Source organism: Patella vulgata, chromosome 8 (genome assembly GCF_932274485.2).
Source record: "Patella vulgata chromosome 8, xgPatVulg1.2, whole genome shotgun sequence".
NCBI classification, from domain to species: Eukaryota; Metazoa; Mollusca; class Gastropoda; family Patellidae; genus Patella; species Patella vulgata.
The window spans coordinates 4,368,703-4,440,791 of record NC_065886.2 but is presented as its reverse complement, the minus strand read 5'-3'; the positions used below and the strand labels follow the sequence as shown (position 1 = coordinate 4,440,791).

The 72,089-nt window shown below is 37.5% G+C and overlaps 2 protein-coding genes, 2 long non-coding RNA genes and 1 other non-coding gene across 5 annotated transcripts in view; 4 read left to right on the top strand and 1 right to left on the bottom strand.

Annotated features, from left to right (window-relative positions):
- The first annotated feature begins 23,870 nt into the window (after positions 1-23,870).
- LOC130010357 (uncharacterized) lies at positions 23,871-29,702 on the top strand. The gene is made up of 4 exons (XR_007683586.1): positions 23,871-24,013; positions 25,453-25,770; positions 28,376-28,654; positions 29,420-29,702. It is a non-coding gene; the product is annotated as an uncharacterized LOC130010357 (long non-coding RNA).
- A 5,218-nt stretch (positions 29,703-34,920) lies between these two features.
- LOC130014075 (uncharacterized) lies at positions 34,921-39,552 on the top strand. The gene is made up of 3 exons (XR_008789036.1): positions 34,921-35,001; positions 37,152-37,472; positions 39,156-39,552. It is a non-coding gene; the product is annotated as an uncharacterized LOC130014075 (long non-coding RNA).
- Positions 39,553-40,675: 1,123 nt separating this feature from the next.
- Positions 40,676-47,132, top strand: LOC126829915 (uncharacterized). Its single transcript, XR_008789035.1, has 4 exons — positions 40,676-40,951; positions 43,586-43,849; positions 44,787-44,936; positions 45,158-47,132. It is a non-coding gene; the product is annotated as an uncharacterized LOC126829915 (transcript).
- Positions 47,133-50,029: 2,897 nt separating this feature from the next.
- LOC126829922 (uncharacterized) lies at positions 50,030-64,109 on the top strand. Its single transcript, XM_050560097.2, has 5 exons — positions 50,030-50,129; positions 59,184-59,504; positions 61,369-61,635; positions 63,311-63,460; positions 63,676-64,109. The coding sequence occupies exons 1-5, from the start codon at positions 50,060-50,062 to the stop codon at positions 63,999-64,001; spliced, it is 1,134 nt and encodes a 377-aa protein (XP_050416054.1). The 5' UTR covers positions 50,030-50,059; the 3' UTR covers positions 64,002-64,109.
- A 7,026-nt stretch (positions 64,110-71,135) lies between these two features.
- The window catches only part of LOC126830589 (uncharacterized), a 6,395-nt gene continuing 5,441 nt past the window's right edge, over positions 71,136-72,089 (bottom strand). Inside the window, exon 4 of the mRNA XM_050560988.2 lies at positions 71,136-71,142. Coding sequence (XP_050416945.2) covers positions 71,136-71,142 — 7 coding nt within the window. The remainder of the gene's footprint in view (positions 71,143-72,089) is intronic.

Sequence of the window (72,089 nt, the reverse complement as noted above, 5' to 3'; positions counted from 1 at the left end):
CTATAATCTGCATTGATGTACTTATTACTTTATACTATGTATTTATTAGTTTATGTTATGTATTCAGTAGTTGATACTATGTGTTTATTGGTATTTATTAGTTGATACTATGTATTTATTAGTTGATACGTTGATACTATGTATTTATTAGTTGATACTATGTATTCTGTGTGTTTATTAGTTGATACTATGTATTTATTAGTTCAGGATATTGAATAGTTAATGCTTTTATTTCAAAACTTATACCAGACATATCTTGTCCAGAAACAACAAGTAAACTTACAGTGCTTGCCATATGGCAAATATGTTGTGTTTGATTCTGTAATTAATATAAGGTGACCAAGTAATACAATGTTAGTAAGAAATGTTAACTTCCACAATAATACTGGGTAACAAAGAAACATGACCTTACTCGTCACACCACCTGTCATTAGAGACTTTTGGAAAGCGTAAATTCCTGGTCCGTATCCGTATCGATTAGCGTGACGTCATCGATGTGTGTGTGTATTTCTCATACGTGATACGGCACACGGATACGCTGAAATGTTGTTCTATAGCGTTTTTATAAATCTATGTGTATCCTAGAACACGAAGTTGTGTATTTGATGTGATTTAAACCATGATAAAGACTTTTCTCTGAATTTTCTTCCCTGTTGGTTGATCGACGTGCTAAATTTACGGAGGTGGGACCGTGGAAATCTGTAGATGATGTGATTCTATGGTAAAGGGATATAACTTTTTTGAAATGTTACATTAGCGAAACAAAAAACTGCTGTCGAGTCGAAGTCGAAGATTTTTAATAAGATTCGACATTAAATTTTATTTTATAAATCAGCGATTGTCGATCGACTTTACTCCCTCCATGAATTAGGCACTTGACTAGTACTGATGGTTATCTTGATAGATAACTGCCATCATGCTGTAGTAGAACTAACCTCAGCTCAGCTACTCATACGTACGCGACGCGAAAATCTGCCAAAATTCTTAAACTACATTGACGCAACGTATCACGTGACGATACGAGTACGTGATACGGATGGGAAAAATTCCGCTTGCCAAAAGTCTCCATTCTTACGCTGCTGCGATCGTACGGCACCCGGAAAAATGCACAAAGTCGCCGGCAAACGTGAACACAGCGCGATAAAATGTCTCCATAAATTACAAACTTGAACAAAGCAGCATTCTCACAGCTTTCCAATTCAGACCGCAAAAACCTTGGCGTTTGTTTTGAATATCCTATAAACAAAGGCCGTTACTCGGCTATCATGTGCGACCATAGCCCGATATCTGGCGTTCCCACCACACTTTTACCCATACGCAGTGTTTCGTTTGATTAGAGCTAATCCAACTGCTTTAATGGAAGCAAATGTCTACTCCAAATTATGACTGGTCAATTGTCCGATTAACAACCAATAGCTAACCGTGTAACAATATCGTTACATTTTAAACAAAGCTCCAAATTGGACCAAAAAATGTAACAAACTATACTTTAACTTTCCTCAAATTGAACGGTCATTTAGGTACTTAGAACTTAGTGACCTCCAGCCACGCTTCTTGATAATATATATAATATTGACCCTTTAACTCTGTATGCACTGTTCTTAAGTCACGATTGTCTGTGTTGTAATTAATCATGTAATTAATTCAATATGTCCTTTACAAGCTACATATGCTCTGTGTACAAGATCCACATGACTTCAAAGGACTATGCACTGGCCAGTAGGCATGCCGTGACGAGATAAGAGACAATTGCATGTGCAGTTATATGGCAGAGGCAGAATGGTGGAATTAACATAGTTATATAATATGTGTTACTGTCGTAGTAATAGTTCCAGTATAGTCTAGTACTCGATGTAGTCTAGTTCCGATGTAGTTTAGTTCATGTTGTATCTATGTAAATATTTGATATTCTGATCCGATTTAAATAAATCCTAAATTTACTAAACTGGTCTACTGTTATACTCAAATAGTGGTACAATATGTTTACATAACGTTACGTAATGACTCACGATTTTATTATGTCCAATTAACCAGTGCATAGCAGAATATTGCAGAAAACAATGTAAACAATACTGTATGTAGACGAAGAATACTTTCATCGTTTTTAATGCCTTAAGTCACTGTCCAAAGTTTTAGGAAAGACCCCAAATTAAACGAAGGGCTGTAATGTTGCTGTACTTGGGATAGATTTGATTGGACGGGAAGAATACACACACTGTGTAGCAGCACAGTAATAACGCCACCCGATCTGACGGGGGTATTATAGATTGATTACACGCAACCCGAGACACTGTATTTATTGATATGGATAGATCATATTTGTTAATATACCTAGTGGGAGAGATGACATTTGCATTTAACATACATGATATGTTTGTAATTGTAGAATGATTTGTAAATTTGAATTGGTGCTTGGCAACAATGAATAAACAATATTAATCTGAGGTATAAATCTTCATCCGAAACCAAAACTAGTTCTCGTCAGTTATTTTGGGGGATTTTATTTGTGAATCGAAACCTCTAATTATTTTGCTAATTTATGCCCGTGTGTATTCTGCATGGACTATTTAGAGGGAAATGAAATGAAATGAAATGTTGTTTAATGGCAGGTCAGCTCCAACCGGGCTACATTGCGCCACACAGGTCAGCTGCAACCGGGCTACATTGCGCCACACATATGGTGAATCTAACGAGACAAATAGAGAGAGGGAATAAGGAGATGGTATTTAACGTCCAATGGACACAACTAGGTCATTTCGGTACAAAGAGAGAGAGAAGTGGAGCTTAACGTCCACTCGACACAAACTAGATCATTTTGGGACTAACATATATGGTTCAATTTTATTTCAATAATTCGCTTGCGCGTAGTGGTCTTTAGCAGTAGGAGGACCCGGAGAAAATCCTTGGATTGGACAGACGACCCTTCTCCTTGTCACGTTCAACCGGGGAATCGAAACCACGCCAATTGACTTAAAGACAGACCTGATGATACAACGCGCACGTGCTGACCATTCGGCCATCCAACTTCCCAGTAATATAAGTAAATGTCATGTGGAATTAAAGCTCGAAATAATGTCGACACTAGAATTCTATGCTTTCCTTGATGAACCCCTTTCTGCGAAATGAAATGAAAGGAAATGGGGTTTAAGGGCCTACTGGTCTGCCCCGACTGGGCTACACACAAAAAAACCCCTTGTATTGCAGGTCAATACAAGTACGTGTGTTGACAATTTTAACACAATCGATTATCACAAAATTATAACACACTCAATTAACACAAGTATTTGTTGTTTTCAAATACATTAACACAACAAAAACTTGTCTAAACATATCAAATCTTGTGTTTTTGTTTTATATTTTTAACACAAGCAATGTGTATGTTTCGATATTTACTAAATATTATGTGCTAAGTCGATTTCTAAAATAACATATATTTTGCTACTTTGTAAGCTGTTTTTTTAAACAATATTTATATTCGGGATATGGAATTGGGGACAGCCTATGTAAAACCCCTCTCCCTGAGTTTGAATTTTGACGAATTCATTCCAACTTTATATAAGATCGTCGCGTTATTCTTCTTGTTTTTATATTGCATTATAGCAGTATAATGAAGTAAAGGGATCGAATTTTTAGTCTAATATGTATTATCTAATTATGAATCAAAAGTTTATTCTGATTATACCAACTGTTTATTGTCACATCTTGTTTCAGGTAACACGGTGGCTAGATGGTTAAGACGCTGGGTCCATTAATCGAAATTATTAATGGTTTATTATATAACAGAATTTTATTAGTATTGGAATTAACTTTGTTTATGAATATTTCAAATGTCTCAGTGTTTGTTTTTTTTTTAAATTTAAAAATAGCTTATTTTGAAGAAGGGGGGGGGGGTATTTTTCAATTGTATAACACAACTTTATTAGTATTGGAATTGACTTTATTTATGAACCTTCGAAGATTTGGCAATAAAATTTATTTTTTCTTTTAATGAATAAATAATAATCTAACAAACATTTATTGTTATGTCCTTGATAAATGCTATACTGGATATAAATTGGTAAAATACAACACACGGTTTTGTCAGTGGTTGTACACACGTTTGTATGAAACAATACAAGTTTCAGAAATTTCAACACAATTGATATAAGATTTTTTACCACAAGTGATGTAAGATTTTCACACAAGTTTGTGTTATTTGATCAGATTTAACACATGTGCGATCCGTTAACGCCATGTTAATGAGTCGTTAAAATTTAACGGAGCTTTGAACAACCGGCCCCAGGAAAGTAAAATGTTGATGGTCATACTGATACTAGAGATGGATATTTATTTCTCGCCTTCAGTATTTTTAAACAAGTTTCGCACTTCTGTTTAACATCTATTATCTACATGTACATTCCTACCTGTGCCTGTGTCTCTGCCTGTGTCTTTGTCTTTGCTGGTGCCATCACTGATTACCTTTCTGCAATACGCTGTATGGGTGTCAGGGTATCCGGTGGCCCAGATCCATTCATCTCTCACCACATAAGCGTATGGCCAATTAGCGTCAGTAAACCTGTAGCAAAATATATATGTTCACAAAATAAGATACTTTATGACTATTGATTATTTCATGACTAACATAAAGTTATGGTATCGTTTAGCAGTGATGTCCTTGGCACGACTAATTAGTAAACGGGAAACAAGTAATGGTATATACAGTCTCTGTTAGGTCAGTGCCAAATGATAAGGCCAACTCAACGAGATGTGAACAGGGCTAGCGCTAATCCCAACCCTAAAATACAATTTCGCCAACAATCACGTGCCCTAACCTTATATATATATATATATATATCAGCGACCTTGGCAAAAATTGAGCTGACCTTTACAAATAGATTTAGCCGTCTCTGTTACAAGAGATAAATCTCATGTCATGCGCCATTAGTCTGATCCCCTGATTCAGTTGCTGGAGTTGCCTCTCATCTACTACCCATATATTATACAACATTGGCCTTATCCCTTGATGAGTAATCTGAACTTAACATAGCCCACCAATCAGAGACCCGTTATAATAACTCTGATCTATATCGACATGTTTGATTCATTAGAATTATATCAATGCATGTTAAAGTCACGATGCGTCATTTTATATTTCTCGATAAAATAGAAGGCTTGATCTCGCTTTAACTACGTACATCTTATCAAGGCCTTCGGGTAATGCCCCACATATTTCAGCACTAATTTCGATTGGGTACAAGTCCAGCTTGTGAGCCTATCAGATTACTCGATCGTCGCGAATACCAAGACTCGCGCTTTCAAGCTAAAATGTCTACCTGTGACAATCGAGTTGCAAAGTTCAAGGTTCATTCAATGTCAAAGTTTCCGTGGAGGTCGCGATGTCACAACCTCTGATTGGACGCTGCTGCTCACATGTCTGTAGATAAAATAGCTATAAGTTCAGGAAATGTGAAGTAAACAAGCAACGTGGCTTCATTCGGATTTAAAACACGCGTATCAAATCTATACTCTTACAACAAAATGAAATGTCAATTCAACATATCTTTATCAATATTGGATGGAATTGGTCCATATGCAGAATAATATTCCTATTCGAGATACATCTTTCGCAGTATTGTAGTTTGCTTGGGATTCATATGGGGGGTTGGATGGCCGAATGGTTAGCACGCGCGTGCTGTATCATACGGCCTGTCATTGAGTCAACTGGCGTGGTTTCGAATCCCCGGTTGTACATGCATGGAGTAGGGTCGCCTGTCCAACCTCGTGGGTTTTCTCCGGGTCCTCCGGTTTCCTCCCACTGCTAGCGAATTATTGAAATAAAATGAAACCATATGTTAGTCCCGAAATGACCTAGTTAGTGTCGAGTGGACGTTAAACCCCATTTCTCTCTCTCTCTGGGATTCATATTGCACTAAGAAGAAAGTAGGGCGTTAAACCCCATATAAGGTCCTAATTATATATATATATATATATATATATATATATATATAATTAGGACCTTATATGTATATATGTTTTGTATTATCATTGTCAATATTTTATATTCGGCTTCTTGTATCATTGTATCAGTGAGTGAGAGAGAGAGGGGGGGGGGGGGGGGGTGTTAACGTCTACTCGACACAAACTAGGTCATTTCGGTGCTAACATATGGTTTAATGTTATTTCAATAATTTGATTGCGCATAGGGGTCTTTAGCCGTGGGGGGACCCAGAGAAAAATCACGAAATTGGACAGGCGACTCCACTCCTTGTCACGTACATACGGGGATCCGAAACCTTGTATCATTGAGCCTTTATCCTGTTCTGTAACGTCATCTTTTAAATAATGAGTAGAACTCACTCACCTACGTGTATTCCATCCCTTTTCAAATGTATTGTAACATTTCCATGCTGGACTTGTTTGAATACCATTATTCAATTTCAACTTTATTCCCCCAGGTCCATCTGTATTGTTGCACTTTATAGCAACAAGATAGGTATTATCAGGAATGCAGATGGTTGCAGGTTTATCCCAGAAATTGTGTTTATCATTCTTATACACAATACCATCAGCATAAATCTCCATGATATTATTACATTCAGCTTCTCCGATTATACTGTCCGGCACTGAAATTTAATTGTTGAAAATACCGTGTATCAGAGATCGAAATGAAATAAAATTTAACGTCATATTCTTCTGTTTAATCATAACATTAGTAGACATACAATTTCAACATCTCAAATGTAGATAAGCGTTTAAATTTTAACAACTTTCGAGAATTGATATACATATATTGGTCTCCCTTACCACGAACTATATTGTTAAAGCTCTTCCTACGAATGTCGTGGAGTCCTCGATCAAACGAAACAACTATATCACTGCCCATGCTCCTGGTGTTCGAAGTATAGGTATTATTTAGTTATTGACAACACCCAGTCTACTGCGAGTGAAAAATATCGAAGGATGATTGGTGTAGGAATAATGGCCGTTTTGTGTAGTGGAGTTACTGTCCACGAACAAGAATATATCTTTTCAAATACCCAAACATCGAACTATAATGTATAACACTCGTTGGACGGTGCTAGGGGTATATTGTAATCGTCAGAAGAGCTTTTCTTTTATTTGAATTATCTTACCGATAATCTTCCTACAATAAATTGTGGTTTCCTTCGGGATTCCGGCTGACCAGATCCATTCATCTTTAATCTCTATAGCGTTTGGCCAATCATCGTCATCAATCCTGCAGTAAAGATACAAGTTCACACAATAAGCTAATGATTTAAATGTAGATATTAGAATGTGTAACAATATTGTCGTTGCGACATTGTTTTATTTGTCTTCTCCATTGACAAAACATTAGCTATGGTATGAGTTGGTTTAACACGCAAATTAAATTGGTTTTTTTTAAATATTGTGACAATAACAGGACATGAGGTCTAAAGACTAGGAATGGAGAAATATGATGGCTGAAACAATGTTGTTATCTTTACAAATAACCAAAAATATAGAAAGCAGGCTGGTAATTTTGATAGAACTATAGTTTACATTTTTCAAGGATAAGTTGTTATTGTTTGAAATACACGTGAGTGGAAAATTACAATTTAGCCTACGTCATTTGGCACCTATAAGAGAGAGCGGGCTAGAATAGTTTTAGACATCATGTAGATTCTTTAGTGTAGACACCAGGCGGATTCTGAGAGAGGAAACACCGTGTAGAAATTAGGAAAGACCGTTGTATCGGAGCTTAATATAAAACTGTAATCAAGAAACTCTTGTATTTGTTGTTCCTGTTAATCATACAAATTAAGATACAGTATATGCAATCACAATGTGAAACTGTCATTAATGTGGAATGCCAGAGTGGCATTTAAAGATACGTCCTAACTAGTTACAGAATTACAAATGCGACTAGAGAAAATACCAGACGATCAAGGGTTGTTCCAAAATATGTAGTAAGAAAAGGTGCATGGGTTATACGCCGGATGTGGTGATCGGTATTAGTGCGTCGTCCGCTTTCCACATCTGACAAAAGACCAATGGTGCTACAAATGTTATCAATTTACTTCCTGAAAAATACATTCCCATGACAGTATTAAAAGGGGACTTATTTTCAATACAAGTAGCAGGTAGGGTGGCCGCATGTTAGATCACATAGTCTATCATTGAGTCAAGTGGCGAGGTTTCGAACATCACTTGTACTTGACAAGTTGGTTTTCTCAGGGTTTTACCACCCACTCCTAAAGACGCCATTGCCCATCCGAATTATTGAAGTCTCTCTCTCTCTCACAAGGCATATGTTTATCTTACCCTGGGTTTACAAAGAATTCTCAGATTTACTCAAAATTATTCGCCTTATTGTAACTAAAACACATCCCTTTATAAAACTTTGGTTGTTTTATTATATGAACTACATCAGTCAGAAACTATGTGCAAAGTTTTGTGTTTCAGGATCAAAGGTATTTCTCATAAACAGTGATTGAAAATTAAGTAAAATCTGAGCATGCTTTATACCCCAACCCCTCCTTTCTCTAATAACATCGTAAGATAACTTACGCAGGCTCATTCCAACCTTGTTCAAATTCATTGTTACATTTCCATGAGGCGTCTGTTTTAATACCATTATCAAAAATGAGGTTCATTCCAGCAGGTCCGTCTGTATCGCGGCATATTACTGCAACAACCTTGCTGTCGTCGGGAATATTAATGTTTGAAGGCTGCGATACGTCAACTTTAATGCCATTAGCATAAAGGTTTATCAGATGGTCACAGTTATTCACAAAAACGATGGCTGGTTGAACTGAAATACAGATAGTTTTCATATTCACAGGAATGTTAACGGTTTTCAGTGCAATTACTATTTTTAAATTCAATAATTCATACATGAATAGCTAAGTTATCAGTGTTTGAAGTATACTTCGTGTTTTCAATGTCGAAGACTTCATGTTATAATAATAAATTTGACAAAATTTCAGGTGGAAGAAAGAACAAGAAGAAGTCTCTTTACTTAGATGACATACGGCTGATGGTTCGTTTTGTACTGAATGTTATAGAGGAACATGTCTTCTCCTTGCCAAGGCGCATACCAGGAATCAGCAGAAATTCATGTGCAAAAGGACAGACAATTATTGTCCAATCAGCTTTTCGAAAGCTTTGGAATCGGGTGTTTTCATATGTGGTCATTGCCAGACCAGCAAGTGATCTCTGCTCAGTGTGTTAATGTACGTACCCTGATCAGAGCTCTAACCTGGACAATTTTGTTCCACCAATTGATTAATTATTTAATCAGCCAGGGAAGTAATTCAATTTTTTGTCATTCCAAAGAGCCTCAATGCATAATGACTCACAGTAAATTCCTCTGCAGTCTCAAGTTGTCACAGAACCTGGCTGCAGACCATGCCTGGCCTTCTAAGACTTTGTTTATTATAAAGAAATGGAAAGAATACATTTTACAAAGCATTAAAAGAGGCAATTACATTAATCAGTAGAAATGATCGCTAACGAATGTTTTTAATTATATATTTAATAGGTTAATGCTGATGAAGGTGCTAAAAAGGAGACTGTGTAAGCAAGAACAGCAACGGTCGAGAGACCCTTCTATCGTGCATCGTGTTCTGAGGAAAAAGCTGTACAGGAGCAGCTACTCCCCAGAAGTGTGGAATATATGGCATTCATGCAGAGACATTTCCCCAACAAATCAATTACCTTCTGAATGAAGCTGTGGCCAGCGACAAAGGGGTCAATGTTGTAATCAGCCTCCTATGCCATTTCTTGTCATTCTATGATATTGGGGAGACTGACATACGAATAAATGCAGATACTTGTGCAGGTCAAAATAAAAATAATATAATGTTGCACTACCTATGCTGGCGCACAATCATTGGTTTTTACCATTCAACCTATTTGCACTTCCTTATGGCAGGGCACACCAAGTTCAGTCAAGATTGGTGCTTTGGACCTTTTTGAACACAAATTCAGGAATATATCTGTCCTCATTGAGGGAATTCGAACAAACTGTGGAGGGTTCCACTAGTAAAAGCAAAATTAACAGAAGCCAGCTTGTCGGAAATCAAGATGGGAACGTGATCGTCTCGATGCATGCGTGGGATACATTTCTTGGGGGATACTTTAAGAAATCTGTGGGTATCCTGGAACAGCATCACTTCTGGTTTACCGAGCAACAGCCGGATGTTCTTTTCTACAAAGCTTTCAAGGATAGTGAGGAACAGAGAATTAACAACTTGAAGCGCGGCATTAACTGTTGACATTGACCCTGAGGCTAGACCAGATGAGATTGCCCCTGCTGGTTTCAGTGATGTCAGGAAGGCTTATCTTTTTAAGGAGATAAGACATTTTTGCAAAATAGAAAGACTGTGTGTTTCCTAACCCAAATAGTTACTAAACCATTTTTGTGTATAATATTAAGTCGCATTTAATTAATTGTCTGTCTCTCATGATCCGCCCGCTTGTCCGTTTTCATCTCTAATAATTACGCACTTTCATAATTATTTGGTCATACATTCATCCTGTAAAATTTGTTATACTATATTTGTTTACTTTTAAGTATGAACAATGAATTGATGCATTACAATGCACTATAAACATCTTTTCAGGAATCCAGTGTGTCAAAAAAGGGTATCCTACATACAAAGTAATAAAAGAAAATGTTTAATGCCTTCTTATTATAGTTTGCTTAAACTGATTTAAATCTTTTTCTTAAAATTATAATGAATTAGGTTTGTGTCAGATACACTTTATTCACTTCTTTGGTGCTATATAATTTGAGGCTTATCATATTGAAAATATTTATGTGCCATAAAATGTAACTGAAATGTAATTGACCATTACCCCAGCCCTGGCATATACACCATACAGTAAATATGAAGGAAATTTTGCCCGGACAGCGGCGCTACAGTCTACTCTTATATTGAATTCCGCCCTCCGGAAACATAGGTTCATCTCCTCCAAGATCTCGGATCGTTTCAATATTGGCATGTATCGGACTATAACTTAATGGATTATGGCCCCTGGTTGTACGAAAAATCATGTTTTTAGATTGTGGACAATGTAGAGATCATGAATTTTATCAGAGTTGATTTATGATTGACGTCATGACTTCGCATCATGACGTCGGTCACAGAGCTTTAATTGCCCCTAAATACAGCCACGCAGTCAAAAAACCACATCTTTTTTGGTATGGGCTATTGGTGATTTGTTACATTCAGTGTGCATGAAATAACTTTGCGCATAAAAGATTTTAGTTGCCGTTACCATAGCAACCAGCAGGGTTTAGATTTTGATGGGCACGTTAATATCATGTAATCAGAAATGTATTATATTAACCATAACGAAAAGTCCTTGCTCCTATTCTATTGACTTTAAATCCAAAATAAAAGAAGCATGTTTTGAATAGACCGTTTTCCCTGTTTGGCCATTTTGATACGCCCACATTTTCATGTGGACTGTAACTTCATGGATTATGGCCCCTGATTGTACGAAAAATCAAGGGCCATAATTCAGGAAATTACATTTCGATATGCGCAAATATCGACAGGAACCGAGATCTTTGTGTTATAAACTTACATTTCAACTTTCAACAAAATCGGATAAAAATTGTGACCTCTATAGGGTCCACAACCTTGATATATCCTATTTTTATGCTATTTGAGAACGAACGGCGGCCATTTTGTCTGTCAATTTTGGGCCGATTTACACGAAATTCGAAATCAGCTACCCTTTGGGTGTAACGGTAATATAATAATACGTTTTTCTTAAATCGGATAAAAATTATGACCTCTATAGGGTCCACAAGCTAAAAATGCGATTTTTCGTACAATCAGGGGCCATAAGTCAGGAAGTTACAGTCCGATATGCGCGAATATCGAAAGGAACCGAGATCTTTGGGTTATAACCTTACATTTTCAGTTTCAACAAAATCGGATTAAAATTGTGACCTTTATAGGGTCCACAACCTTGATATACCATATTTTTACGCTATTTGAGAACGAACGGCGGCCATTTTGTCTGTCAGTTTTCGGTCGATTTTCACGAAATTCGAACTAAGCCATCCTTAATGTGTAACAGTGATATAATAATACGTTTTTTTTAAATCGGATAAAAATTATGACCTCTATAGGGTCCACAAGCTAAAAACGCGATTTTTCGTACAATCAGGGGCCATAATTCAGGAAATGTTACGAATCCGAAATTCGCGAATATCGAAAGGAACCGAGATCTTTGGGTTATAAACTTACATTTCAAGTTTAAACAAAATCGTATAAAAATTGAGACCTCTATAGGGTCCACAAACTTGATATAGAATATTTTTTACACTATTTGAGAACGAACGGCGGCCATTTTGTCTGTCAATTTTGCGCCGATTTTCATGAAAATCGAACTCAGCCGTCCTTAGGGTGTAACGGTGATATAATAATACGTTTTTTTAAATTGGATAAAAATAATGACTTCTATAGGGTCCACAAGCTAGAAACGCGATTTTTCGAACAAACAGGGGCCATAATTCAGGAAGTTACGGTCCGATATGCCCGAATATCAAAAGGAACCAAGATCTTTTGGTTATAAACTTACATTTCAAGTTTAAATAAAATCGGATAAAAATTGTGACCTCTATAGGGTCCACAACCTTGATATACGATATTTTTACGCTATTTGATAACGAACGGCGGCCATTTTGTCTTTCAATTTTCGGTCGATTTTCACGAAATTCGAACTCAGCCATCCTTAGGGTGTAACGGGGATATAATAATACGTTTTTTTTTAAATCGGATAAAAATTATGACCTCTATAGGGTCCACAAGCTAAAAACGCGATTTTTCGTACAATCAGGGGCCATAATTCAGGAAGTTACGGTCCGATATGCGCGAATATCTAAAGGAATCGAGATCTTTGGATTATCAACTTAGATTTTAAGTTTAAACAAAATCGGATAAAAATTATGACCTCTATAGTGCCGACAAGCTAAAAACGTGATTTTTCGTACAAAGAGGGGCCATAATCCATGATTATCAACTCTATTTAAAACAATGACCAAAAGCCTGGTTTTGTGGGAGCCGCTCACATTATGCGGCGGTTGAGGGTGATTATTTCACCGAACCAGCCTATATCTAGAGACAAACTATATATTTCTGGACATAAGAGCGTAGAAGTGATAGAATAACACTACATACATCCTTATCGGGGGCTGGCATTTCTAGTTTGTTTATTTATATGACAGTAATATATTTGATTTGTGTACAATCTTGAATTTGTTTGATAGTCGTATTTTAGACTGTTGGTAGTTCTGCATATTTGAACCCTGCATACTCTTCATCATCCGTAGGATATTTAGCACGAATACCATTCACAATACATGCTTGTAGAGGAATTCGCCTCTTGTGTCCTTGTTTTTTTCGCCCTGAAGTAGCCAATCGAGTATAAATCTATATGCAACTAATCGGTATTGCTGTAAGATTTTTGTAGAAATTTTGCTCTTTAAATTAGTAGCATTGAATTAAATAATATCTTTGGCAAATTATTACATTCACATACATGTACTTAAATCAAAATGAGTGACAGATGTTACATAAAAACGAGTCATAATATGTTAAACATTCAATGTTAGGTTGATAACAGATATCTTGTGTGAAATTTCTCTAGTAAATTTCCATTAAACATATAAGGGTGGGTTTCATCATATTTGACCAATTAGATAATTCAAGGTCCGGAAGCTACAAAACTATCATATTTGTGAGAATTCGTCAGACAGCAGACAGATTCTGGAAGAGAACAGATGTAGCAATTTCTATTAGCAGACTCGCCCCAGCGAGTTTAGCTTGCTAGGGTTTGAGAATGACCTTAGTATTGTAATTGTATCTATGTATGTATCCGGAACATGTAAAAACGAACTGTTGCATTGTTATTCCTGGTAACACAAACGTCTTAACTAACTGAGATGGATAGTAGAAAGTAAATACCCAACGTGAATGGGAAGGAAAAGACGACCAGAGACAAATTCTAGACGATCGAGGGCTGTTCTAAAATATATAGCAGAGAAGAGAGAGTATGCGTCACATGTTGGATGCGGGGAGTTCTCCCGACATATTTTTCACATTTAACCAGCGACTGCATAGTGTTACACAGCCTGTAAATAAATAGAACATGTCGGATTAGAAAAACTTGTAAACTCATCTCTGGGACAAAGTACTGGATGTAACATAATTTGAAAAAAATATTACCTTAGACTTATTTTATTGTTTTGTTTAATTCACAAAACAAATTATGATATAGATGGCATTCATCACATTAAATAAAAACTAAAAAACCGTTATAGATTGATGTACATTTCTCCCGTCAAACGGCAAAACCTAGTACATTTCTCCCGTCAAACGGCAAAACCTAGTAACTCGCTTTTTTCTTATTTTGAGAGAAAATAAAGGAAAACCTAATGAATGAATATTAAACCCCAGCTCATCCATTGATTTGACTATTGGGTTACTAGGTTTTGCCGTGGTATACTAGGCAAATGAAGGAAGTTGCTAGGTTGTGTCATGGGTGTAACTACTTACAAAATCAAAAAAAAGATTGGAATATCTAGTACAACAACAGGAAGCACATACCCTAGTAACTACAAATTTGGTCCTAAATCAATTTTGATAAAAAAAAAAGTGAGTTACTAGGTTTTGCCTTTTGGCGGGAGATTTCTAGATAGATATTGTTTTAGATTTAGGTCGCATTTTACTTTGACAGGGCAATATTATGGTGTTTTGAATATTACACTTCGAAATGTTAATTTGAGCAACATACAAAATAAGTTAAACACATGGTGCTGGGGAAACATTTATACCAGAACCATTCTCAATTCGAATGTATCTTATTCGAAGTCTAGTTTCATAATCAATGGTCTGCATTCATTTTCTTTTATCTAATGGTTCTAATGGTGAAATCACCTATACTATTTACTCTTAAATCAAAAATTCAAGTCATTGTATCAGATGTGATGTGATTTTGTGGCCGAGTTGAGTTGCGAAGAAGCTGAAGGTAAAAAGGGATATAAAAAATAGCATTTATAAGGGTTCGTTCATGGCCTTTAGGTTAAAGAAAGCGTCTCCAATTGTAGCTATGACTCCTGCATAATCTGCATCAAAGTCGGGGTAAAAAATCACACATTTCTGCTGATATAGGCCCACACAATCACAGCCACTGTTATCAGGGACTGGCGAAAACCTATCCACAATAGGGTGCGCTTGTGGAACTTCATGACAACGTATGCACTCAGTTTCTGTTGGTAAGCAAACACATCTGCCACATGAACACCAGTTCAGTATCTCTCACCTGTTCTGGAACTACTTTCCAGTGATAGTTCTCCACAAGTTTCTATTGACTAGGCTCGAATTTATACGGCATTACAGTAGACTCACGGTAGAAATCTTCATCCGATACACTGGTGTCTGACTTCGACATATTTATTTCCATGCACCAAACAACAACACAAGCAGGCGAAATGCAAAAAAAACACAGTCCGTAAGCACGAAACAACGCAGACGAAATAGTATGAGTCACGTGCCAGCTATAACGTGATGTAAACTGCCATGTGGCTGAAATTGGGTAAGTGTTAAAAATCGTTGGTCTTCCTCTTTAAGTGAATATATAACGTCTTCGTTGTGAATTCTCCGGCGTACCTTTTTTTAACAACAAAATAACCAAACCCGTTGGCTATAAACAGATCTCGATCGCATTATGCCTATTTTTGCCGTCCGATGTTCGCTAGTTTTGGCGAATCAAAGCCACCGAGAATGCCGTTTTCTTTTGCGTAAAAAGCCAAGTAAGGGCAAATGACCCATGTAATAGTCCGACAAAGGGTGATCAAAACATTATAAGCCTGCAGAAGTCCTTATTTATCTAAAACTGAATGCAAAGAAGCTGTCAGAAAAAATGTGACTAGCTCGTAGCTGAATCACGTAACGCAAATGCGGTAGTTTGTTGACGTCGTAAGTTAACATGTAATTATACCAACAATAAAAAGGGCGTTAATCCTGATAGGACAACGCTCTAAAACTGTATAAATTGATAATTTAGGAACATATAGGTATTAATCAACTGTGCAATTGCACAAAATATATTAAGTTACACACCTATAGGAAATGCGAACTGGGTATGTGTGTGTGTTGGTAGAAATGTAACTATCGAGATGTATTTGAATAAAAGTGTAAAATAAGGGCAATAATCTAGATACAAATCCGGAAACCGCTAAAATATGTAACAATTAAGAAACAGATAGAATACATTATATAGAGTTACATCCCGTAACTATAACGTGACGGGTATTTGTCCGTTTTGTGGAAAATACCGACATTAAATTTAGTCAATAATTTTCTTTATTTAATATTAGTTTCAATAAGTTAAAGATACATTATGGGAGATAAGATAAAGAGATGGCAGTTCTCGCTATAATAGTTAAAAACTAGATAGTGTAAAGGTAATTTGCTAGAAATTTCAGTCAAATTGATCCACTATGAGCCGAGAAAGGGGTGAAATTTTTGCATAGTCTCGGTCATCATTACTAAAATCATTAATATAAACAGCATAGTCTCGATTATCCACTTTTTCTGATTTAATTATCAATAGCCGTTAGCAGCATATAGGAATCTAATCCAGCCAACATCGAAGGCTAGCCTTGACATCGAGAGTTTATTATGGTCTGTAAAAGTTAATTAATGTCTAATTGATAATTTAGATAACATTTCAGGCCTAAAGAAAGACTTGTAATAAGCAGATTTTGCTCTTGCATAATGCATGTTTAATTTAAAAATAACAGCCAAATAAATAAGAACTACGATCAAATCAATAATTGATTGAATAAAAACAACAAGATGAAAACACTTAATTATTTTCAAACTTTGTCACTCAAAAGACACGAATATCAACTTGTAATTTGAATGATTTACTAGTAATATGATATCTGATTGTTAAACAGGAAATTATTAATTTCAACCCGGAAATATTCCCAGGTAATTCAACTAATATAAAGATGGCCATTTTATTTATAATTGAAATGAAATGAAATGGGGTTTAACGCCCTACTGTTCTGCTCCTAACCTGGGCTTATGAAGACGGGCATACACTATACAGTGCCTGGGCAGCGGCGCTACGGCCTACTCTTATATCGAATTCCAACTGCCAAGGGATCTTTTACGTGCACGCCAATGTGTACACGGGACCTCGGTTTTTCGTCCCATCCGAACGACTAGGCAACTGTCCTTGTCAGGCCCTCCGTTCTGCATCACTGACAAGGGGAAACCACGCCGAAAAATCGAGATGAACTTTCTCGGCCAATGCAGGGATCGAACACCCGACCTCCAGGCTAGCGAGCCAGCGCCTTACCCACTATAAAAATTAATTTTGGTCAAATACCAGATCTGCCCTCAACTCTCATTACCCTTGCACCTGTATTGCACGTGCAATGAATATCTGGGTTGGAGTTCAAGAAGATATTGTGTTAAACGAAAATGGCGAACAAATCATGAAATTGATCTTAGACTCGGAGAAAGGAAATGATCTTATATAATGCATCTTTAACATGATAAGGAAATATTTTTAAAAAATGTGATATGAATATGTGATAGATTTATTGGGCCCTTCATTTCCCCAACGCAATTACTCATTGCTCTAGTTAAACTGTGCTATTGTTAATGATTTGTGTAGGCTATTGCATATTTAGGTAAACCTTTTCTTCTCACGGTTATTCATTTCACGGGGTGGTTGATTATTATAGGGTTTTAGTAATGAATCATGACCAGGCAACGAAACCAAGGAAGACCTAGCACACCCGATATTAACGGCGACGTGGATGGTTACTCGATTGACACTAGGTTGAAACCGAAGTTTTTCCTACGCAACTTGCAAGAAAGGCCGGTAATAGGTGAGAGCTTCGTCTGGCGATAGAGAAGTGATTAGAACTTTCATAGCTTAACTACTACCACTAATATCTGGACATGAGTTACTCGATCAGTTCGGATGCCATTGTAAACGAGAAGATTGGTAACATGAGTTATTCGGGTGGTGATGATTGCAAGGACTATACATTAGGATTGTTAACAGGGTTATTGATTGGTGTGTTTGCTGGGGGAATTGTTGTGGGTGCTATAGTTACTGTATCGTGGGCTGTCAACAAGATGAAAAGCTGTACAGCCCGGAAACACGAAACTAGACAAGGTAAATTTATAATTATTAGCTCTATTGTTATGAGAGATCGAGCACCTGGCGAAAACCCACGTTGGTGGATAGGCGATCCTATTTCTAGTTATATACCAGTGATAAATTGAAACCACACCACTTGACTCTATTACAGCCTTAAAATATAAGATTATGCCGTAGCAACGCTGCACGGGCAAAGGAAATATTCGCTAAAATAGAGAAGTTTGTCGTTCGTTTTGAATGTCACATGATGTATTCTTCCGCTAAACGTCCAAGATGACGGCTCAAACTGGGAAATGCCGAATCACGCACAATGTCAAGATGTGAAAATTGTTTCAAGGATCATTAATATTTAACTCATGCGACGGTGCCTAATTGTAGAGAAATCGGCAGGACTACATTCAAACAATTCCAGCCAATCAGGGGCAATTGGCGAAAGACTGAAACATGGCAGAGAGAAACGAACGGTAAACTACTCTTTGGGAACGGTGATTGGGGCAAAAGTTCACTCATACCACATTGTATGGCATATGCCCGTCATCATAAGCCTTGTTCGGGACAGAACAACAGGATGTTAAACCATTTCATTTCGTTTCAGATAGAAGGAAACGGCGTGTAGCGTCGGGTTCCATAAGTACTGGGAAACATCTGGATAAAAGGTCTTCATCTATTACATCATCATTTTACGATTTGATTCGCGACTCGGATGTTACACACGTTACCTCTCCTGAAAGACGGGCCAACCTTTCTTCATCTTCGATATTCAGCGTAATTCTCCCCTCCCAACCTGACAACCGCGTCTCTCGAACGTCAAGGCAAGAAGCAATTTATGAAGAATTAGAAACCCCCCACATAGATCATTTTATCAGAAATTTGGACAGCAGGAGAAATGATCGGCCCCGATTCACCAAGACGCCGGCAAAGCTGAGTGCCAATAATAAGGTTGATATAGGCATATCAGGCATTCCCAATTCGGCGTGTTTGCAGACTTCTAGGGACTCAAACTTTCCTACAAACACAATAACTCAGAATAAAGATGAAAGCAAGGAAATATCATTTTACGATACAATCAAACCAGAAGAACCAATACCTCCACACTTGAATCATTTAGGTGAACAAAACAGTTTCACTAATTCACAAAATAAAATTAAATACGAGAGGGTGATGTCAACAATTTATGATACAATTGAATCCGTGTCACCGTCACCAGATGTTCCTAACTTTGACAATAATGCATTTCTGGTCATGGGAAAAGCCGATTCTGGAACTTCAAATATAAATGCATGTACCCCTAATTTGCCAATGTCCGTCTTCGACGTGATCGATTCGCCAACTACAAATAACAGTGGGAAAAATCCCGGACAGTGCTTTGTGACGGATGCAAACATAACTAATCGTGATGACTACACGTGTGTGTACGATAAAGTTGATTCTAGTACTCGAGATACGTATACGTCTATGTGCGATATTGTTGATTCTGAAGCTACAAGTAGCAATGCTACAAACAATACCAGAATTCGGGAAGCTTATATCGCCGTCAACGATGTGGTTGATTCTGAAGTATCACATAACATGCCTTGTCCACTTCTAAGTGAACAACATCAGGTCGAGTGTGATCAAACAGTTTTGGTATCATCAACTCAGGAACATCAGTATACCAAACTGACAACAAACGTAGCCAAACAAAAGCCAAGACATATTAAATCATTAGCAGCACCAACATCACACACTTATAAAAACTTTAGCAGTACATTAATACCCTTACCAACCCCCTTATAAACATCTTAGCAGTACATTAGCAACCTTACCAACACACTTATATAAACACCAGCAATACATTAACAACCGTCCCAAAACACTTATAAACACCTTAGCAATGCATTAACAACATTACCAAAACACCTATATAATGAGAACCAAATTAGCACAAACTGTCATGTTGAGACTATATATGGTTCAATTAAATTTTAATAATTCGCCCATGGGAGGAAACCGGAAGACTCGGACAAAACCCATGAGGTTGGACAGTCCACACTGTCATTTGTCGAAAGCACGTTACTAGACACAGGGACAGATCTTGCGATCTATATAGTTGATCAGTCGGTGAGCTCCCCCCACCCCTTTATGTATAGGACAGCTACTAATACATCAGTTAAAGCGGTAAAAATTTTATGCAAGACCAAATAATTTGTTGTCTAAATCCGCTTTTAATCCAATTGTTGAATATGCATGTCAGTTTAGTAATTTTAACCGTTTAACCTCTGGTACTTGTACTCGTCGTCCATTGTGTATCTTTGTTATCTATATAAATAAAATCAAAGTGTATATGTATGTATCAGTGTATATTCGCCCATCACTCTTCGTAGTGTTACTGAAAACACACCTGCTTTTGGTAGAAATATTGCTTCTTTAAAACATAAATTAGCCTACATAAAAGTCAATATATTTATAATAGTCCTTTGCAAGGTATTGGTCAGGTGTCGATGTGCGTTCTTGATTTATTTTGAAAAGAAGATGTTTGCGATACCAACATCTTAATGCAACTAAACGTCGATATACATAACTATATCATTAATTAACCAAAAAACACGACGCCCATTCGACAGCTCCACCAGTAATAAGAGTTAAATTATCCCGGTGTACTTTGTCAAGTCTTTAAGCAACTAATTTGAGATGTGATCCAATTTCCCGATAACAATTGAGTCACAGTTGACAAAGTAAATAATTATGTTTACAGAGGTCGGATACTTTAACTTCAACGATTAGATCATTGACATTTTATACGTAAACTGGGCTACATCACAATCACTGGGTGGTTAGCCTAAAAACATAATGCCTCAAATATGTTAAGAACTACACCAATTGGTGAAAAAAGTGTATGACTCATAGTTGAATGAATACAAGAGTAACCGAATCTGTAAGAATTTATATTACGGGGGGGGGGGGAATGAATGTGTAGAAAATGATCCATATCAAATGTTTAAATAAAACCTTCCTTGTTTGATATCGAGTCGTAACATATCGTCTACTAATATGTGATATACTTCCTTGTGTATCACTCGCTATAGCAAAAGTCTATATAAATAAATTCAACGATTTCTGTATGTATGTTCGCCGCGCCCAACCCCCACATATGTGATATCACATTAACCAGCATATTCTAGTGAATGTTTTAGGCCACCGGGCGAATCGCGCTTCGTCGTCTCGCTCCGTCCGACATATGTCCTATCAAATTAACCAGCATGACACCGCGAATGTTTTAGGCCATCGAATTTAAGCTCTAGCACTTGCCGCCGTTGTTAATATTCACTGAATTACCGGCCCTTGCTGCAAAAGGTAAGTGTCTCAACAGCATAGCGCCACTTGGTCTGAAACACTGAAGGGCAGTATATGTGGAGTAGCATCCTGCAGCCCGCGTACAAGGCACGTGATGTCATCCGTCTCCCTCTTAAAGTAGCATAATGTGGGTTAAAGCTATGTTTAAGAATTTTCACAACCGCGTCCTTCCGGGTACATTGCAGTTAATAAGGTACTTCAGCAGATGTGCCTACGCCCATCACCATTTGATTTTAGACAGAAACCAAACCAATTGTCGCAGATATAGCCACGCCCATCACCATTTGATTTTGGAAATAACCCAGACTTATTGTCGCAAATGTAGCCATGCTCATCACCTTTTGGAAATAAACAAAACCCATTGTCGTTGGTGTAGTCACGCCCATCACCATATATGATTCAGATAAGTCAATTATCACTCGGGTTTAGGCGTCCGCTTCAAAATTATATTTGTGTAATCGAGATCAATGAATTGGTGTCTTATGCAAGGTTGGAACTGCCGTGCGATCCGGTGCGATAGGCCTGTCCGTATTGAGTTCACGATTTGGTACATGCAGATACGTTTCGATATGCTTTAGACATCATTGGCGATCCTAAATGGGCGTTGAGCCGCCTCGGCTTAGAGGCTGGGATTCAAAAGATGGTATACCCACAGACTCTTCGGCTTGAGTCCGTAATTGATTGATCTATTTAAACAACCGATTGTGTCACCATAAGACGTGATAGGGTCGCCACGATTACTTCACGATTAAAACCACCATTTCAATCGTAGCGCGAATTGTGAGAGTGGGAACGTAGCATTAAGTAGGCATCCAGTCATTATCAGACATACGTTTGACTTGGATGGGGGGGGTGGTGGATGGCCGAATGGTTAGCACGTGCGCGCTATAAAATACGGTCTGTCAGCTAGCGGGGTTTCGATTCCCCAGTTCTACGTGACAAGGAGAAGGTTCGCCTGTCCAACCTCTTTGGTTTTCTCCGGTTTCCTCCCACTGCTAAAGATTCCTACGCGCACGCGAATTATTGAAATACAATTGAACCATTTGTTAATCCCGAAATGACCTAGTTTGTGTCAAGTGGATGTTAAACCCCTATTTCTCTCTCTCGGTCTTGACTTGGATAATCGTGTCTATACAGAGAGAACGATTGTGGTTCCATTCCACACAGACCGTATAGGTTATTGAGGTGGTCACATCAAAGGTCTGACTAAAGCATGCTACCAACTTCTAGTACACATCATTAATGTGATTTTAAGTCACAAGTACACCCGACACTTGCAGTGACATATAGAACGACCTTTTGCAGAGCATAACTCGTGCATAAAGATATTCATACATGCATTAAAGTAACTAAACTTTTAACTCAATAAACCATTATTAAAGGAGCTAATACTCGACCTAACACAATATTATCCATATCTGAAATCAAAAACACTAATAAGAATTCAATATTGGTCTATTTCAATCAATATGTACGTTATTATCTTACCGTGAAGATATAGGATCTTAAGAGAAAATGGGCATTGAAAATCAGTACACGGTGTCGATTACTCTATAGTTCGAGTGGCATTTGTAATGAACTGAGAAAAACATGAAAATTTATCATAAGACAATTATGAAGTAATAAAATTAGCTGATTTACAAACCACAAAAAAAATAATAAAAAGAAGACACAGTCGAATTTCGTTCGTTTCACCGATTAGAAATTACAAGAAACTTTAAAAATTAAATGTAAATCACGTTAAATACATCCATATATAAAAAAACGAAACGAAATATAGATCTATTTTAATCAGATTGCAAAGGTTAACGGACGTTTACCTCGGTCTAAAACCTCGGTCTAAATCTATTTTAATCATATTGCAAAGGGTGACGGACGTTTACCTTGGTCTAATATGTGTTTTAGACCGAGGTAAACGTCCGTTAACCTTTGCAATCTGATTAAAATAGATCTATATTTCGTTTCGTTTTTTTATACTTTCGATGGCCTACACTACATGAAGATCTGACCGATTGTAGCGATAGGTCGCGTCAGAGGTCATACGAGCGGCATTTGACCCTATGACGTCAGACATTTGATTAACCAATCAGCATGGATGTTACTAGTGGATTACCCACAGTTCCGTGCAAAATAAGCTTAAAGCTCGCCGTAACAGACAGTTTCATTAGCTAACCCCTCACACCATTCAGAACACGTCAATGATAACAACTCTTCAAGATCCTAGTGTAGTAAAGACAAGTAAAACGAAATATATTGAACTATAAAAACGAAACGAAATAGGATCTGTGTTTTATTCAGATTGTAACGTTTGGTACTGATACACTTATCATGTCAACGATATCAGTCGTCTTGTTTATCGTTTTCAAACAGACCTCTTTATCAAAATATTCCCGGTCCTGGTGTATTAAATATCATTCAACATCCTGGTAGATAGATAAAAGTAAAATGTCTGCCATGGGTAGATTGATGTATTTTGTTGTCTTACTGGGTTTACAATTTTATAATATACAAGGTAACGTAGTAACTGTTTTATTGTATTTATTATATAATATGTATTGTGTATGTTAAAGCTATTGGTGTCTATAGATACTGAATAATCACAAACGCTTGAGTTTTCATCTGCTCTATACATGAAAGTAAAATATCTACCAGTAGATGTACGCTTTTATAATATTATTGTTATTTTATTTTAGTTTACAGTTTTATTATACGCCCACATTTTCATGTGGACTTATTAGGCCGTCGCCCCTGTTTGTCTGTCCGTCCGTCCACAATTTGTTTGTGGACCCTCTACAGGTCACAATTTTTATCCGATTTGAACGAACTTCAAATATAGGTTTATCGGCCCCATTCGATATTGGCATATATCGGACCGTAACTTCATGGATTACGGCCCCTGATTGTACGAAAAATCGCGTTTTTAGCTTGTGGACCCTATAGAGGTCACAATTTTTATCCGATTATGTTGAAACTTAAAATGTAAGTTTATAACCCAAAGATCTCAGTTCCTGTCGATATTCGCGCGTAACTTCCTGAATTATGGCCCCTGATTGTACGAAAAATCGCGTTTTTAGCTTGTAGACCTATAGAGATCATAATTTTTATCCGATTTAAAACACCGTTTGAATATATCACCGTTACACCCTAAGGATGGTTGAGTTCGAATTTCGTAAAAATCTGGGGTCACGGTGGGTAAGACGCTGGCTCGCTAGTCTGGAGGTCTGGTGTTCGATCTCTGCATTGCAAGATACTAATCTCTAATAGTTTTAAGTTCAATTCGTTGTACAATAAACAATTATAAAATGTTGCCACTAGTGACTTAATTTAAATAGTTAATTAAATGGTAAATAAAAACAATGAGTCTAGTTAATGATATTCAACAACTATACAATAATACTTATGTTGATAAAAGATCAAGATTAAAACAATGAATACATTTAATTACACTGTAGGAGATTAGTGTCCCAGTCATATTCAAATGTTTGGTTATAATACCATGAATCATTTTGATTTTATGAATGCCCTACAGGTCAAAATTATCGTCCACTTTGAATTTATTTCCATCGTTTATGTTCTTGAGACGACGACACCTGTTGATTTTTTCAAATTTGCTTTGATACTGTTCCCGATTCTTTGAAAAGTGCGTTGCCTGGCAATCTTGTCCTTCGATAAGTATGGTTTGACAAGGGTTTTAGCATTTCCCTTCTGTCTTCTGTTACATTTTAAATGTACAAAGATCAATAATTTCATACTATAAACAGTTAACATTCTTCTAATACTTTTCTTAGGTCGAACATACAGTTTATCAGGATCAGTGCTATATGGTGTTAGACGACGGGATTATAGATTTACATGTCTCTTACTTCTGTTACAGGTCAAACATACAGTTTATCAGGGTCAGCACCATATGGTGTTAGCGGAAATGATTATAGATTTACATGTCTTTTACAGGTCAAACATACAGTTTATCAGGATCAGCATCATATGGTATTAGAGGAAATGATTACAGATTTACTTGTCAGTTATCTGGATATATATCTCCAGGGGCACAGTTCAAAAAGGACGGTAGAGATATATGTACAGGATTATTAACCACGTGTCAATCATTATCAACGGATACAAGATATACATGTGGTTGCATCAATGGTAACCGCAGATCACTGTATCTTAATATAACCAATGTGCAATCAACTGATGCTGGAGAATGGACCTGTACAGACCTGGATTTTCGTCGAGTCACTAGTCCACCAGTAACTCTTCTTGTTTATTGTAAGTTGATATATACCTCAGTATACTGGCATTGAACCTATTGAAACTTTCGCGAGACATAATAATATCCGGTTTTAGATATCTGAAATGAAATGGGGTTTAACGTCCTACTTTCCTGCTTCTATACTGGGCTAATGAAGATGGGCATACGCCATACAGTGTGCTATGAGGGAAATTTTGCCCGGACAGCGGCACTACGGCTTACCCTTATATCGAATTCCAACTGTCAGTTGATCTTTTACGTGCACGCCAATGTGTACACAGGATCTGTTTTTCGTACAAGCCGAACAACTAGACAGCTGTTCTTGTCAGTCCTTGATATCTGAAAGTTTACAATACACTACTAGTAATCAGTTTATTAATAGATAACCACTTCCTGATTGAGGAGTGTGTCTTATTTAAGAGATAACACTTCCTGTTTGGTATTCAAAGGGATGTTATTGTCCATTATAAACCTATAAAGGTAAATCTCCTTGATCTTTGGGGGTGGTATATTCTATGCCCGGAATAACTTGCGGTCTGAATATACAGAGGGTTTTTTTGGGGTTATTGTCCTGAAAGTTTTGCTTTAAAACTGTATCGGGTTATTCTTCAGGGGTAGGTTTCTTTCCCCATACCAAAACTTTTTATAAGCAAGATAAAGTCCTCGACGTCGGTTATGCTGGGGAAGAAAGCCTTCAGAAAAACAAACCTCGGCCCTGCAGAGATCATTAGGACTCAAGACGTGTTGATCGTCATTGTAACACGTTTAAGTAATTTAGTCATTTCGAACATTCTGTGTCTGGACATCTAAAGTCAAATTGAAAAGGTTGCTTTTCTAGCAGCCGGGAGGTTACATCTCGATTTTGTTTGCTTTTTTAGGTGTAAAATCAATTTAGTTTTCGTAATTATTTGTTTTATACGAATTAAGATCAGACAATAAAATGGCTCCGTGGGGGCTTTTCGGAGTCCGTTTCTATAGCGAGGTTAAACTACTTTAAGACCATGGCACATCGGCAGAAAATGCAACGTCATTAGATTTCATGGGGTATATAATTCAGTAAGATGAAGAAAAAAAATGTCCAAGATAGACCTAATACTGATTGTCTCTGTTACTGAAAATTTTCGTAACAACAGTTATTAGAACAGGCCGAGTTTTATTGTCCACCGCCTTTCCAAGAAAGCAGGGGAGTATTAAACAGGGTCTGTCTGTTTGCCCGTCCCACTTTTTGGATCAGAGTCCAACCATGCGCATTTTCCACTTAAGCTATAAGCAGAGATAATCTATTTGATTGGTTGTAACCCTGGAACACGATAACTTTGGTTCTAATTGTGTGAACGATGAAACGTCTAGTATAGATCCCTTATATCAATACAATGAATAAGTTCGATGATGAGAATTTTCTGCGTAGGCTAAGTAGTGATAATTAATTTGATTGATCAAGACATTGATGCTTTGGGACAAGATAGTTTTGATTCTAACTGATGGAAAGTGATGAAACTTAGTGTATAATGTCACTAGCAGGTACTCCAAAACCTTGACTGAGTTTTATTGTGAACATTTTATGCTTAGACTAAGTATAGATAACCAGTTTGAAAAAGATAAATGTGCAATTAATTAATACGTGTCATCTATTTATTTTGAGATTTTGGCGGGGGACATCAGCCTCACTGTTGGCTTGTTTTATTAATAACATCTAAAGTTGTATGTCTGTGTACACTGTTAACTATTCGTGGTTTTTCATTATATTCATTATGGATGCCATACATGAGGACTTCCCGTATATTTAAGGCACCACAGTAGCTCAGTACGCTCGATAGCCTGGACGTCCCATGATCGATCCCTGCGTTGGCCTAGCAACTTCATCGGGATTTTTTGGTGTGGTTTTCCCTTGTCAGAGGTGAAGAACAGGGCATGGCAAGTGGCAACATAGTATAGTCGTTCAGATGTACACATCGGCATGCACGTGAAAGATCCCTTGACAGTTGGAATTCGATATAAGAGTAGGCAATAGTGCAGCTGCCCGGCTAAAATTTCCCTCATAGCACACTGTCGGAACAGAACAGTAGGAGGCTAAACCCCATTTCATTTCCCTTATATTTCCATACAAAGAGTTTTGACGGAAAGGGCTTAACGCCCACTGTTCTGCTCCAACTGGGCTAATGAATACAGGTACATTAGACAAACTTTGTTCAACAATTGACGTAAAGTTGGCCATAATCCCGGAATTTAACCTTCAGTACGTACCACAATCAAACTCGTCCGATATATGTTTATACATAACATAGAGGGACCACACCCATGGTATATGAAATATATGATTTGTCACTGTATGTATAAGTGGGGGTGGTAGTTTTAATGCTATGTTCGTGCATTAAAATTATATTGTAAGTTTCGTCAAAATCAAATAAGTTTAACAACTGGATTGTCCATAATCTATGGTTCGATGTCAAAATCTATCGCATCAGAGATATAAATGTATATGCTAAGCTTTCTGAAAGCCAGATAACAATTATGACATTAAGCGTATCGACAAACGTGTACAGGCACAGGTACGTCTACATAAAAATATGAAATTCAATTGTGGTAGGCAAATCATAATTTATGCTTTTTGTTTTTTAACAGATGGACCAGAGAATATCAGATTTACACCAACCAATTCTAGTATAACAGTGATAGAAAATGAAAGTAGATCTGTAACCTGTTCAGCTGACTGTAATCCACCGTGTAATATAAACTGGTATAAAGGATTTAATGCTAGTGGTACCATAATATCATCTACTGGACTTCTCTCACTGAACACCATCGACAGGCATAAAGCTGGTTATTACACCTGTCAGGTTACGAATACACAGATACACCATGATTCACTACACTCTAAGAAACTAGTGGTTATAATACATTGTAAGTTGATAATTACAAACCCGATTTTTAGCAGAATTCGCTTAAAGATCTAATCGGAAAATATGTTTTAATGAGTTATTATGGTTTTCATTATTATTCTAATTTAGCTCTTTAGAGCCATCGGTCAGTTTTACTGTCCACGCTGTTCATGCTAATTTACTTAAATTAAAAATCTACACCTCTACCATAATATAAACCTGATTATTGTATAAAGAATCTACAAGCTGATACATCATATTATATTAGAGTTATAGCTAGAAATAGTCAACCAGTTTATCTGATATCGACAATACAAATTGTAAAGATAGGTAAGTAGACTAGATACAATACAAACTTTAAATGAATGGAATGAAATGGGGTTTAACGTCCTACTGTTCTGCTCATAACTGGGCTAATGAAGACAGGCATACGCCATACAGTGTGCTATGAGGGAAATTTTGCCCGGACAGCGGAACTACGGCCTACTCCTATATCGAATTCCAACTGTCAAGGGATCTTTTACGTGCATGCCAATGTGTACACGGGACCTCAGTTTTTCGTGCATTGCACATATTGGTGTGTACGTAAAATGTTTCGTGACAGTTGGAATTCGACATACACGTAGGCCGTAGCGCAACAATTGTTCTCGTGGCACACTGTATGGCGTGTTTCCGTCTTCATTAGCCCGCTCAGGACAGAACAGGTGGACGTTAAACCCTATTTCCTTTCATATATTTACTATAAGTTTGATTATTAAGGTGAGTTTATGTTTTGTTTCTGTTCTAGATGAAACCACTGACGATGTCAAGAAGAGATGGCTACTTGAAGACATAGAGCGGATTCGATTGGAACGACAGAAACTGAATCTACAAATATCGTGTTTGACAAGTAATCCAACAAATTGTAACTGTGATTGTAATTAGTCACATAAATATACTTCTCGAATTATTATCCACGACTAATTATTGTACGATATTCACATATTTGAATTCGTCTCACAATCTTGTAACGAAATGTTTGTCGTAAATGTTTTCAGTATTTACCGAGTAAATCTTTTACAAGAGATGAACATCTATAGTTATTTTTGATAGATGTTTAAATTGGTTTGCTCTCCTTTATAAACTGAGGGGGTAAGTGGTTGAATGGTCCGGCGTGCGCGCGATACAACATAAGGTCTGTCACTGAATCTAGTGTCGTGGTTTCGAATCCCCACCTGTACGTGACAACGAGTAGGATCGCTTGTCCCATCTCGTGGGTTGTCTTCGGTTCCTTCAGTTCTCCTAACAACCAAAGACCCCAAGGAGCAAGTGAATTATTGAAATAAAATTGAACCATATGTTAGTTCCTAAATGACCTAGATTGTGTAGAGTGGATGCCACCCCCCCCCCCCCCCTCTCTCTCTCTCTCTCTCTCCAACAGGATTCCGTGTTCACCAGGAGTATGCATTCATCACAAAGTTGGTTTATTGATAAAGAGCTTCGCGCTTATTAAAGAGTTGACAATTCTGACAGGCTGTTTACGATATTTTTTTACAGTTAGGGACCGCGGTGGCTCAACGGGTAAGACTATGCTTTGCTTACCATTAGGTCTTTGGTTTGCGCCCGTTGTTGGCCGATAAATTGTTCTCAAGGTTTCCCCGTGTGGTGCAGTTCGGAGGCTGAGGATCTGACAAGAAACAGTGTTCGGTTGGGACGCAAATGTAAATATTAGGGTGAACCTAAAAAAGAACCCCTTAACAGTTGGAATTCGAAATAAGAGGGGGGATCACGTGGCTAAGTGGGTAAGACGCTGGCTCGCTAGCCTGGTGGTCGATCCCTGCATTGGCCGAGCAAGTTCATCCAGATTTTCCGGCGTGGTTCCCCCTCTTCAGTGATGCAGGACGGAGGGCCTGACAAGGACAGCTGTCTAGTCCTTCGGATGAGACGAAAAACCGAGGTCCCGTGTATACATTGGAATGCACGTAAAAGATCCCTTGGCAGTTGGAATTCGATATAAGAGTAGGCGATAGTGCCGCTGCCCGGGCAAAGTTTCATTCATGTCTTTATTAGCCAAGTCGGTGCAGATCAGTACGACGTTAAACCCTTTTCACGGTCGTGATTAGCACAGGGCAACGAGGAGGGCAGGAAGTGTTCTCAGGGAGTGCTGTAAAATTGACGGACAATGTAGATCTATTGTTTGTTAGGTCGACAATTATTTCACGGGGGGGGGGGGCGAAACTTTCTGAAGGGTGGGAGGAAGCTTCGCACCCTACTAACGGACCTGACCCCATTTCCTTTATTATACAGATGCATCGTGCGAATACGAAGTACAATCCCGAACTCTTAGGGTTATAATTAAAGAGGTCTAGATTCGATACGATAAAGCCACAAGTCTTACATATTGTACATGTCTGTAAAAGAATTAAATCATTAGATCGCGCTTGTACTCCCCCATTCTGTTGCCTTGTGGGTGTTGGCGGCCATTGGACATCAATCCAATCAGAGTTATCTTTCTTTGCTATGACGTGTTGTCTAGCATACCCTTGATAGTCCCTAAAATAATAATACATTATTATGTATATTGAATATATCAGAATAGAGAATATTTTATCCAATTTTACCCAATACAGCCTACTTTTCCCAATACTAACTAAATAAACTAGGTTGAATTGTTAAGTGAGTATGGCGTTCGCGCGATAACCTGAACGTCCTGTGTTCTATCCTTGCGTTTGCCGCAAAATTCCATCGGGATGTTCTGGCGTGGTCCCACCTTGGCATTGGTGTACATATTAGTGTGTACGTAAAGGGTCCCTTAGCTGTTAGAATCCGATATAAGAAAAGCCATTACCGGTGCTATCCGGGAAAGCTGTCTGTTATTGTATGCTATATGATTGAATTTAGATATATGATTGAATTTACTTATATGTGAACTTTAAGGTTGTACTGATCAAATTCACGTTAAGTAATAAAAAAAAATATTTAATGAGGCAACTTATTTAGTTTGCAAAAAAGCTAATCTTCCATAAGTTCCTCCTAAGCTACAAAGACATATATATACATGTAATATCAGGATAAATTCAAAATCATTTGAAATGCAATAGCATTTAAAGTTGTGGTCTTTCTATAAGACAGTTGTCTGGTACCTAACTTCCAGGAGAGATACGTGTACTTTAAACAAGAGAGAGACAGACGACAGATATATGGTAACCAATTATGGATATCGAAATGTTCACGAGTTGAGAATAATCTTTCTTTTAGTGGCGTTTGGTAACTGGACAGGGCAATAAACTATAATACAAACAACAAGAAAAAACATCTACTATATATGTTGAACACATGTTAATCAGCTCGCACATCAGTTAAACAGATATTATGAAATAAAACGAAACAAAATGAAATGGAGTTTAACGTCCTACTGTTCTGCTCCGAATTGGGCTAATGAAGACGGGCATACGCCATACAGTGTACTATGACGAAAATTTTGCCCGGACAGCGGCACTACGGCCTAGTCTTATATCGAAATCCAACTGTCATGTGATCTTTTACGTGCACGCCAATGTGTACACGGGACGCTTTTTTGTTCCATCCGAACGACTAGACAGCTGTCCTTGCTAGGCCCTCCGTCCTACATCACTGACAAGGGGGAATCACGACATACAGTATGCAAGAGCTAAATCTGCCTATTGCAGGTCTTTCTTTAGGCCTGAAATGTTATCTAAAATTAACACGACAAGACCATAATCAACTCTTGATGTCATCACTAGCCTGCAATATTTACTGGATTAGGATCCGATTTGCTGCTCAACTTTCATTTATGATTTAATCATCAAATGGATAATCAAGACTATGTTTTTTATCATACCGACTTTAGTAATCGCCAAATTCTCAGTTCAGAATGGATCAAATTCCCTTTACATCATCTAGTTTTTAACTATTATAGTGAGAACTACCAGCTCTTTATCTAATCTTCCATAATGTATGTTTAATTATCTATATCAGGATAACACCAGTAAAATAAATTACTTGCACCAATGAACATTGAAAAAATGAGCACTGAAATGTTTATAGCTAATAATAAATAATCTAGTACAATCAAAGTCCAGCTTAGGCATGGGCCCGCCGTTCACGGCATAAAGAGAAAAAATCAAATTCCAGATGCAAGTTTCACGGTAATCGATCTGGCGGCGCGAGGGCAGAGACTGAGTGTGTGTTACGCATGCGTGCCATTCAAAAGTGGCCCGCGATTGTAGTCAGGTCCAGGGTCACTGTCCGGTTAAGCTGGGCTTTGAGTACAATCAAATATAACGAGAAGTTATACTGGAAGGATATTCGTGGTTACGTCATCCTTGCGACCTCCATGTTGTTAGGTAATGTGGCTATGTTTTGGGGATATGATTCAAATTCAAAGAATTCCCGTTTTTTTCTTATAAATATATATTTTTCCTGTGGATTTTAGAATTAACATGACGAATTCCATATAAACTTTTCAGATCACACTCTGCTTTCAAATAAAACGGGGGGTTGGGTGGCCCGATGGTTAGCACGTGCGCGCTGTATCATAAGGCCTGTCATTGAGTCAGCTGGCGTGGTTTCGAATCCCCGGTTGTACGTGACAAGCAGTAGGGTCGCCTGTCCAACCTCATGGGTTTTCTCCCACTTTCTAAAGGCCCCTACGCGCAAGCGAATTATTGAAATAAAATAAAACCCTATGTTAGTCCCAAAATGACATAGTTTGTGTCGAGTGGACGTTAAAGCCAATTTCATTCTCTCTCTCAAATAAAATCTTTGATGAAATGAAACCGTCTGTCATTGAATGGGTTCTATTAATTTATATTTGCCGTTTCCATATACATAATTAATGCATTTTCTTTTGTATACGCCCACATTGAAACGTGGTCGTATGTTGTAGTCAACTTTGACCATCGGTCCGTCCGTCGGTCCCCCCACCCCACCTACTCAATTGCTTATGGGAGCTCTAGGCGCTAAAGGGAAGATACCCGATTGACTTCAATTTATACATTGTCTAAGGTCAAGAGACGAAAAACCGTATTGATTTTCAACGATTTCCGTAAATTTCAACTAGCATTATGGCCCTTGATCAATTTGAAAATTCTTGTAGTCGCTCTAGAGGCTTAAGTTAATATCCGATATATTCGTCGAATGACATTTAGTACATGGAACATAATCACTATTTATAGACATAATTTACTGTGGTTTATTTCGCGGTGACGTTTCAACAATATCTGTGTTGATATATGCTTGATAACAACTTGTGAAATCATGTTGAACATCGTTGGCAAAATTTGGGTATATGGGAACAATCGACTTTATAGGTCTTTCACAGATAAGCTTAGACCTTTCCATCCAGCCTCGTAGATTAATGGAGCTAAATCGCTAATATTGTGGATCTAGAAATTGACACAAATGGGTCGCAACGCATATAATAATGTAATGTGAATGTATATAAACTAATTTATATTCAATCGTTTCTGATTTTACTGTAATTTCTAACCAGTTAGGTTCGGCGAAATACGCCAGTATTCTCAATCGAATTTCAATCTCTAGCGTCTGCTTATTCCAGTCTACGCTGATAGTATTTATTGGGCATGCTCTCCAGATAAGAATATAGCGTCACCGTTTGACATGACTTGTGGAATATGCCTAACCTCGTTTTTCGAATCCCTTATTACAAATAGCGCTGAAACGCATTATGGTACACGATTCGTGTACCAATTATAAAATGTTTATTTTGTCTTTAAACATTGGATATCAGAAGGCCATCTTTTCCCGGTATGATCACAACATCAAAGTTGATTTAAACCGACAAATAAATCGTGTTTTCTCTGTCGACGATTTTGGATGATATTGAGTTAGAGACTTAGCTACTATAAACATAGATAAAGAAAATGCAATATATTGAAAAGTGAAAAAAGATGTAATACTGGGAATAACAGTAGAAATGAGTAAAACCACACTACTGATGGCCGACAGATTTACTCTCACTACTAGAACAATCCTACGAAATAAAATTGAACCACATGTTAGTCCCGAAATCACCTAGTTTGTGATGAGTGGTCGTTAAACCTATAGCTCGTACTATCATAAATAATTACTCAACCGATTCAACGATAAGTCCCTTGTTGATGAACATGTTATAGAAAGCTTTAAGCCTTCACCTTGATATAAATAAACCCATTCTCCTGTGATAGTATACACCCATACACAAATATAAAACCATTCAACCGTTTCGCCGTTTTGTCGATAAAACGCAAAAGCCCCTATAAATACCTGTGGTATGTTAAACCATCATCAAAATGTCCGTCATGGATAGATACTTGTATTATAATATTATTGGTGTTTTACTGTCTGTACAGTTTTATAATATACAAGGTAACATAGTTATATTCTTTGAATGGCATTTAATAATTAGAACATAACCCAATAACACACTTTTATGAAATAACAATTACTATGGTTTATTTCACTGTGACGTTTCAACAAGATTTCACAAGTCGTTATCAAGCATTTTCATAGTAATTGTTATTCCATAAAAGGTAACATAGTTATATTTTCTATTTTATATCATAGTTATGTTTATATTTTCTATTTTCTATCATACACAAAGTAACGTAATTAAGTTGTATTAATTCTTACATTATATGCTATATGTCGATAAAGCCCCAATCTCTTAATCTGTCGGTTCATCTCTATATTTTGTATATATTAAAGCTCGTAGCGTTGTAGTTGGACGTCTGCTTCCACAGTGGAAATATCGCTAGTAGCGGGTACTGATTAATCCCTTCGACGCCAGAGTTTTCAACTCTCGGTAGCCACCGTTAATTCGTCTTTTTTAGGGCAAGGTGGCGTTAACTATTTCTAAATAATCCCTGTTCATTCCCAAGGGAATAAAATTGAGGAATGTAGTATTTCTGTCAGGTTAAACTCACTATTCAGAATAGATTTAGCGGGAACGCATCAAAACGGAGATACACTCTCAAGGCCCTAGATTAATAAGCTGTTTATGTTACATATATCCATGACGTAATGGCCAGAAATAAAATGGGGTTTGACGTCCTACTGTTCTGCTCCGACTGGACTAATGAGGGACAGTGTGCTATGAAGGACATTTTGCCCGGACATCAGCAACACGGCCTACTCTTATATCGAATTCCAACTGTCAAGGGATCTTTTACGTACATGCTAGTGTGTACACGGGACCTCGTTTTTTTTTCACTAGACTAGACATTTGTCCTTGTCCGGAACTCCGAGTAATCGTCGGAGTAATTCTAGGGAATGTGAAATCTACGATAAATGCCTAGATTTTATACTACAAGATGTAAGCCAAAGTCAGTCTATGTACCCGCTCTTATCAATGTTACCATATTGCTAGGGATTGTGAAATCTACTGTAAATGCCTCAATTTTATACTGTACGATAAGACAAATGTATTATGGATCAAATCGGTTATTATAACTTGATCTAGCTGTTGTGCTGATCTCGGCATATTTTTGTCTACAGTTAATTCAAAACTAGAGTATTCATCGATGATTTAAATAGTTCATTCTATCCATCTGTGTATATATACACAGTAATGATTAAATTGTTCCAATGGCATTTAGTAATTGAACTGGAATATACACGTCACAATTCTATGGAATACAATTACTGATATAGTAATGACTAGTTGAAAATATCTCAATGTAATAAACCATAGTATAAGTTATTCCATTCCATAAATACTGTGTTATTTTAGTAGCTCCCAATTAAGGAATAATGTCAATACTATTAGGGAGCCACGGTTGCTAAGTCAGAAAGACGCTAGTTGGCCGAGAAAGTTCATCAGAATTTTGCGGCGTGGTTTCCCCTTATCAGTGGTGCAGGACCGGGCCCTAACAAGGTCAGCTGTCTAGTCGTTTGGATGGGAGATGCAGCAGAGATCGCGTGTACACATTGGCGTGCACGTAAAATATCCCTTGATAGTTGGAATTCGCTATAAGAGTCGGCCGTAGCACCGCTGTCCGGGCAACATTCCCGTCATAGCACACTGCATCGGATATGATCGTTTTAAAGCGGAAATTGCAAATTTTCAAGTTATATTTTTAAAATGTATTAAAATAAACCCTTAAAATAGATGGTATCCATAAACAGTCCTACTTTGTTAAAGAATAATCCTATTAATCCTATAATTCGCTATTGCCAGTTGAGAAATTGGCAAAAATACCATTTTTAACTTCAAATTTCAACGTTGGAAAATGGCTGCCCCATGTTGTCAATAGCAAAACAGGGGAGGTAATTGTGTTGTTATTTCCTGTGTCATAGATTCTTAAGGGTGAGAAATAATGCCCATGATCGTATAATAGTGATTTGATAACCTATTGAGCAAAAGACATAGAAATATTTATGTTTTGACTTTCTTAGAAAATTTGAAATTCTCGCTTTAATTAGCCCAATCGGGGCAGATCAGTAGGACGTTAAACCCCACTTCATTTGGTCAGTACTATTATAGACAGCTTACGATGTTATTTTTCTCTTTTTATTAGGCCAAGGGTACAGTTTATCAGGCTCATCATCATATGGTATTAGAGGAGGGGATTACAGATTTACATGCGAGATATCGACTGTTAGAATACCCACAGATGTAACCTTTACAACTACTAGGACATTAGTATGTAGAGTAACACTATGTCAACAAGCGTCGTCAACAGGACGTGCCAGATATACCTGTGGGTGTATCAATGGTAACAATAGAACACTGTATCTTGATATAACAGATGTTACATTAACTGATGCTGTAGATTGGACCTGTGGAGATTTTGATCCTCGTGTTGGTAGTAGTCAACCTGTACCTCTTCTGGTTTATTGTAAGTTGTTTGTATTATATTATTAATGACGTTACTAAATGACGTATGCAACGGTAGTGGTGTTTTCATTACGCGATTCAGGGAGCCATGGTGGCTAAGTGGGTAAGACGCTGACTTGCTGGTCTAGAGGTCACGTGTTCGATCCCTGCATTGGCCGAGAAAGTTCATCGGGATTTTCCGATGTGGCTCCTCCCTTATCAGTGGTGCAGGGTGGAGGGCCTGACAAGGACAGCTGTCTAGTCGTTCGGATAGAACGAAAAACCGAGGTCCCGTGTACACATTGGGTAAGACGTCGGCTCGTTAATCTAGAGGTCGCCTATATGATCCCTTCGTTGGTCGAGAAAGTTTATCGGATTTTTCCTGCATGGTTCCTCTTTACAAGTGGTGCCACCATAGTGCAGGGCAAGGGACAACGTAAAAACGTTCGGATGGGACGAAAAACCGAGATCCCTTGCACACATTGGCGTGCACGTAAAAGATCCCATGACGTGATATAAAAAAAAGTAGGCTGTAGCGCGAATTTCCGGAAAAATGTCGGAGCAGAACAGTAGGGCCTTAAGCCACATTTCATTACATTTTCATTTCTGGGGTTAGGGTTAGTGTATGCTATAACCACCGGGCATAACTGGGATGTCTGATAGTTTCTGTTTACCGCACATTTTATAACATGTACAGAACTAGTATTTGGCTACAGAACTAGTATTTGGCTACAGAACTAGTATTTAGTTGTTGGTGGTTGTGGACGTATATATTACAAATCTCTGTATCCTCCCAAATCGAAATATGGGCACGGGATATTGATGCCGTGTCTTCTTGTTATGGTAACGTTTGAAAATTTCATATAAATCAATTGGCCTTATTTTTTTTTACCTAGCCAAAGTTAGATTTAAAATGTCATTGTAATTTAATAGGCTTAACGTTACAATGATGCTTTTTCGTGTACAAACTGGTGAAGTCACATCACCGGGCGTCCATCATTGGCTCTATATGATGCGTGCATTCTTTAAAGACTTTGTTGCGTTAACTGGTCCGGGAAGAATGGTGCCTTTTACACATTTTATTGTTATTTGATGATATATTTGAACTAATTTCTCTATCAAAGGTTTACTTTATACCCCTCTCAAAACATTTAAATTGCAATAACGCAAGAATCTATTTTAAGAACCACTTTTCATCACGTGACTTGAATGAGGGAGAATTCTTTGTATTTGTCGTTATTCGCTGTCAATTTACCATACATATTCTTGGATTATCCTCTGCTAACTTCGTAGGAGTAGGGTCACCTGTCCAACCTTCTGGGTTTTTTCTGGATCCTCCGGTTTCCTCCTACTGCTAAAGACCCCTATTTTGGGGGGATGGATGACCGAATGCTTAGCACGGGCGTGTTGTATCATAAGGTCTATCATTGAGTCAACTGGTGTGGTTTCGATTTCCCGGTTGAACGTGACAAGGAGTAGGGTCGCCTGTCCATTCTCGTGGGTATTCTCCGGGTCCTCCCACTGCTAAACACCCCTACGCGTATGCAAATTATTGAAATCAAATTGAACCATGTGTTAGTCCCGAAATGACCAAGTTTGTGTCAAGTGGATGTTAAACCCCATGGATAATACTGAAACTATCTGGTTCGTCTAGGACAATGTAAGTTGACTTTTTTTATTATGTTTTTTTTTATTATTTTAACAGATGGACCTGAGAATATCGGATTTACACCAACAGGTTCTAATATAACAGTGATAGAAAATGAAAGTAGATCTGTAAACTGTTCAGCTGACTGTAATCCACCACCGTGTAATATTAACTGGTATAAAGGAGCTGATACTAGTGGTAGTATTTTAACATCATCTAGTAATGGTCTTCTACAACTAAACAACATCCAGAGACAAGATACAGCTTATACATGTCACGCTCAACAAAGAACCATAACAACAACCCCACTCACTAAATCACTACAGATAACAGTTTATTGTAAGTATTACCCTACTCACTACAGATAACAGTTTATTGTACAGTATTACCCTACTCACTACAGATAACAGTTTATTGTACAGTATTACCCTACTCACTATAGATAACAGTTTATTGTAAGTATTACCCTACTCACTATACATAACAGTTTATTGTAAGTATTACCCTACTCACTATAGATAACAGTTTATTGTAAGTATTACCCTACTCACTATAGATAACAGTTTATTGTAAGTATTACCCTACTCACTATACATAACAGTTTATTGTAAGTATTACCCTATTCACTATACATAACAGTTTATTGTAAGTATTACCCTACTCACTACAGATAACAGTTTATTGTAAGTATTACCCTACTCACTATACATAACAGTTTATTGTAAGTATTACCCTACTCACTATACATAACAGTTTATTGTAAGTATTACCCTACTCCCTACAGATAACAGTCTATTGTAAGTATTACCCTACTCACTATACATAACAGTTTATTGTAAGTATTACCCTACTCACTATACATAACAGTTTATTGTAGAGTATTAGCCTACTCACTACAGATAACAGTCTATTGTAAGTATTACCCTACTCACTATAGATAACAGTCTATTGTTATTTGATGATATATTTGAACTAATTTCTCTATCAAAGGTTTACTTTATACCCCTCTCAAAACATTTAAATTGCAATAACACAAGAATCTATTTTAAGAACCACTTTTCATCACGTGACTTGAATGAGGGAGAATTTCTTTGTATTTGTCGTTATTCGCTGTCAATTTACCATACATATTCTTGGATTATCCCCTGCTAACTTCGTAGGAGTAGGGTCACCTGTCCAACCTTCTGGGTTTTCTCTGGATCCCCCGGTTTCCTCCTACTGCTAAAGACCCCTATTTTGGGGGGATGGGTGACCGAATGCTTAGCACGGGCGTGTTGTATCATAAGGTCTATCATTGAGTCAACTGGCGTGGTTTCGATTTCCCGGTTGAACGTGACAAGGAGTAGGGTCGCCTGTCCATTCTCGTGGGTATTCTCCGGGTCCTCCCACTGCTAAACACCCCTACGCGCATGCAAATTATTGAAATCAAATTGAACCATGTGTTAGTCCCGAAATGACCAAGTTTGTGTCAAGTGGATGTTAAACCCCATGGATAATACTGAAACTATCTGGTTCGTCTAGAACAATGTAAGTTGACTTTTTTTATTATGTTTTTTTTATTATTTTAACAGATGGACCTGAGAATATCGGATTTACACCAACAGGTTCTAATATAACAGTGATAGAAAATGAAAGTAGATCTGTAAACTGTTCAGCTGACTGTAATCCACCACCGTGTAATATTAACTGGTATAAAGGAGCTGATACTAGTGGTAGTATTTTAACATCATCTAGTAATGGTCTTCTACAACTAAACAACATCCAGAGACAAGATACAGCTTATACATGTCACGCTCAACAAAGAACCATAACAACAACCCCACTCACTAAATCACTACAGATAACAGTTTATTGTAAGTATTACCCTACTCACTACAGATAACAGTTTATTGTAGAGTATTAGCCTACTCACTATAGATAACAGTTTGTTGTAGAGTATTAGCCTACTCACTATAGATAACAGTTTATTGTAGAGTATTAGCCTACTCACTACAGATAACAGTTTATTGTACGTATTACCCTACTCACTATAGATAACAGTTTATTGTAAGTATTACCCTACTCACTATAGATAACAGTTTATTGTTAGTATTACACTACTCACTATACATAACAGTTTATTGTAAGTATTACCCTACTCACTATAGATAACAGTTTATTGTAAGTATTACCCTACTCACTATAGATAACAGTTTATTGTAAGTATTACCCTACTCACTACATATAACAGTTTATTGTAAGTATTACTCTACTCACTTTAGATAACAGTTTATTGTAAGTATTACTTTACCCACTATAGGTAACAGTCTATTGTAAGTATTACCCTACTCACTATAGATAACAGTTTATTGGAAGTATGAGTTATAACCTACATGTAATCCATACAGATAACAAATGTCGGATATGTATTTACGTAATACACATGCATGCTGTTGATAGGGCTTACATGCATCCCTATATGACACCAGATGTACCACAAAGCACGAAAATTGGGTCCTGTGGTTCTATTTAATCATAATCTTATCTGGAGAGCATTTGCAATAGACCGGAATAACAAGACACTAAAAATTGAGACATGCCGTATTTTGCTGGACATAACTGATTTGAAATTAGAGTCAAAACAGAAACAATTGAATGTAAATCAGTTTATATACAATCAGATTACATTATTATGTGCGTTGCGACCCATTTGGGTCAATTTCTAGGTCCCAAATATTAGCGATTTAGCTCCTTTAAATATTGTTAATACTATTGATTTGTTATTATCTAAACAAGAAAACAAAACACGACACACTTACCAGTCTTATTGACATATACTGCGTTCTAGCAGAGGATATATGATGGTGGTAAGCCGATTTATATGTTTTGTGTTAATTTTACTGCAAACAATTTATAACAACACTTTTGTGTAAATAATCCTGTAATTAATAAATAACATATGTTTGGTCGTAAAATGCGTAATAAACATGACCGAATTCTTGTTCGAGCCATCCACTTGTTTCCCAAAACTGCATACGGTCATTACGGGTCTGGTAAACTTGTATTATTTCTATATCGAAGTTTTTGTAAATATTGGTTTCTGGCATCGGTCGGTAAACCTTACACGTATGTAGTAAAGACGATCGGTACCATTTATTGTAAAAGAAGCTTACTGTATGAGGGTATTTTCACAAAAAAAACCCACAATGGCCTATGGGTTTCAGTCTACAATAAGGCAATGGTCTGCGCATGATCGAAAATGTTGTCGAAAGGGAAACCCGTAAAAGTTCCAGTACACACTTGAACCAATGGCGATCTTCAGGAGATAGCATGTTTATTGCTACCACCAAGACCCGGCAATGGAGCAATCCGTCAAACTCAAACACGGCTTTAGCCCCCCCCCCCCCCCAATTTGGCCGTATGTTTTTCCTTATTTATATCCAGGTTATTGCACTCAAGTAACTATTCAGTTAGATACTGGGCCTGATTTTAACATAGAAGTGAGACTGGACAAGGCCTGATTTTAACACAGAAGTGAGACTGAGCAGTCGATCTTAAATATTTCATTACATCTCACTTCCGTTTTACCGGTATCTATGACAGATTGGGTAATTAAAAGCGACGGGATAGGGGTTTTCTCATATTCCGAAGCAGGGGCTATAGTTCTAGAATGGATAGTAAAACTCATCCAAGACCTTTTGATACTTATAACACATTGTTTAATTTTCATCTCATGAATCGGACAAAAAATTTCACCCCTGGAAGGTTCAAATTATTTTTTTGTCATATTTAACATTTTGCGTGAAACATAACTCATCCAAAAACTAGTGATACTTAACGCTTGTTTTAAGTTTCATCGAAATCGGATAAGAATTATTGTTGTCTCTAGGGGGTCCACAACCTTTGTATTACCTATCTTTACACTATTACCGTAAAGGGTAGCGGCCATTCAACGGGAGGCTTCGGTCCGAGTTCACATACAATCAGGGGCAATAATCCAAAAAGTTACAGTCCGATATGCGCCAATATCATCAATTTCATCAATATCGGATAAAAATTAAAACCTCACTTCATTGCTGAGTAATCTTAATTGCTTCAGCCGAACCCGAAAGCTATTCAGGGCCATTTAAACAAGCGACAAGCTCGTTCCATTTCATGGATGGTCCCACGTGCTAGATAATTCAATTGAATCACAACTGGAGACTGGTTAATCAAACTCCAAAACTTCGTTAAAGAACCACCTGATCGGGAAAGTCTAGCCGCTAGAATCTTGACAACTTTCAATTCCCTATATAACGCCTCTTCAGTGGAATACCCTAAACCAAAGATACTCATCAAATCACTCAAAATTACATGCATCTTAAACGACAGCCTTTAAGTTGCCTGCAAAACACGGATGGTAATTGGAAATGAGGTCATGTGGTTCGATGTATTCCCTAATTGATAACATACCTTCATTCAAAATGATAAAATAATCTTAATAATTCCAATTATATTCTCTTTAACAGATGGACCAGAGAATATCAGATTTACACCAACCAGTTCTAGTATAACAGTGATAGAAAATGAAAGTAGATCTGTAACCTGTTCAGCTGACTGTAATTCACCGTGTAATATCAGCTGGTTTAAAGGTTCAACTATGATATCATCTACTGACTTTCTCTTACTGAGCAACATCCAGAGACAACACGCTGGTAATTACACCTGTCAGGTTACAAATACACAAATACCTGATTCACTTCAATCTAAACAACTAATGGTTATAGTACATTGTAAGTTGATACGTTTGTATTTACAAGACTGTAACTATGGCATGTAGCATAGCAGGTCGATTATGGTTAATGTTATAGTAAATGTTAAATAGATTATAGATTATATTAAACATAGTGTAGTTTATGTTAAATAAAATAAAACCAAGTACGAACAATCCAAACCATAAGACAGAATTCGAAGTCCTAAAAAAACGTTATAGGCAAAATAGTGTAAATATGTTATAGTAAATGTTAAATAGATTATAGATAATGTTAATTAGATTATAGATAATGTTAATTAGATTAAAGTTAATGTTAATTAGTTTATATTAAATCCAATATCATCCATAATCTTCGGCATCGAAAACACGATTTTTTTTGCAATTTAAATCAGCATTGGTGTGGTGATCTTACCTGGAAAAGATGGGCTTCTGATATCCAACATTTCAGACAAAATAAACATTTTACCATTGGTACACGAGTCATGTACCATAATGCGTTTCAGTGCTATTTGTAACATGGTGCTCAAAGAATGGGGCTAGACATATATTCCACTTGTCATATCAAACGTTAATCCCATATTCTTATTTGTAGAGCATGCACAATAAATACTATCGATGTTGACTGGAATAACCAGACGCTAGAAACTGACTTTCGGTTGAGACTTCTGGCGTATATCACCGAACATAACTGATGACAATTCGCAGTAAAACAGAAACGATTGAATGTAAAACAGTTTATATAAATTCCTATTATATTATTATGTGTTGCGACCCATTTGTGCCAATTTCTAGCTCCAAAATATTACCGATTTAGCTCCTTTAAACATAGTGTAGTTTATGTTAAATAGATTATAGATAATGTTAATTAGATTAAAGTTAATGTTAATTAGTTTATATTAAATAGATTATAGTTAATGTTAATGATAACCTTGATACTAGATACTGTCTATCTACAGATACTGAGGTAAATGGATGTAATAACATGCTAGGTGCTGGTATAGCTATTGGTCTGGTAATCAGTCTTCTTATAGTTGGTATTGCGGCAGCGTTAGCTTGGGTGATTCTGAAGAGAAATGGGAAGAGATTTTGTATAAAATCCGTAAGAGGTAATTACTAACCTTAGCATGTTTATTCGTTAGATAGACATGTGTGTTACTCATATTGAAAGATGAAATTTGAGATTTGTACCATGTATCAATACAGTATAGTATATTGTACACCATTAACAGCCCCACCTGAACCCCCCCCCCCCTCCTTAATGAGAATTTCGTTACACAATATTACACCAACCTGTAAAATAACCATTTTCATGCATTATGTATTTCAGCAGTAGATAATGGTACAACCAGTCGAGGGTTGGACAACAACACGATGTCTGATACTCGACGTGTTACAGCCAATCAAGGGCTAGTCAATAACAATTTTTCTGATACGCGTCCAGTCGTCACAAATACCAGAGATGCCGTTAACCTCGACCATATCAACACATCCAGAACATCATCAACATATGATCATCCAGATTCTGAAGATTATTTAACTCCAGTGAACACATACGAGGAGCTGGATAAACACACTATGGGTCAACAACCCAATACCTATCAAGAACTCAGTGCTTATCAAAATTTAACAGGAGGTGGGAAATGAAGCGCAAAGACTCCCACTAGTGTAGTTTTAAAGATACATTAGTTAAGAGTTTTATAAAAAGTTGGCCATTCCTGCTATAATAATTCAAAAATAGATGATAAAAAAAGAAAATTTTGAAAATTTCATTCAAATTACTAACATCAATTAGGCATCAATTGTGTCTGCACCGTCTATGAGAATTGGCGATCCTTTGATTAACAGACGATAACTCCACCCACATATTCTCGATTATCAAGTAACATGCTTAATGGCCATGGTAGCCTCGCTTGGCAGGCCTTTCATCACCAGATTGCGGTAGTGACATCAACGACTAACGGTAAACTTTAGCTTGGTCCGCCATTTATTGATTTAATTTTAAATGGACGACTTTAAATCCAAACTGTATCCAAACCATCCGTGGGTCTACAGAGTTGATTTTGAGCTTGTCGTGTAAATAAAGGTCAAATTAATAATTTCTATGACATCTGAAGCCTAAATAAGGACTTGCAATAGGAAGATTTAGCTCTTGCATAATGTATGTTTAACTAACATAACTATGTATATACTGCAAAAACATAATAAACTAAAATTCGCTTGGGGAAATAATAGAAACTAAAATCATGACGGGTGTTTCATAGTGTCCTGATTTGGCCAGAACGGAACGTTATGCTCCAGAAAAAAAACCAACACTAACACGTTGTTTTATTATAGATAAAATTGGCAATAAATGTAATGCAAACTGTTATACTAGAATTTTTGTAATGGAATACGGTTGATATCATATGATTTTACATATTTATTAATTCTGTTAGTCTGTCAACAATTGGAGAGAGAGAGAGAGAGAAATGGGGTTTAACGTCCACTCGACACAAACTAGGTCATTTCGGGACTAACATATGGTTTAATTTTATTTACATAATTCGCTTGCGCGTAGGGGTCTTTAGCAGTGGGAGGAAACCGGAGGACCCGGAGAAAACCCACGAGGTTGGACAGGCGACCCTACTCCTTGCCACGTACAACCGGGGATTCCAAACCACGCCAGTCGACTCAATGACAGACTTTATGATACAGCGCGCGCACGTTAACCATTCAGCCATCCAACCCCCCCCCCCCCACCCCCCGTCAACAATTGGCTTTTCCAATTTGGTCTTAAGCATTGTGGTCATTTGAGGACGAACCCTATCAATATTCAGTTATGTCCCCTTTTCCTATATGGGCTATATATTTTAACAAAGTGTTTTCAAATTGTTTGGGAAGCATCGAACAATCGGAAGTGACGTACGCAAAAGGAAAACACGAGTTATCCCTCAATATAACTGACTGAAGTGACGAGTGATAACAGATACATGGGCGAATTTCTGCTCACTAATAATTCTTTCGAAGACCAAAATTTGTTATTTGAGACTGTAAGAGTATATCTGACAATCCATAAAAGTAATTGGATGTCATTAGATAAGAGAACACGAGAAAAATAGAAACCATTAACAGTGAACATTAAAACCTATAAAATGACATATTACACGGGACATTTCGTCAACACTGTTTGTCAAGCTCAATCTCAGCGCCACTAATTATGGATTAACCTTTTCAGAAACATTCAACTCCAAGGGCTTTTATTTATGTTTTTTGTATAAAATAGTTTTTCGCGTGTTAGTTTCAATACTTCATCTATGAATACTTGTACAGGTTAAAAGCAATAAAATAGTTTATATCTAATCAGACTTTTTGATGATAACGTCATGTCTATTTTTTCTCAGTGAACATGACAGATACTGCCGCACTGTTCTTGAATCACAGTTGGGTAGTTTCATGTACATGTGCTTGTCAGGTATATATTATGATAAAGGGCGTAACAGATGATGATGTACCCGATTGTTGACACACATTCGAGATTTCCATTTTTTTAGTCGGGGTTCCTTTATTTCCACGTGACCTTTTCTTAATACACTGTGTGTTCACAAGATTGTACCGTATATTTGATAAAAAAAATGTTCAGTATTAACCCTTAGTGAGTGCAGCTCATCTGAAGAGTACTGTTATAATGTTTTTATTGTTAATTAAGGCGAATACAAGTCTTTACCGGGATTGCTGTTTATATGTCACTTTATTCTGATAACCATCCTGTCCAAACTGGAACTTTCTTTGCAGAATTTGCTGAATATGCATGTAAATCACTTTGTCAATATAGCAATTGGGTCTTTGTTGTAGACTTAAATATCCACGTCAATAACAAGCAGAACCATAAAGTAAAATTATTTATTAATTTATTGAACTCCCTCGCATTAAATAGCTCGTAGAGAAACCAACACATGTCTTGGGTAATACTCTGGTTCGTGATAATGCAGACATCGCCTTTTCAAACGTTGATGCAGAGTACTTTATTTCAGACCACTCATTTGTCTAGGCCGATTTTATACGTGCCGTCCGGTGTTAGAAAGAAAGGAAATGGAATTTCCGCAAACTTAAATCCATTAATGACGAGATTTTCGAATCGGGTCTCAGCGAAGCGGTACATAAAGTAATCGAACTAGACACCCTTGAAGATCTGGTACAGAACAACAATTCTGAACTTCCGAGATGTTCTAGACATACATGCACCAATTCAAAGCAAAATGATAACATGGTTTGATAAGTGTCCACTAAATCCAAAACGAGAGACGCGCCAGGCTGAACGTCGCTGGGTTAAACACAAAACATCACATTGTTGGAACCAGTATATCATTATTCGGAACGAATACAGGAAGCACCTTGATGTATCAAAATTTTCACACATTTCAGATAAAATCAAATCATGTGGAAATAAAAAAAAGAACAGTTGTATGATACTGTCTCATATCTAACGGGAAAATAGAAGACCAATCCATTACCTGGTCATGTATCTGACGCCGAGCTAGCAAATGAGTTTGCGGATTTCTTTTTTGACAAATTGGTCAAAATTCGTCCGGACTTGAATCATCACCCACTTTATCATCCGCCTGTTCCTGTATTCACCTCATTTACGGGTTAAATACAGATAATGTTCAGAAACGTATCCGGAATGCGAAACCATCAACGTGCGACCTTTACCCAATACCATCAATTTTAGTCAAAAAATATGCCAAGATCATTGCTCCACAAATTTCGAAAATCATCAACCGCTCTTTGAGTCCGGCGTCTTCGCCTCAGTGTGGGAAGCTGCCATTGTCAAACAGCAACTCACAAAAAGAAAAATTATAGACCAGTAAGCAATCTATCCTTCCTGTCCAAAAATGTTTCCTTAACCATCTAGTCCAACAACCTATTACCAACTTAACAAAGTGCTTATAGACCAACTTACAAAATTACAAAAGAGTGGATGACGTCATATTTACAAAACAGGAGTTTTCGTGTAAAAGTTAACGATGATTTCCCCCATGTGAAACAAGTAAATTTGTTAGACCCACAAGGTAGCATCAATGGTCCGATCTACTTTATCTGCTATACCCATGCACTAGCATTCTGTATCAGACACGGTTGGTTACGCCGATGACAGTTTTAAAGCCGGGGATCTTGAAGCAGAATCCCACATTGCTTCCTTAAACGACGTTAAAACGTGGATGCTGCACAATCAACTAAACATGAACTACGAAAAAACTGAGGTTATTATCTTCAGTGGTAGCCGTCAGCTACCATCCACGAATTAAGAGTTGGGGATTCAGTAGCTGGGTCTTCATCCCGTGTTAAATTCCTGAGGATGCATTTGGACGACAACTTAATCTTTAGGCATCATTTTGCCCAGAAGACTCGTTCTGCTGCTTCGGCAATGTTCAACTTGCGGAGATTGAGACCGTTTCTTTCGCGAGAATCATCTCTCCAAATTGCCAGCTCTTTAGTTTTCTCCCATATGGATTATGGAAATAGTCTGCTAAACTTCAACCTCTCGAACGAATTCAAAGTTTACTGTAAAACTAATTCTTGGTGTTACTTGCGGCCATACCTCGACTGCTGCTCTGAAACAACTTCATATATTGTCAATTAAGTCCGATGCCAATTTAAGCGACTTGTACTGGTGTATAAGTGTCTCCACAACCTTTCTGCATTATTACAGTCCCAAACTTCATCTTACAATACGAAATCGTTCAGTGTGTTAGGAGTGCGGCTCTGGAATATCCTTCCAGAAAGTGTAAAGCAATGTCAAACTATAACTGATTTTAAAAAGAAACTCAAAACATACTTTTGCCGTAAAGCATTCCTTTAACGTTTGTGAAGCGCCATTGAATACATGCAGTAATGTGCGCTATATCAAATGTGGTAATTGTCAGTTATCAGTTCATCAAAGTCTCAAAATCCCTTCTTTGGAGATAAAAAAAAGTAAAGGGAGGTACTAGAAAGGTGAGGGAAATAGCTTGCAGATATTCCACAACACTCTCAAAGGCGTGTGATGAAACTTGCCTTACTATCATAGGTCAATATCAAGTACAAGGTCGTGACGAAACTCATGTTGTGTGTATTATAATATAATCCCCATATCTATAACAGGAAGAAGTATTTCGACTCGACTGGTAAATGTATATAACGTTTTCGATTTAATTAATTTAACACTCGTCACGAAGCCCTGGCATCAAGTAGTGTGATAATCATCCTTGTTATGATGATGTCGGATTGTAGACAATGTGTTATAGTCGTAACAGTTTTACTTATTTTAGAGATTGTAGCAGGTAAAGTTATATCATTTAAAGTAGCCAAGTCTCTAACTCAATCATCCAAAGTCTTCGATATTAAAAACAAATTATTTGTCAGTTTTAATAAACATTAATCTTGTGATCTTACCGGGAATAAATTGGTTTCTAATATCCAATATTTAAGACAAAATAAACATTTTACCATTGGTACACGAACTGTATACCAATGCGTTTCAGCGACATTTGTAAACAAGGGAGTCTAAGAACCAGACTAGACATATTCCACAATTCATGTCAAACGGTGACGGCATTATCTTATCTTGAGAGCATGCACAATACATAATATCGGTGTAGACTGGAATAAGCAGACGCTAGAGATTACCATTCGATTCTAAATTACAGTAAAAACAGAAACGATTGAATGTAAATGAGTTATATACATTCATATTACATTATTATATGCGTTGCAACCTATTTGTGTCATTTTCCATGTCCGAAATATTAGTGAGTTTGCTCCTTTAGGTTTATATTTCTTAGTGAGCTTGTATTCGAGATTAGCTTGGGTGACGTGTGCAGTGGGTTTCTATCTCTCTTTTTTTGCGAAGGCGGATCACTCTTTTTATACGCCAACATAAAATTCACGTAAGCACTCTAGGGGTATCTTCACAATAAATACTTTTGTGTGCTGTATTGATTTTCAGAGGACTTATTGTCTTTTAAACACTCTATATAGACACTGCATATTATGCTCAATGAATGAGTTGCAAAAGTATTGACAGTGCACTGAACTCGACTTGGACGCACTGAGAGCACACATAGTGCTGTGGGAACGTACTGCAAGCTAACTCGTGTCATGGATTTCCAATTTATGCTGATATCACTGCGCTTTGGTGAACATTTCTGGAGTCAAAAGTGAATTTTCGGCCCAGCCTCGATCATCATTACTAAAGTCGGTACGATAAAAAAAACCATAGTCTCGATTATCCATTTCATGATTTAGTCGCGAATGAAAGTTGAGCAGCAAATCGAACCCTAATCCAGTAAATATCACAGGCTAGCGATGACATCGAGAGTTGATTATGGTCTGGAAAAGTTAATTAATGTCTAATTAATAATTTAGGTAACATTTCAGACCTAAAGAAAGGCCTGCAATAGCCAGATCTAGCTCTTACTTAATGTATGATTAATATAACCTTAAATCAAGAAGTAAGCCCCAACCTTCCAGTAACACATGGGACAACATGGGCTATTCATAACCCCACTCAATATTACATGCATTAAAGGAGCTAAGCCGTTCAATATACTTTCCTGCGTACAAACTGTGTGATTTAATGATATATTTGGACTAAAAACATGTTCAAACTAATTAATCTGTCAAACAGTTTTCAGAATGTATTTTTCATTACTTACTGTCCATTTACCATACATATTCAGGACTAGGTAAATTCTTAATTATTTTCTATCAACTTCGTTTTCTGCCGTTTAATTGTAAGTTGACGCCCCTCAATGTTCCCAAAACCGCCTAACCATTTGAGCAAGAAATAACAACCGCTCCCTTTATCAAGCTCGTACACAATAAGCTGGCAGACAACAGTCGGGTTTAGTGATTCCCTGAAATTTGTGCCCAGTGCTTGCCCCGTGTGTGTTTTTCGGGTAATCCAGTATTTTTCTAGTAAGATTGGGTGTCTATACTTTTCATATACATCAAATAAAACTATTTAAAAAATGTGTAGAATGGTATAAGAAGGCACAATCAACTTCATTTCGATTTGGACTGTTCATGTATTTCACCGAATAGAAATTACACCAAGATCTAAATCACTTTTAATACACTAATTTTATATTAATATGTGTTTTAGACTATACATCCTTTAACGTGTGGTATTTATACATACTTACTGTATTTATCATGTCAACGATAACAGTCGTTTCGTATTTCCATGGACTTATAATACAAGGTATATCTTATTTAAACAAACGCCTTTATTAAAACTTTATAAATAATATTTAACGTCCTGGTCTAGATATAAAAGTAAAATATCGACCAGTATATCGATGTTTTGTAATATTATTCTTGTTTTACTGATTTTACTGTTTTATAATATACAAGGTAACGTAGCAACTGTTTATTTTTATACGTGACGCATATTGCCGTCGACCCTGTGTGTGTGGGTGTGTGTGTATGTGATGGTGTGGGTGTGTGCGTGGGGGGTGGCCTACAGGCCGCAATTCCATACTTATTCCTTATACCCTAAGGGTATTGTTTGTTTGTCGTCTACAGGCCGTATTTCTTAACGGGTCATCTTGAAACTTTACACACTTATTCCCTGTACACTAAGAATCATCTCTATTGTAGGTGGGGGGGGGGGGGTGGATGGCCGAATGGTTAGCACGTGCGTGCTGTATCATAAGACCTGTCATTGAGTCAACTGGCGTGGTTTCGAATCCCCAGTTGTACGTGACAAGGAGTAGGGTCGCCTGTCCAGCCTCGTGGGTTTTCTCCGGGTCCTCCGGTTTCCTCCCACTGCTAAAGACCCCTACGCGCAAGCGATTTATTGAAATAAAATTAAACCATGTGCTAGTCCCGAAATGAACTAGTTTGTGTCGAGTGGACGTTAAACCCCATCTCTCTCTCTCTCTCTCTCTCTCTCTCACTCTCTCTCTCTCTCTTGTAGGTGGTGCATGTTCAAGTCACAGGGACAGTGCCACGCCCCCTTTCTCTCTGTGTGTCGCCTACAGGCCGCAATTCTTAAAGGATCATCTTGAAAATTGTTCATACTTATTCTTTATACCATGAGGATGATCTCTATTATTTTTGGTGCATATCCGACCCCCAATTGTTTTGTCTGTGTGATGCCTACATGCCACACTATTTGACAGATCCTTTTGAAAATTTGCATACCTATTCTTTATACCATGATCAATATTGTTTTTATACGCCCACATTTTCATGTGGACGTATATTGTCGTCGCCCCTGTCCGTCCGTCCGTCCGTCCACAATTGTTTGTGAACAGTCTACAGGTCACAATTTTTATCCGATTTCAATGAAACTTGAAATATAGGTTTATCACCCTAAGAGCTCGGTTCCTTTCGATATTGGCATCTATCGGACCGTAACTTCATGGATTATGGCCCCTGATTGTACGAAAAATCACGTTTTTGGCTTGTGAACACTGTAGAGGTCACAATTTTTATCCGATTTTGTTGAAACTTGAAATGTAAGTTTATAACCCAAAGATCTCGGTTCCTTGCGATATTCGCGCATATCGGACCGTAACTTCCTGAATTATGGCCCCTGATTGTACGTAAAAACGTGTTTTTTTGGCTTGTGGACCCTATAGAGGTCATAATTGTTATCCGAATTAAAAATATCACCGTTAAACCCTAAGGACGGTTGAGTTCGAATTTAGTGAAAATCGGCCCAAAACTGACAGACAAAATGGCCGCCGTTCGTTCTCAAATAGCGTAAAAATATGGTATATCAAGGTTGTGGACCCGATAGAGGTCACAATTTTTATCCGATTTTGTTGAAACTTGAAATGTAAGTTTATAACACAAAGATCTCGCTTCCATTTGATATTCGCGCATATCGGACCGTAACTTCATGAATTATGGCCCCTGATTGTACGCAAAAACGCGTTTTTTGGCTTGTGGACCCTATAGAGGTCATAATTTTTATCTGATTTATACAAAAGTGTTAATATATCACCGTTACACCCTAAGGACGGCTGAGTTCGAATTTCGTGAAAATCGGCCCAAAACTGACAGACAAAATGGCCGCCCTTCGTTCTCAAATAGCCCCTTATTGTATGACAAATCGCGTTTTTAGCTTGTGGACCCTATAGAGGTCATAATTTTTAACCCATTTAAAAAAAGGTTTTATTATATCACCGTTAAACCCTAAGATTTAAGTTTATAACCCAAAGATCTCGGTTCCTTTCGATATTCGCGCATATCGGACCGTAACTTCATGAATTATGGCCCCTTATTGTATGACAAATCACGTTTTTAGCTTGTGGACCCTATAGAGGTCATAATTATTATCCGATTTAAAAAATCATATTATTATATCACCGGTACACCCTAAGGACGACTGAGTTCGAATTTTGTGAAAATCGGCCAAAAACTGACAGATAAAATGGCCGCCCTTCGTTTTTTGGCTTTTGGACCCTATAGAGGTCATAATTTTTATCTGATTTATAAAAAAACGTGTTAATATATCACCGTTACACCCTAAGGACGGCTGAGTTCGAATTTCGTGAAAATCGGCCCAAAACTGACAGACAAAATGGCCGCCCTTCGTTCTCAAATAGCCCCTTATTGTATGACAAATCGCGTTTTTAGCTTGTGGACCCTATAGAGGTCATAATTTTTAACCCATTTAAAAAAAGTTTTATTATATCACCGTTAAACCCTAAGATTTAAGTTTATAACCCAAAGATCTCGGTTCCTTTCGATATTCGCGCATATCGGACCGTAACTTCATGAATTATGGCCCCTTATTGTATGACAAATCACGTTTTTAGCTTGTGGACCCTATAGGGGTCATAATTATTATCCGATTTACAAAATCATATTATTATATCACCGGTACACCCTAAGGACGACTGAGTTCGAATTTTGTGAAAATCGGCCAAAAACTGACAGATAAAATGGCCGTCCTTCGTTCTCAAATAGCGTGAAAATATGGTATATCAAGGTTGTGGACCCTATAGAGGTTACAATATTTATCCGATTTTGTTGAAACTTGAAATGTAAGTTTATAACCCAAGGATCTTGGCTCCTCTCGATATTCGCGCATATCGGACCGTAACTTACTGAATTATGGCCCCTGATTGTGCGAAAAATCGCGTTTTTAGCTTGTGGTTCCTATAGAGGTAATAATTTTTATCCGATTAAAAAAAACGTATTATTATATCACCGTTACACCCTAAGGTCACAATTTTTATCCGATTTTGTTGAAACTTGAAATGTAAGTTTATAACTCAAAGATTTTGGTTCCTTTCGATATTTGCGCATATCGAATTGTAATTTCCTGAATTATGGCCCTTGATTGTAGGAAAAATCACTTTCGTTTTAGCTTGTTTTCTATCCATCTCTCGAAAATGTGGGCGTATCCTGCCTGGCAGCCGCTGGTCAATGGATCGTCTTTGAATTTGGCATACGTATTCCGTATAGACTACGGATGGCAACTATTGATTTTGATGCATGTCCCGACCCCTAGTGTCAGGGCCACGCCCAATTTTTGTGTGTATCGTATAAAAGCCTCAATTCTGAATGGATCATCTGTAGTAATATGGAGGGAAAGAATTTGTGCTTTGAAACATCTTACATCTATGTAAAATAATATTAGGGTTTTGATTAATTATTTTCCATTGTCAAAATATTAGCTATGGTATAAGATAATTCTGAAACGCAAATTAAAGTTGGTTATGAATATTGTGACAATAACACGACATTGGGTCTAAAGACAAGAATGTAGAAATATGATGGCTAGAACAATAGCGTTATCTTTCATATTATTGATTCTAACTTCATAACCACGAATATAGAAAGTATATGCTGGTTATGGTGATACGTTAACTTAGCTATAGATTAATGAGCATGTTGGTCATATACACGTTTCTTTGTTATAAAACATACATCATATTTGTTGACCAAATAAGGTAACAATCCCTGGCGATGTTCAGTTTGGGGGGCATGTCCTTTCCATATTTAGAACTTAGTTGTTATCAGTCTTTAGATTAATATACAGACAAAGGAATAGGCACCTATAAAATAGGGTGGGGAAATGGCATTCGGCAGAGCCCACTCCCCCGGTCATACCAGCCATTTAGTTATTTGAGACTAGGAAGAATTGTAACACTTCCAGTTTGTAGAAATAAAGTATTTAAGAAAAGAACCTGAACTGTAGTTGTAACTTCGTCACGGACGAAAACACAGCGTGAAGATTGAGTATTGAAGATTGACCATTTGATAGTAGTACACATCTTGGAACTTGACATATGCATTCCTTTTTGCCTAAGGACGGCAACTTGATTTTGGTGCATGCCCCGACCACCAGGCGCCGCGCAACGCCCATTTTTTGTTTTTAGCGTCCGAAGGCCACAATTCTGAATGGATTTTCTTGGCACTTGGAATACTTATTCCTTCCTTATAAGCTAAGGACTGGAACTATTGATTTTGGTGCATGATCCGTCCCGGCTGCGCGGTGCCACTCCCACTTTTTGTTAATATTTGCAATTATTAACTGAGTTGCATCCAATTTGGCATGATCCATCATAGGGTTGTACCTATTTGTATTGTTCCATATTCAACCCCAATGGGTCGAGCCACGTCCAATTTTTGTTATTCGTCTACAGGATGCAATTCTGAATGGATCATCTTGGGACTGTGCATATTTATTCCCAATACCGTAAAGACAGCAGTTATTTATTTTGGTGCATGCCCCGACCCCCAGGAATGTGGACGTATATTGCAGTGGTACCGATGCTCTTGTTTTGTTATGTTTATTAATTTTTGTATGTTAGAACTAGGCGTATACAAACACTCATAGACCGATGGCTCACCAGACCAAACGCTATTAACGTAATTTTGTACAAAGGATACAGTGGCGATTAGTAATAAGCCTGCCGTGTGGGCCTTGTCGATATATTCCTGGTCAATGATCAAAGCGTTCGAACGCAGCCATTTCAGAGATATAATTATCATAAGGTACATTCTTGGTTTTATGTCCATCTGTCCGCCCCGCCCCCATCCCTCATCCCTCACCACTCACCACCGGTTCTGCCGTTCAGGGCATCTAGACTATTACTAATTCCTAACTAAACCGTTGTGTGTTCTGATCATTGTGTATCAGATGCCCAGTATTTTTTATTAATATGTTCTGACAGATCCATTATTAAATGGGATCTCGTATACCCTTTTTTCTGTAAGAATAGAATATCACGTTGATATTTTTGAACTATTATAGCAAGAACGGCCAGCTCTGTACCTAAAACTTGAAATAACTACTTACCGATACAGCGTAAAGTAACGATGTGTGATGTGCATTCGGGTGGGCATAGAATGGGATTTCGGTCCTAACGCCACATGAATAATAAGGCTATATTGGACTATTTGCTGACTACTGCCGGAATTGCAGTAAAGTTAACGTATTTGTGACCGTTTAATTTCTTTCCGCCGCAGATAACCACCATATAACCCCCCGCGCTGAAAGTGCAATGAGGTTAATGCGTTTTCGGTCGTCTAATTGTGTCTTCGACGCCCGGCTTCATAGACTGAGTTTCAATCAGGTCATCTGAAAATCTTAAAATCGTGATAACCATTGTTTTTATTAGCGATAAGATGTATCCAATTGATTTTATGAAAGCTCGATTGGAATATATACTGAGCGCCATTGAAAACGCATCACTTAGTTTTTCGTATAACAAAATGATCCTGTAAACATATCTTATTTATTTTGCTTCTTATTGTGAACAATATTCAAATGTGAATACATCAATAACAACACATTTGAACACTTATGGATGTTTAATCTGTAATCAAGGGTACAAAGTCAGAGGGGTCAAAACCAAAAGTACGACACAGATGTCAGTAGCGCGTGTGTCCTCCACGGGCCATTATCACGGTAGGCTACAGCATTAACGCGACCCCTGCAAATGTGTAGGGCGGTCCGGTGATGAAATGTGAAGCCTCCCCACACCATTACACTTCCCCCACCCCATCGATCCGTTTCAAAGACGCAGCAGTCTGCAAGACGTTCCCCAAGACGTCTCAACACACGTTGACGGCCATCAGCGTGATAAAGATGAAAGCGACTCTCATCACTGAAGAGCACACTTTGCCAGTCTACTCTTCTCCATGTCTGGTGTCCTTGAGCCCATATCAAACGCCGCTGACGGTGATGATCCCTGAGGATAGCTCAAACATAAGGTCGTCGTGCACGGGGACCTACTTCTCTTAGACGACGTCTTACGGTGTTGGCACTTACTGGTCCTTGTCTTCCGACGACTGCTGCACCTGTTCGAGTCGCTGGGCGGAATCTGTCACGCAGATGAGTGACCCGGATGTAGCGGTCTTGAGCCTGGGTTGTAACGCGTTGTGGACCAGGACGTTGACGGTCACGTGTTGATCCAGTAACTCGAGCACGTTCCACCAACCTTACAATAGTGGACTGATGACAATTGAAGTGTCTGGCAATAGCACGTGTAGACATGGAGGCCTGGACATTCCCATGACTTCATTCCGTTGATTTTCAGTAAGTCTCGGCATCTCTAGCTCGATTCCTTCACACGTCCAACAACACATTACGACAGATTGACGTTTGACAGTTCATGTACTGCACATTAAGTTGACAACATGCTTTTAAAGGGCTCACACACAATGCTGCACGTGAATATTGGGTTTTTCATGTGCGTCTCGTGCAATTTTATTTTTGCACACGGGCCGATATTTTTTGTGTTTGGGAGCATTGTGTGAAACAATAGTTCATAGTATTGCATAATATTATACATACAAAACCACTTAGTAATAAAATATTTTGGAAAAAAAAGTGATGCGTTTTCTATGGCGCTCAGTAGTGTTGATTTTTCAGGATTTGCAATAGGGACTGTCCTTTTATTCTTTAAAAACTGCGTTGGCTGACAATCTGTCTTTCAATACAGATAGACACTAATATGATCTTTAACATAAATATGGTTTGACAATGGTGATACCGTAACCTCAATAAAAATAGCATGTCACTTATGTCTTCTGTTATATGTTAAATGTACATTTTTCAGTAATTTCAATAAGATAAACAGTTAACATTCTTCTATTATTTTTATCAGGTCAAACATACAGTTTATCAGGATCAGCGCTATATGGTGTTAGAGGAGGGGCTTATAGATTTACATGTCTCTTACAGCTGTTACATTTAAAACATACAATTTATCAGGATCAGCGCCATATGGTGTTAGAGGAGGGGATTATAGATTTACATGTCTCTTACTTCTGTTACAGGTCAAACATACAGTTTATCAGGATCAGTGCTATATGGTGTTAGAGGAGGGGATTATAGATTTACATGTCTCTTACTTCTGTTACAGGTCAAACATACAATTTATCAGGATCAGGACCATATGGTGTTAGAGGAGGGGATTACAAATTTACCTGTAAGATATCTGGTGGAAATTTTATACTCACTGATATTCAGTTTAGCCGGGACCATATCTCAGCCTGTGGACAATTATTAACTTGTAGACATGGATCACCATCTGATACCAGATATACATGTGGTTGTATCAATGGTAACAACAGTACATTATATCTTAATATAACTAATGTTACGTCAACTGATACTGGTACCTGGACCTGTGGAGATATTTTTAATCCTGGCAGTAGTTCACCTGTAACTCTTCTAGTTTATTGTAAGTTGATATATACAACAGTATACTGTCATTGAACCCATTGAAAAACATCAAATTTCCGTTTTGCATATCTGCAAGTTTTAAATACACTAATTAATGAACTATTCGCGGTTTTTCATTATGATTATTAAGCATAAAGATTGCTCTTATAGTTATGGAAGCCAGGTGGCTTAGAGATTAAGAGGCTGGCTCAGTAATCTGGACGTCCCGTAATCGATCCCTGCGTTGGTCAAGAAAGTTCATTGGAATTTCCGGCGTGCCCCCCCCCCCTTGTCAGTGGTGCGCAGGACGGGGGGGGCTGGCAAGGGACAACTTATAGTCGTTCGGATGGGACAAAAAAAACGGGTCTCGTGTACACATTGACATACACGTAAAATATCCCTTGGAATTCGAAATAAGAATAGATCGTTGCGCCGCTGCCTTGGCAACATTCCCGCATACTATACTGTATGTAACCCTATTTTAGTGATAACAGAGATCAGTTTCGTTAATATATGATTTATTTACATCGGGCACAGAATATAAAACATAAATTAAACAGGGACTAAACTACACCAGGACTATAAACAACATATGACTATATTTCAACTATTCCGCCCTTCTGCAACGGCAGCGGTTGAACTCGGGTGAGTCCATACGCTCATCTCTTCCTCTCGTTTCTCTCCTCGCCTGTCCTTAACTGTCAGCAAACTTACGATTGTATACCTTTAAACAATGGGGAACGTTACTACGAATGTCTTATAAGAAAATGGGTCAACACACAAAAGGTCATTATCATATATGGAGTTAACAATTTATCGTATTAATTTCGCTGACTGGTATAAATGTATACAGGTCATATCTACATTGTCAAAACATGTTAGATTGATTAACAATATCCAATCCAGCTGGGGGGCAATAAGTTCGGGCATTTTGTCACATGTATGACGTATGCCCAGTCGGAGCAGACCAGTAGGACGCTATACCCCAGATCATTGTAATTCATTTCCCTTATATTATAGTCCATATACAAAGGCTTTTTTTAAATTGAATTTTAATCAAGGAAATTTCAGATTTGTGCTACCATCCCTTATATTTCCTTATAAAGAGTTTTGGCGTACTAACATTGATGATAGGAATTATATTAGTTCGCTGCGAATCGCCTCAAAACAGAAGAGTGTTATTGTCTAATAAATGGTACATGTTTAACCAATCAGAATCAAGGAAATATAAGATTTGTACTAGCATGTTGGACAGCTGTCTAGTCCTTCGGATGAGACAAAAAACCGAGGTCTCGTGTATACATTGGAATGCACGTAAAAGACCCCTTGGCAGTTGGAATTCGATATAAGAGTGGGCGATTGTGCCGCTGCCCGGGCAAAATTTCCCTCATAGCACACTGTATGGCGTTTGCCCGTCTTCATTAGTCCAGCTTAGGAGCAGAACAGTAGGACGTTAAACCCCATTTCATTTCATTTTGTCTTTTGCTCAATAGGTTGTCAACTCACTATTATACGATCATAGGTATCATTATCACACTTATAAAATCATTCACACCGGAAATAATAAGACAATTACACCCCTTGGTTTTCTATTCCCCACATGGAATAGCTATCTTCAAACGTTTGAATTTGAAGTTGAAAATTATATTTATGCCAATTTCTCAACTGGCAATAGTGAATTATAGGATTATTCTTTAACAATGTAGGACTGTTTATAGATGGCATCTATTTTAAGGCTTTATTTTAATACATTTTAAAAATATAACTTAAAAATATGGAATTCTCGATTTAAACTAAATAAATGCATAAAAAAACATTAAATACAGAAATGGTAGGCAAACCTTAATCTATGTTCAGTTTAAATCTATTTTGTATTTTAAAAGATGGACCAGAGAATATCGAATTTACACCAGTCAGTTCTAGTATAACAGTGATAGAAAATGAAAGTACAACCGTAACCTGTTCAGCTGACTGTAATCCACCACCGTGTAACATCAACTGGTTTAAAGGATCTACTATAATATCATCTACTGAACTTCTCTTACTGAACAACATCACGCGACAAAAAGCCGGTAATTACACCTGTCAGGTTACAAATACACAGATACCTGATTCACTTCAATCTAAACAATTGCTGGTTAAAATATATAGTAAGTTGATAACGTTTGTATTTACAATTCTAACTATGGCATTATGTAGCATAGCAGATCGAATATGGAATCATATCCTGATCACGGGTTTACTAAATCCAACTTGTAACATTATTCTGCTACATATTCTTTGCCATTGCCATTAATCACCAAGGTAGACTAGCGTGTATACTTTTACAGCTCTCAAATCCCGACTTCACTATGACTTGACGCTGTAATTCAAGATCGATTTAACAATGGACTTAAAATAGATTTCTCCTGGACGACAATTTATCTGAATAATCTTTATCAGGGATTGGATGTGTATCATTATCGTGCACCAGAATCCGCGTTTACATTCATATCATAACTGGACTTATTCAAAGGTTTAAACAAACAATTTCCAGTATGACTGTTTGCAATGCGGACTAGTTTTCAAATCTAAGCAATGTTTATGAGAACAATATTAACCAATACAAAACCACACCCATTCTGTCATCAACAGACTCTATAAACCAGTAATTTCAGATAATACCATACGTATGGTATTTACTTCAGTGTCATCCCGTTATGCAACCCACTATTTCTCGTGTAAGGAGCAGTCAAGCATGAGGATTATCAAACACAAAAAAAATAAAGCTATAGTCTGCTTCGGAGAAATGTAGTTCACAACAAAAGTGAAACTTGACAAAAACTACGTTATATATAGTTTACTACTTTTACTAGAATCCATGCCCGTCTTCATTAGCCCAGGTTAGGAGCGGAGCAGTAGGACGTTAAACTCCATTTCATTTCATTTTACATGGATTAGACGAATTTTAAACCCACAAGATGTAAACTGGTGTCGGCATATTCGATGACACTTTTTATTTCCGTCAACAGTTCGATTCTTAGATCACTTATACGGTGGTCAACTCTTCAGTTTGAAGTTTGCAATTTTCAAAGATGTGTTTTAATAATAAATTTGAGTGATCAATAACCTTCCACGGTGGTAGTGAGTTTCTTATCATATTTTAAAGAAGGGTACACTAGTGTACGAATAAATGTGAAATAAATAAATAAATATATTTGATTGATTCAAGAATAAATTTGGAATGCAAGATACGTGAGTAATATTTTTAAGATAATCGTTAACCGATCCGATGGACCTGAATTAATATTTTAATCATTAACATAGTTAACTAGATGAACATTAGTAATGATACAGTCCTTTGTTTACTTACGTTTTCACACCTCTCCGTCATAAAACCGTTTGATTGGCGTTAAACTTTTACTTCATGTATGCGATCTCAACAAAACCAGATTAAAGTATATATTTTAATGTAGCATGTTTAAAAACAGTATAGAGTTTATATTTATACTAAACACGTTATAGTTTATATTAATAGGTTATAGTTTATATTATACATATTGTAGTTTATGTTAAATAAATTCTAGTAAATCTTAAATAGATTATAGTAAATCTTAAATAGGTTATAGATAATGTTAAATAGATTATAAATGTTAAATAGATTATAGATTGTAGTTTATGTTAATTATGTTGTAGTAAATGTTAAATATATTATAGTTGATGTTAAACATATTGTAGTTTACGTTAAATAGATTATAGTAAATGTTAAATAGATTATAGATAATGTTCAATAGATTGTAGTTAATGTTAATGATAACCTTGATACTGGATACTATCTATCTACAGATACTGATGTAAATGGATGTAATAACATGCTAGGTGTTGGTATAGCTATTGGTCTGGTAATCAGTGTTCTGATCGTTGGTATTGCGGCAGCGTTAGCTTGGGTGATTCTGAAGAGAAAAGGGAAGAGATTTTGTATAAAATCTGTAAGAGGTAATTACTAATCTTAGTATGTTTATTTGTTAGATAGAAATCCTCGTTATTCATAATGAAAGCTGAAATTTGATATTTGTAGCATGTATCAATACAGTATGCTATATTGTACATCATTAAAGGCCCATCCTCGCCCTCTCCACCTTAATGTGAATTTTGTTACACAATATTACCCCAACCTGTAAAATAACCATTTCATGCATTATGTATTTCAGCAAATGATCAAACAGTAGATAATGGTACAACCAATCAAGGGTTGAACAACAACACGATGTCTGAAACTCGACGTGTTACCGCCAATCAAGGGTTAGTCAACAACATATTTTCTGATACGCCTCCAATCGTCACAAATACCAGAGGTGTTAACCGCGAACACATCAACACACCCAGAGCATCATCAACATATGAAAGTCCAAATTCTGAAGATTATTTAACTGCAGTGAACACATACGAGGAGCTGGATAAACAAACAATGGATCAACAACCCAATACCTATCAAGAACTCAGCTTATATCAAAATCTAGCAGAAGTTGAGAAATGAAGTGAAAAGACTCTTACTGGTGTAGTTATAACTAACAGATACAATAATGTGTATATTCTGCAAAAAATTAATGAACTAAAAATCAGTTGGAGAATAAATATAAACTAAAATCATGACGGATGTTTCGCAGTTTTCCCAATTTGGCTGGAGGGGGGGATGGGGTGGCCGAATGGTTAGCACGCGCGCGCTGTATCATACGGCCTGTCATTGAGTCAACTGGCGGGGGTTCGATTCCCCGGGTGTACGTGACAAGGAGTAGGGTCGCCTGTCCAACCTCGTGGGTTTTCTCCGGGTCCTCCGGTTTCCTCCCAGTGCTAAAGACCCATACGCGCATGCGAATTATTGAAATAAAATTGAATCATGTGTTAGTCCCGAAATGACCTAGTTTGTGTCGAGTGGACGTTAAACCCCATTTCTCTCTCTCCCCCGATTTGGCTAGAACAGAAACCTTATGCCCCAGAACCCCCCCCCCCCCATTAACACGTTGTTTTAATATAGATGAAATTGGCAATAAATGTAATTCAGACAGAATCTTTGTAAGGTTGATAGCATGTGATTTTATATACTATTCAAAAAAAAGTAGGGGATATTTGATTTTTAAGTGTTATTAAAGTCACCTAATGAAACTGACGAAGAAACAAATGACAAAATGAAATGAAGTTCACATTCATCGATTTATTCCAAATGATCGTTAGACTAAGTAAGGCACAGACTGACCATTATAAGGGTAAAATGATACCCGGGGTCAAACAGCAAAGTTACCACAGCATCACAACCAAGTCAGTAACGGGTAAATCCTCCTCTGTTTGCCAAACAAGCATTGATCCGACGTGGCATACTCCTAATGAGACGTCTAAGGTCATTTTGGTCCAGATTGTCCCATTCCTGTTGCAACGCAGCAGCAAGTTCTTGGACATTGGCAGGACGTTGTTGACGTTGACGTAACCTCTGTCCAAGCATGTCCCAGACATGCTCGATGGGGGAGAGGTCGGGACTCAGTGCTGGCCAAGGTAATGTGGTGATGTTCTGTTGTTGGAGGTAACCTGTAACGATCCTGGCCCTGTGACATCTTGCGTTGTCATCCTGGAAGATGAAACGGCGGCCATGACGTCGTGCGAACGGCACAACATGGACTGCCAAGATGTTGTCCCGGTAGTACTGGCCTGTAACACGCCCTGCAACAACATGTAAAGCCGTTCTTCCAGCAGCAGTGATGCCTTCCCACACCATAACAGAACCACCCCCAAATCGATCATGTCTGATGACGTTAACGTCTTGGAAGCGCTCGTTTCGACGACGCCACACCCTCCTACGTCTGTCCAAAAAATCAACAGTGAACCTTGACTCATCTGAAAACATCACATTGCTCCAGCGTCGATTATCCCAGTGTTGACGATCCCTACACCAACGACGTCTTGCCTGAATGTGATGATCTCTCAAACAAGGGATCACGCGAGGACGTCGGGCGCGAAGGTGACCCCTATCCAGTCGATTCCGAATCGTCTGGCCACTCACTCTCACACCAGTGTCTATTTGAAGACGAGCGCTGATCTGATTTGCTGTGATGACACGATTTCTCAAGGCCAAGGTACGGATAAATCGATCCTGGGCTTGAGTTGTCGCCCTTGGTCGACCTGAGCGTGGTCTGTCCTGTACAGATTGTGTATCACGGTATCTGGACCATAGCCTGCTTATGACAGACTGAGAAACATTCATCCTCCGCGCCACAACCGCCTGTGTTGTGCCGATCTGTAGCATGCCAAGGGCACGTAACCTTTCATTTTGGGTAAGCCGACGCATATCAAAATTTGTTTTCTGGTCACTAAAACAATTAAACTGATGTTTCCACCCTGGAATTCAATGCCACAATGACTGTAACATTCAAAGTCAGAGTCGTGCAAATCTTGGGTTGGACCCCCATGATGATCCCAAGCATCACCTGCATTCCATGCGGTAGCTATTGGTGCGTTTGGGCGTCACATGTAACTGGAAATGTTTCTTCTGTTAGGTTCTATAGTGACTTTTTTCGTAGTCATTTGCATATTTTAGTATTATGCCCCCAAAATCAAATATCCCCTACTTTTTTTGAATAGTATATATTTAACAATCCTGTTAGTCTGTCAACAATTGACTTGTGATTGCGAAAGATGCTAAAGTTTCTGACGGATCCTTTTCAAATCTGGTGTTGAACATTGTGGTCATTGGGACACAGCTCACCAAATATGTATATGCCGTCACCCACGAAACAAGGGCAAAAGTTATTTTTAGTCTTTCTCTACCTTTCCATTTGTCCGCTTTTGCATGGCGATTTTTGTTGACTTTTTGGCGTAGACTGGAAGAAAAGGGTTTGAAAATACATTTTCTGACAGGTTTTGGTGAATATTCATGATTTTGAGGCAGAAGGTTGGTTAGGTTCAAATGTAGGGTCGAAAATGGCATGTTTACTTGTCTCTAATTCAAGCTTGTGTATCTCAAGTTTTTCATGGTGAAATTCATACATGCTTTTGGGCAAGAGTTTGCCACAGTGATCTGTAGCCATTTGAGGACGAACCCTATCAATATTCCGCAAAATTGAAAACTCCATAATTTATAATAGAGGCTATAGATGTCAAGAGATTTTTTTCAAATTTTTTGGGAAGCATCGAGGTCTTAAGAGAATAAACCCTATGGATAGTCAGCTTTCCGCGGCCTTTTCGTTCAGAGTTTTCCATGTGTGTCGAATACGATAGAGATGACAGTTTTAAACTGATACTTTTCAAATTTCGTGAGAAGTATTGGGGAGAGAGAAGGAGAGAGAGAGAGAGAGAGAGAGGGGGGTAAACAAGCTAGGTAATTTCGGGACTAACATATGATTCAATTTTATTTCAATAATTCGTTTGCGCGTAGGGGTCGTTAGCAGTGGGAGGAAACAGGAGGACCCGGAGAGAACCCACGAGGTCGGACAGGCGACCCTACTCCTTGTCACGCACAACCGGGTAATCGAAACCACGCCAGTTGATTTAATGACAGACCTTATAATACAGCGAGCAGGGTTTCAGATTTGCGCCCGCGTTTCCAAAATCCTTGTGACTATGATAAAGGCTGCACAATTTGTTCAGTTCGATCGGAAACTGTCACAAATTAAACTAGTGACCATAAAAACCTAAAGAAATGACATAGTGCACGGGTCAATTCGCCAACACTGTTTGCTCAATCTCAGCACCTCTAACTGTGGATTAACCTGTGTAAGATTTTTTTTATGTTTTGTATATAATAGTTTTTCGCAAGTTAGATGTTTCCATGCTTCATCCAGTAATACTTGTCATCTTTCAAATAATAGAATTATCCTTGAATCACAGTTGGGTCGTTCCATGCCAAATGGACCAGTGCTTGTCAGGTAACCCACTCAGAATCGTATGCACAATATATAGAAACCTATGTCAACCTGCAAAGTTATAAACTTTCGCAAGTTTTGAAACTACTATTCTATGACTAAAAATTGGTGTTTTGATTTTAAACCTTCTAGTTGGTCCATATTCTTGTAATTTTGGAGTTTGTAAGAGAACTCTATATATATGTGCCTTTCATTACGTAAACACTCCAGTTGGATCTTTACAATAAATCCGTTGGTATGTTGAATTGATTTTCAGAGGACTTTTACCCTTTCAGCACTCTATTTAGACACCGCATATTATGCCCAATGAATAAGTTGCAAACGTATTGATAGTCCAGTAAAAATAAGTGTTGACCTAGAACAAACTGCAACATAAGGTTTCTTGGTACCTTTGTGGGATCATTCTCTACAACATATCCAAAGTTCTCTGATTTTCGCGGCCGGAAAACGGCCTAATTTACATAAATTCAAAAAGGTCACATTTCGAGTCTCATAACTCTTTTAATATGCAGTTTTCACCTAATAAAATTATTACAGATAGAAAGATGACCCCAGCTAGTCAGAATATCTAGTCAGATATTATTATAAATGGACCCCATTTACATGTAAATTAGCACATGCACATTAAATTACTATGCAGTTCTACAGCCTATGTAAATTCACACAGCCAGTGTATATGGCCTTAACTTTTTTCACCGGTTTCTGGATAAATTTGATTCGAGAGTTTGATGGTCATGCCCATACAAGAATGGTCATAATACGAGCGATAAAGCCGAAATTTTGAACGACATTTTGTAAATGCGCCACTTCGTGTCAAATATGGTGGATTTAACATCTTTGGAGAAAATAACCTCGTATCACTTTAATACATTTCCACAGATACAGCTGTTAGACGCAATCTTCACCCCCAGCGCAGATTGCAATCGTACTGCGCAGATTGCACTCTGCGCGCGTCAAGCTGGAGCGCAGATTGCCCACTTTGCGCTAATTACCCCTCGATGTTTTTAGGGCTGTTAGTAGTGTGTGACACGTAACTAGATATATGACCTGCTCCACTATTGACATTGTATTGAAATATTTTCAAAATCACTACATAATTAGCCGTGTGTTCTTAGAAAATAAGATTTTTAATTCAAGTCCACAGTATCTTATAATCGGTCGCTGACCACGTGACATTCCTGTCAAAAATATTTGCTGTACCGTAAATCTATAACAAACAGTTGACTGATTTTAAAATATTTTATCAAACTGCAATGTAACCTAAAGTTTCTGAAATCTGGTTAGGTGGGTAGAAATCCTCAGATAGGTGTATAACTTTGACATGTAGATGGGTCCAATTTTTTCATTTTATTTTTTCAAAGAGCAGTCGGGCTTTGACGCGTCAAAATTTTTATCAATCAGTAGTATCCATTAAAATATACTATTGTAAGGATCTCCATAAAAATATATTACACCGTTCATCTGGTTAATTAATTGTTGTTATTGTTTCATTTGCTAAATGGTTTGTAGTTGTGAGGCTCACTGTAGACGCTAGTTCGCGAAGAAAGTTCATCCAGATTTTCCGGCGTGGTTCCCCTGGTCAGTGATACAGGACGGAGTCTGTACAAATTGGCGGCATGCACGTAAAAGATCCCTTGACAGTTGGAATTCGATATAAAATTTCCCTGACAGCACACTGTATGGTGCATGCCCGTCTCCATTAGCCCTGTTCGGATCAGAACAGTAGGACGTTAAACCAATTTCATTTCATTTCTAGTTGTTATCTATATATTACTTCTTTCATCTTGTTAATTAATTTGTTATTGTTTTATCTGCTGATCGAACAGTAGGACGTTAAACTACATTTCATTTTATCTGCAGAATGTCTTTCAAAGTGTTTATCTATATATATCGATATATATTGCACCACATTTTTGTTAAATATCATTATTTGCTCCATAACGATACATGTATGTTAATAAGTAGATCCTTATAAGTGTTTTAATTTTTATAAATATACCCTTTAAAGATTTTAATTAATTGATGGTTTTGGGGATACTAGTAATAATAAAAATAATGATGTTGCATAACCTCGAATTACTGGTATGTAACCATGTAGGAAAATGCATGTAACACAAATAACTGTCCGATAATTTAAGCTTCATTAAATGCATCGTGATGAGGATACCAACCCTTACACAACATAACACAATTGTGATCTCTTCTCCTATGTCCTTCAAGTAACAAGAGCAATGCTAACACTGCATAATACGTGCACATGCCTGCTTTGATTGAAATGATAATATAACATTATGTCCATAGATGTCAATGTCATGCCTTGTGGGTTTTCTCCTGGTTCCCCAGGTTTATGGGTGGCTGAATGGTTAGCACGTGCCTGTCATTGAGTCAACTGGCGTGGTTTTGAATCCCCGGTTGTACGTGACAAGGAGTAGGATCGTCTGTCCAACCTCGTGGGTTTTCTCCGGGTCCTCCAGTTTCCTCCCTACGCGCAAGCGAATTATTGAAATAAAATTAAACCATGTTAGTCCCGAAATGACCTAGTTTGTGTCAAGTGGACGTTTAACACCATCTCTCTCTCTCTCCCCAGGTTTATTTCACTGCACAAGCGAATTATTGAAATAAAATTGAACAATATTAGTCTATATGATGAAATAAAATAAAAAGCAACAAGTTTACTGTTTCCCTTCAAGAATTCTTTATTTATCATAATTACAGATAGGTCGCCAGGCAAAGAACTTTTCAAAAATAAGTTGCCAGGCAACGAAACATACGCCCTCAGAAGCTAAATCGTCCGGGCAGTCAACAAGAGTTGTCGCATATTATCAGAAAATCATTAGAATTTGTTTGACCCATGCTAACGTTTAGTATACAAAACATTTAATACCACAGATTAAGCTGTTATTGAAAATCAGTATACTCTGTGTATCAATCTAAAGTCAATCGAAACAATTATATATGGGCGTAAACACTGTGTATAAAATTTAAGCCAATTGGATATTAACTTTGACCTCCACAAGGGCCATAACTCTGGCAGTAATTATCCGAAATGAATGAAAATCAATACGATTCTTTGTCTCATGACCTTAAACAATCTGTATAAATTTAAAGTCAATCGGATGTTAACTTTAGCTTCTAGTGTCCACAAGATATTTCGTAGTGATCAAGGACCGTAACTCTAGCAGTAATTATCGGAAATTGGTGAAAATCAATTTGATTCTTCGTCTCGTGACTTTAAACAGTATAAATTTAAAGTCAATCTGATATTAACTTTAGCCTCTAGGGTGTGGACGCCGGACAGACGGGGGCAACAACAATATACGACCACATTTCGATGTGGGTATTTAAAAATAATCCACATGTAAAAATATTCCCATGTAATCCCCATATAACAACTAATCTCCAATTAACAATTAACTAATAATATATAAGCTTATAAATGCACAAAAACACAGTATTAAACAAGCGGTTGCCATACACCAACATTATGCTACAGTTGTTGGTAATGAAGCATTTATAATACACTAAAATCTGATTAAGAATAACAACTCATGAAGTAATTAATAGAAAATTATTAGAATTTGTTTGGCTTCTTGCTTTGCCCAATGATAAGCTTTAATCATTGAAAATCCACATACATGTACTTGTTTATCTCAAGACCTTAACAGATGTGTATCAATCTAAAGTCAATCGAATGATTACTTTTGCCAAACTTTTTCTAAGTAATCAAGGGCCTTAACTCTGGCAGTAATTATGAGAAATATTTAAAACCTAATCTCATGACCCAAAACATTGTGTATAAATTTTTAAGTCAACTTTAGCTTCTAGTGTCCACAAGATATTTCAAAGTGATCAAGGACCGTAACCATAGCAGTAATTATCGGAAATCAGTGAAAATCAAAATAGGATTCTTCATTTCACGACCTTAAACACTCGATATAGTTTTAAAGTATTTACTTTAGCATGTAGAGCGTCCTCAAGGAACCAAGATATCGGGATATAAACATATATTTGAATTTTCAGTAAAAACAGATAGCACTTGATGACGGGGGTGATGACAATATACGACCACATTTCAAGATGGGCATATAAAAAGAACTTTTCAAAACTAATCCCCATTTAACAAACAATCCACAATTAACAATTTCACTACTTTAAATAATACATACAAATAAACAAAAACACAGTATTGAACAAGGGGTAGGTAGGTACACCAACAGTGTAACAGTGCTAAATTACAACGGTTTTTAAAATGGGATAAAATGTGACCTCTAGATAGACCACAAGCTAAAAACGTGATTTTCGGTACATTCAGGGACCATAATCTTGTTTGTTTTGATCCAACATGCGTGAATATCAAAATATTTTGCATAAAAAATTGCCCAAAAATTGTGACCTATTATATACTTTTACACTATTTGCGTACCATGATATACTGGTTTTTAACATCGTATAACAATTGCAACATCTGATGGGTACAGAGGTTTGAATATTCCAGCTCAATTAGAAGCAGCGTTATTCTGTCCAATAAAGTGTGGTGGACGGACAGAGTGGCATACCCTTTTCAATTATCTCCCACATTGATCCAATTAATGACAGTCACCACAGTAAAATTGGTCCGGCACATCTTTCATTTTGATACTGGCACATTTGACATGCAGCCACTTCCCACAATTGTCGCATTCTATCCATTGGATACATTTGTTTTTCGGATTGAT

What these genes read in the sequence shown, in the direction of transcription:
- LOC126829922 (XM_050560097.2), top strand. Translation starts at nt 50,060, where the DNA reads ATGATGATGTCGGATTGTAGACAATGTGTTATAGTCGTAACAGTTTTA. An exon ending in ATTGCTGGTTAAAATATATA is followed by an intron (nt 61,636 to 63,310) that starts GTAAGTTGATAA and finishes ATCTATCTACAG; the next exon opens with ATACTGATGTAAATGGATGT. An exon ending in TTGTATAAAATCTGTAAGAG is followed by an intron (nt 63,461 to 63,675) that starts GTAATTACTAAT and finishes TATGTATTTCAG; the next exon opens with CAAATGATCAAACAGTAGAT.